This window comes from Centroberyx gerrardi, chromosome 20 (assembly GCF_048128805.1).
Source record: "Centroberyx gerrardi isolate f3 chromosome 20, fCenGer3.hap1.cur.20231027, whole genome shotgun sequence".
Lineage (NCBI taxonomy): Eukaryota > Metazoa > Chordata > Actinopteri > Beryciformes > Berycidae > Centroberyx > Centroberyx gerrardi.
The window spans coordinates 21,111,730-21,172,677 of NC_136016.1; the positions used below are offsets into that span (position 1 = coordinate 21,111,730).

Here is a 60,948-nt window from a genome sequence, read left to right on the forward strand (position 1 = left end):
TTCACAACACAACCTGTGCAAAAATGTGAGTGTACACCTGAGGACCTGTTAGTGTGTGTGTGTGTGTGTGTGTGTGTGTGTGTGTGTGTGTGTGTGTGACGTATATGCTTGTGTCTTCTTGTGTGTTTGTGTTTATGCCTGCATGCTTGTGTTCATCTGTGTGAGTTTTTGCTCATGCATAGCTGTGTGGATATGTGGATATGTGTATGTGTGTGTGTGTGTGTGTGTGTGTGTGTATGTGTGTGTGAGTGTGTGTGTGTTTGGAAAGGTCAATTCGTCTTATGCTGTAGCCGGCTTTGCGTGATATATGTGGGTTGTGGCAAAAGTCACAGAGCAAATTACCCGCTAGGCCTCCAATACCGGCTGTGTGTGTGTGTGTGTATATATGTGTGTGTGTATGTGTGTGTGTGTGAATGAGAGAGACAGTGTGTACGTGTGTCTTTGTGTGTGAGGGTGTTGGGTGAGTTTGTGTCTTGAGAAAGTGTATGTGTTGTGTGAGAGAGAGAGAGAGTGTAGTGTGTGTGTTTGCTTGTACAGTATGTGTGAGTGTGTGTGTGTGCCTGTGAGTAAATGCAGATGTGTGTAACCCGTTACACTTTGTCATACAGTATGTGAAATAATCAAATTACTCAACTTCAGTCTGTCATTTAGAGGGTGTAACGTCAAAAGTAATAACTTATTTTTATGGGTGACTAATATTATTACCAAAATTGAACATGTAATTTGTTACACTACTTGTTAATGACATTACTGTAACATGTTACTGACTGATGCGTTTAAAGGTGCTTTGTGCAGCATTTTTACACATCAATATATATGTGATATATATGTCAAATTAGTTGTGATACCTTGGTCTAATTACTGTAAACAAATGAGAGCTCGGTTGAGAGGATTCGTAGCCTCTATCTCACACATTGTTTTACTATTTGTCTGTGCTTATGTGCTTTTGTCTGTGCTTATGTGTTTATGTGCTTATGTGCTCTTGTATGTTTTCTTTTGATGTTATTTATATACCATCAACCTGCCAGGGACTGCTGTCATAATCTGGAGTAGGGGTTATGTCATTGTCTTACTATTTATCTATGTTTATGTGCTTTTGTCTGTGCTTATGTGCCTATGTGTTCCTGTATGTTTTCTCTTAATGTTTTTTATATGCCATCAACCTGCCAGGGACTGCAGATGAAAACTAGCCTGTACGGCTAAATCTGGCATTTTTACATAATGGACTTAAGTGCTCGTGTTAATTAATGTGCATTATCCCTTCTTAAATAAATAAACAAACAAACAAACAAACACCAGTGGTATTGTTAGTGTTAGTGTTTCTCTAATTTATTTCCCATAAGCCCCGTTGCTTCGTGCCCCACAGTCAAAGGTTTTCTCTTTGTCACTTTCCTGAAGAGGATCAACATGTTGGAAGTGATTTCTCCATCTTGCTTTCCCTCCTTCCACCATGTGCTGCCAGAAACTCTTTCAGCTTTAGCTCCGTTTGCTCTGGAAGAACAGAACCTCTTCCTGTTTTGTGCCGTAAAGCGATCCAGCAGATTTCCCTCCAGATCCACCAGGTGGAGAAACTATGGAGGATGCAGAGTAGAGGCTGATAGAGGCTGTTAATCTTCTTGCTGATGGTCTGATTTGTTCATGGCAATTACACTAATGTCTCAAAATGAATGTCATGTTCCAATGCCACACACAGCACCTTTAAATCAAAGAGCAACATGTAACGTTAACATTCGACATCTCACCGAAACAAGGACAAATTCTTTACAACAGTTGCTGGCGGTGTATCAGGCTCGCTCTATAAGGTGTTGTGTACCGTCTTGTCGTGTGAATTTGCAATGCTAAGCAGCGGCAGCAGCCAGGTGAGTGGCAGTCGGAGTAGTTGATTTTAATAGGGAGCAGCTATTTCGGTAAGTCCTCCAGCAGCTGTTTCTCTGGAGCTAATCACGCTGAAGAACACACCGCAGCCCCCTCCTCCTCTCTGGGGTCTCCACCGGCTCTCCCCTCTCTCCGTCTCCTCCCTCTGCCTCTCCTATCTTTATATTTATATCTATATCTGTATCGCCTATAATCTCTCTCTCTCTCGTCTCTCTTATGTCTCTCGCTCCTCCTCTAATCTCTTTTCTTTCTGTCCTTCTTTTCCCAGTTAATCATCCGGAGTCTCACAGGGATGCTGGTGTTGAATGTCATTATAGTTGCTGCATGGTAATTCCCATTACCCATAGTCCCCCACTCCCAGACCACCAATCCGGTCTTTGTGTCTTTATCAGGAGTCACTCTTCCTCTCCTAACCCTGAACAAATCAATTACAGCAGCCAGGTCCCACACAGTGATGTCCCACGCTCAGCACCAGCAGCCATCGCCTCTCTTTCTCTTTCTGTATCGTATCATCGGTGCTGTACGGCGGCCATTTTGATCAGTCGGGGTGGGAAACTCTACCTGGAAGAGCACCTTTTTCCCCACTGAAAAACATTAGAAACAAATGGATCTCAAGAATCTGGAGGGATATAGGTTCACATTTTAATATATTTGGCTCATCAGTCTAGCCTAGGTAGCTAGCAGTAAGTAACTAAGTACTCGTTAGTAGCTTTTCTGTGTAATTTTACTTTTTTGAAATCATAATTTTTACTAAAATGTTTACACCAGTAATTTTTACCTCTAGTAAAATTTCAGCTAAATAATGATACTTATACTTGAGCAGGATATCTTGGTACTTTTTCCACCCCTGCTAGCTAGCACTAACCAGTAACTCACTTCCCTGGTGAATTCAAGCAGTCGTTGTGGTTGTTTCTGAGATTGCTAGCTAATTTGATAAGTGATAGGTGTATCTGAAGTCCTCATTTATGTGTTGAAGTAATGCTAGTTTTATATATTGATGCTGTCAAAATCTGGAGTCTGGAATCATTTGGGGTTTAGAAAGCAGAAAGGTTTGCTTGATAAAAACAGTTACCATATGGAAAATCTGTAAATCAGAAATCAAATTGGCAACGAAACCAACATGAAAAACCATGTGAGTTGACGACACAGCATGGATACACAGCAAGCTGGACAGAAATTAAGCGAAGTGTAGAGAAGTGTCATTTAAACCCAGTCTGCATATTACATTTCCCTTACAATACAGACTTGATATGAATCGAATTGGATTGAAATTAGCTGAATTGTGTTTCATTGGATTGGACAAAGGGTTGCAGTGACAGCTGTGTGTGTTTGTGCTGATGTGTGTGAGGTTACTGGCTGCTCTCCAAACTTGTTTTCACTACAGATTTAAAGACAAATTCACCACAACTGCACCAACTCTGGGATGCAACTGCAATATATGAAGATGATGTGATGTGTGTGTGTGTGTGTTAGGGGGGCGGAGGGGTGACATTTGCCAGTGGGATGTCCTCCTGTCACTGCAATGTGTCTGACTTTTGTGAGCTGAGAGAAAATCATGGGATCACCAGCCACAAAACCTGCAAACCAGCACCAGCTGACAGCTTATTGCTGACATTTTCATAAATAAATGCCCTTTTTGCTGCAGTCTATCGCTGATTGATCTAACACAGAAGTGATTCAACCTTTATCCAGTTCATAAAGCTTTTCCACTGTCTGTTCTAAACAGCCGGTGTCTGGTAGCTCTTTCCTGGGAAAAATCCTCTGCCGCACAGGAAGTGCTGCGTTTTATGTTTCCGGTTTGTTTGGAATAAACAGAAGAAGAAGAACTGGGTAGTTAGCATGAGCAGCGATAGCCACCATGACTGAACAGACAAAGAAAAGAGAAACTCAAACTGCATCAATAGGAAATCCAAGCTCCGCCCACACTGTTTGATTGACAGGTGATCTGTGGGAAGTGCAGTGCAGAAACACCACAGTGATGAGGCTGAGAAACAAAGATGGAGACAGAATCACGACACACACAAACACACATCCTACGCTGTGTGCTGTGCTGCAGCTTCAGTCGCTCCCTCACTCCCGACGCAGAGCGGCCTCTTGTGTGTTAACGCTGTTCTAATTAACATAACTGACTTACAGTACAATTGGTTTGATCAGATCTCTGTTCCCTCGGCCTCATCAAACCTCTGAACTGCAGCTTTGCTCTAATTAAACCGAGCGCTCGGGGCGTTTGGACTACCGCTCAATTAATTGACGCTTTGTGACGAACCTACTTTCATATTGTCCTCTCATCATGTCCGATCCACGTTAGAAAACACAATGCTTCTCTGTCCTGTGACACTGCAGGCTTGGATTGGATTTGGCGCCCTATTTTGTAGTTATGTGGTTGATTTCATGTGCTATTATGTCGCAAAGTCGAACCCAGATGACAAAAAATAAACAAATATGGACATCCTGCAGCTTAACAAGCTAATTTGACGAACTTAATTCAAACAAATGTTAGGCTAGTCTGGCTAATAACAATCTCAACAACTTGTTGAGAAGGTTAAAGGTCACCGTTGCGTCATAACTCGGAAACTCAGGTAGCAAAATTTTCTGAGTTTCTGACTTCATCATCCGACTTTGGAGGGCGTTCATGTGAAATTTCCACGTAGGAAATTTGTTTTTACGATATATCCAATAGCGTAATAAGTATTTTGTCTTAAGGTGCGTTCAGTAACCAGTGAATGATATTTTCAGTAGGTGGAAAGTTGATGTTGGTTTATACTGCATAAGATTTGCTGTAATTTCTCCACCACACTGGATAATGTTGATACATTCTGGGATTGTATTGTGTAAATTGTAATCTCTTTCTTTCTATCAGATCATTGAGACAACTCTATGTGAGGAAGTGATGTCATTGATCATTGTTGATTGGTTATAAATGGACACCTGTTTCTTCCTGTGTGAAAGAACATGAGATCTTGATGTATTGTTGCTCTGGAACTATGATTGAACTACCATCTGACCGGTGTATTGAGTGATGGATTTTGATTTCAGCATCATGTACTCAAGGAGCTCGACACACATGGGCTTACAAGACACATCCGTAAATCAATTTGCAACGTGTGTGTGTGTGTGTGTAACCTACATAATCCTAAACAATATCAGAAACAATATCAAACAACTACAGTGCAGTTTTCCAGGTTTAGATAAAGGGATTCATACAAATCTTTCATAGTTGTCTAGTACATGTGTGTATGTCTTTGTTTATGTTCTTTCTGGAGAAGCTGAACAAACCCCAGAGTGGAAACATCTTGTCTCACATCAGCTGTTTGACGCTAGTTAGCTCCAATGGGCCCATGCTGCATGTCAAGCTGTCATCCAGCCATGCTAGCTCTCCTCACCGCCGTATACGGCTGCTGTATGCTAATGAACATCCATTGATCTTGAATGGAGATGACACAGCAGGCGATCCGCTCCGTGTCTAACTCCTCCTCCATCCCATCAAACCACAATACATGCTTTTCCCACACACAAACCTTTCCTGCAGCATTTGGGATTCATCTGAACTAATCTACTCTAATCTACCCCTCTTTATCCAGAATATTCCGCTTTTTAAAATCTTTCTACATCTCTACATCGCTTCCCTCCCTCTTCCTCATCAACCTCTACTGAGACCGGGACAAAACCCTCTAAACCAGGCCGACATCGGCGCGTTGTGTAACTCTCCCTCACACAGTTTAGCTGTCCCAAGGTTACATTAAAAGACATGAGCCACGATTACGTAACGACTGGTCAATTGTGGGTGCAGCGGCCCGTCCTGCTGCCTGGTCCCACCCAGCAGGCCGCACTGCGCTGACTTCATATGTGGTACAGCATCAGATCCAGCTCTTTTGTGTTGTTGAGTCTGAAAACTGAGCAGCCCACATGGACTTCCTTTACTGTTGCTTTTCTATCGTTTCCAGTTCATGTCTTTCTCTGTTGATTTCATTATCAACTAAATCTCCTGCCTCCAAAACAACGTACCAGCCCTCGCTCTGATGCCTTGCTCACATCCGTCGGAAGTTCTCCGTTCCAATGGAGGAAGTTTTGACGGCCAGTAATGGATTAGCGCCCCTAGTGGCCATCGGCTTCGTTGGCCAGCTGATGATTTCAATGTTTTCTAAATTCAGATTTTTCTAAATTCTGTGTTGAGTGGGAGCGTCAAAAGGTCTGCCCAATATATAAGTCTGGATGGGACACTCAGAACCCAAAAAACTTGGAGGAAAGCTCGGTGCTCACAGAGTTTAGCTTTCATGTTGAATGCATGAACTGACCGTACCCCATGGAAAGTTGACTATCAATGTCAGAGTTGAGGGGGAAAACACCCTTCACTCCAGTGGGAAAATATTTTATTCCTACTTTTTTATGATTGAAAAATGAAAATAGCAAAAAAATAAGAACTATCGTCACTATCAACCAAAAGGGTAACGACAAAGTTTTTAATCAAAATTAAATGGAAAGCCATGCTCAATGTTGGGTGTAGTGGGAACCCATTATCAACGTATTGGTGGATTTGAGTCAGCTACAGTGTCGGGGGTAATGCTGTTATCACATTATTTTTTACTGTAACAGAGTAAGTAAGTAAGTAAGGCTTTACTGTTCCAGTGTCAGTAATCACATTACAGTTACTGATCTAACAGTTCAGTCGTTACTTGCGTTTCATTCTTCAGCCTCTTCATCGGTGTAATATCTATGACAGATTCCCCTCGTCTTCTGCTGCCTTCAAGTCCTGTCAGAAATATCAGCATCACAGCAGAGCGACATGAACGAGCCACAAAGCGGGAAATGCGACTCAGAAAGTCTGAATTTAATGCTGTAGCTCTGTCTTTATTAAAAAGATTTTGTCACTGTCATTGTTTAGATTCTTCTGCTGGTAATGAAGCTTTGCTCCACAATATTTATGGACCCAATGAAGTAAGTCTAGCACAATCATTTTAGGGTGCAACACAAAAGTAATGTGTGCAAGTACAAGTAGTGTAACTGATTGCTTTTCTTAGGGGGTAATAATAATAAAGAAAAGTAACAAAGTAATGTGTAATTTATTTTTTTCCAGTAACAATCCAAACACTGGTGAACCATTTCTACCATTTAACGGGGGGATTGAGAGACAATCTGGTGACCGTTCTCAAGCGGTTTCTGCATTTCCCCGTAATTCAGTGTGAATCTCAGGACATTGCAGTTACATTTCGTTGCGTGATGAATCTGATTCGTCTAGATTTTTTGCATTTTACAAGCACAGCTCTCCTCCTCCGCGTCTGTTTGAAAGACGAGAGAGAGCGAGACAAACAGGTGTAGAACAAAACGCACCGCATCTCTCCCACTATCCTCTTACACCCCCCCCCCCCCCCCCCCCCCCCATCTCTCCTGCCCATGCAAATGTCAGCCTTCACATCCTCTGCTATCAAAGGCTGTGCAGTCACAGCAGGATCCGCCCCAAACCCGACGACTCCTCACACATCGTGCAACTTCAAACAGAGAGGTGGCGGAGGGAGGAAGAGGAAGAGAACGAACGCTTCACTTGAACAAACGGGAACATAAGCATGTGTTCAGCAGCCACATGTGCAGGTGCACAGCTGGTCTGGTGCAGCTTCTCCAACATGAGCTACTCTTCTGTCTCGGCTGGTAATGAGATCTGAACGAACCTACACACACACCACATAAAAACATAACAGACTCATTAAACATTAAACCTTTCATTCGCTGCACTTTTTGTCACACATTAAGGCCACATCCTGTGTTTTTAGATACAAGCTTTGAGGGTTTACAAGCTGTCGGGACGTGCCGCCATGTTGGAAGAGTTCAAGCTTAAGTTTATATGTGTCCAAAGTGGGAACGTGGCTTCGCAGCAAGTATAAAAAACAACATTACATAGACTAACAGGCCCAACAAACAAAAATAAAACCAGTCGCTCATCAATGCTGTCAAAGATGTTGATGCAGAGTTTCAGGCATGCAGCGTAAGACAAATCATCGTCATCAATATCATGAAATCATAATCAACAAATCATCATGGTCTTCCTCCTCTGTCTACCAACATTTCGGAGGTCTAAGCCAGTAAGAACAGCCATTGGACAACCAAACATTTCTGTGTGCCGTCAGAGAAGCCATCAGTCAATCTGATTTCAACTTCTTTGTTAACAAATCAGGATTCATTCCAGAGTTCCTCGTGAAATACTACACTACCCACAAGCTTTAGCGAGCTCCCACCAATCAGAGAGGTTGCTGTTGCCATAGAAACGTTACCCGCTTCAAAGTTGTGCGTTGTCGCTTGCCAGATCAGAGCGGAGTTAGTCAGCTAGCAGCCTGTATCAGTGACTGGCAGCTGCAGCGTGGCTTTACTGTCAGACATCATGTCTCTTTTTAGGGAAGAGGAGAAGAAAATCATTAGAAATCAGTACTCGCTATTATCAAAGACGTTCCAGTAAAGGGAACGTAATAATAAAATTTTATGGAATAGGATTTTATGATAGAATGTTGATGATATGATAGAATGTACAGCGTTGCGTAGAAATGAGTTGTTTTCTTTTTTGTCATGAAGTGTTTAAAGAGGCATTAAGTAATCTATGATCTTTATTGACCTCTATTGGTGACCAGTAGGAATTACAACAACAGTGATAGGACTTTTCTCCTCCTACAAGTCTCTAACACAGTCTCCTAACCCCTAATTACAATGGAAAGTGAGTTTTGAAAGACAGAAATCTCAGCAGCTGGTGAAGTAATCATTGAGTTATTGATATTGATCAACAAACCTATCAACCCCTTGTAGATAGTTTTTTTTCTGCTACGGGGCAGAATAAATCTGACTTATTGCCCCTGTAACGCCCATGACATGATTTAAAAACGAACATGGCGGTCAGTCTGAACAAAACGCTGTTTACATTTGGGAGATGGAAGCTCTTCTGAGCACGTGCGGGTGAGAACATGCGTGACTGCCGGCTGCATGGTGGCCAGATCCTGTCAGATGAAGCCAGAGATCTTTAGCCCTCTGCGGCCCTGTGGAGCGCACTGTGGCTAATTAGTGACATCGCCCCAGGACTTTATCTGCTCTCTGCTGCCTTTGTATGAGAGAGAGAGTGAGGGAGAGAGAGAGAGAGAGAGAGAGAGAGAAAGAAAGAGAGAGAGAGAGATGGCACTGATGCTGCGCTGGGGAACTTTTGTGACCAGTGTGTGTGTGTGTGTGAATGGAATGTGTAAGTGTGTGCAGAGCTGGATGTGTGTTTGCATGCTGTGGATTGAATGTGTGTGTGTGTGTGTGTGTGTGTGTGTGGCGACACAGAGCCGCTGAGGGCTCATCAGGGTCTTTGAGAGATGAGGAGCGGCCGGCCGAGCGAGGGAGGGGAGAGTGGGAGGAGGGAGCGAGCGAGGCAAAGAGGGCATTAGAGCTCCATTCAGTCTGGTGTGTGTGTGTGTGTGTGGGGCTAGAGAGACAAAGGCAGATGATGATGATGAAGAAGAAGAGCTCACTGTTAAACTCTCTGTTCAAAGCAACATCTCTCTAATTACAGCCGCTTGTCCCACTAAGAGGGACGATATGTGTGTGTGACTTAGTGTGTGTATATATGCATGATTTAGGCTTGTGTGTGTGTGTGTAAGAGGGCTGCATTTGGTGTACATGTTTGTGTGTGTGTGTGTGTGTGTGTGTATTTTTGTGCTTTCTAAATCAAATCAAATCAAGTCAAATCAAATTTCGGTGCATTTTAAAACAGAGTAGGTTAGTCACTGTCTGTTAGTTTGGGGCTAATGAACTGAATGATGAACTGCACTCAAGGATTTTTCTTCCAAATGGATGGCTGCATTTTGGAATACATATTTTTCACATGCATCAGAAATTTCAGAGCAAGTAAAATAGTGTGAAAGTCTTACTAGTAACGAAACCCAGATGATATTCTGCATTTCTGCTGATCTGAAGAATACAGGTGTAAAAAAAAAAGAAAAAAGAGGGCTGATGCAATTCAAAAGCAATGGATGAGGAAACCATATAAGTGCATGTATGTGTGTGTGTGTGTGTGTGTGTGTGTGTGTGTGTGTGAGAGAGATTATTCTGTCTTGTGTATGGTTGCTGACATTACTGGTGAAGTTGGTGTTTTTACTTTTGCTTAAGTAGGTTTTGACTGAAGAATTGTACTTCACTACATTATAAATTGCATTACAGTGTACAGACTTTGCAGGATTTCCATACACATTGCATTATATACTGGATAATTGTGAAGCCATTAACAGCGAACAATCAGTCGACAAAGAAGAGAGGAAGTAAAGCAGTATAGAGAAGAGTAATATGGCTTTACTTTACTTATGCACTTTATTTTGTAAAGTATTTTTAATTAAAAGAATCTAGTTTGAAATCTACTTCCTCTCATCGTTTTTGCTTTGCATAACAATGTTCTCTTGTATATAAAAGTAACTCAGTACGTCTGAGTACTTTTTAAATAAACAACTTTCCACTTTTACCTGCCTTAGAACTGCAGACAACTTTCTTGAGTAGTTTCTTTCAAACAACTAATTAGCCATTCCTTGTAGCTTCTAGTCGCTGAAAAGAAAGAAAAACTTTATTTTTCCAAACATAATGACACTTCCACAGCGTCCACCTCTGCAGGTCTCCAGACGGCCCACAGAAGATGGACAAAAGCAGGGAATTTCTTTGCAATGGCGCCCTCTTGTGATCTTTGTCTGCATCACCAGGTTTGGTTAAAATCCCATCAGGATAGATGAGGAGCAGGTTAATAATTTAGCCAGACTAAAAAAGCAAGCTGAGATATTGCATATAGCAGACTAATTAATAAACTAATTATTGACTCATATGAGATAGTCTATTCTGTGTGAAATGAAGGAACAACAGACGCATCTTTGACTTTTTATTGCATGTTTATTTTTATTTTTTTTACATTTTTTTCTTAAAAAAACGACAAGGTCCAAGTTGTCTGGAAGCCAAGCCCGCTCCCGCTGTCCCCCGGCCGGCTAGCTCCACTCTAAGCAACCAGCAAAGAAAAATAGTCATATGGACAATCGATAATATACACCCCATATACAGCAATGCATAGTGGTCTACCATAAAGTCTCCAATAATACCCAACCTCCAATGAGGCTTCAAATTCATCAAACTGTTGCCACTGATTCAGTTCAACAGCAACTTCAAACGCTCTTGTTTTGAAGGTTTCAGGTCTCAGCCGATCCGTATCCCACAGGATGGGTTCGACTCTCGTGAAGCCACTCATCCAACACAGCGTGAGATCCGGCCGCTGACCCGAGCTTCACCCGGAAAGCCCCCGTTTAAAACCAATCAGATTCAGCATAAGTGCAAAAGTTGGAGGCACTGACACACACACTGTGCCGCCTGTTTTGTTTTTGTTCAAATTACCGTTTTCCACTGACCTACAGCTGGTTACTGGTTCACTTTATCCTGGTTATCAGGACAGAGGAGGTGGAGGTTTGATCAACTTGGCTAAGAGCAGTCCATAGAATCGATCCGCATAGAATTCAAATTCAAAGATGTCCGTTTGAGTTCCACTGAGTCCAGTAATGCCCATTCTAAGAATTAAATTTCTACGTTTCTTGCTTAGTTTTCCTCATCCTGCAGACAGTAACAGTCAGTGAGAGTCAGGGCAAACTGTGTGTGTGTGTGTGTGTGTGTGTGTGTGTGCCAGTGACCCCGCAGTGGTAGAGACAGCATAGAGAAGGTATGTGTGTGTGTGCGTGAAATGAAGATGGAGCCTGTACACAGTGTGAGCGAGCGCATGTCCGTCTGTATGTGTGTGTGTGTGTGTGTGTGTGTGTGTGTGTGTGTGTGTGTGTGTGTGCAGGCCAGGCTACAAACAGGACTCCCAGTGCAGCTGCAGGTCTGTGCTGTCCAGAAAATCGGCGGAGAAGACGCTGGGCGGAGTGTGAGGCGCCAGCGGGGCGAGGCTCGTCCCGCCGTCCGCCACTCCTCCTCCACCTCCTCCTCCTCCTCCTCCTCTTCCTCCCGCTCCGCCCCCGCCGCCGCCTCCCCCGCCGCTCCCCGCCATGGAGATGTCCAGCCAGTCCATGCTGTCCAGCGTGGGGTCGCCGAAGTCCAGCCCCGCCGGGTGCGGGGAAAAGCCCAGGTCGGACGTGTCCATGGGGGAGGGGGGGTGGTCCAGGATGCTGGGCGTGCTCAGCATCTGGCTGTGCAGGTCGTCGATCAGCGTCAGGCCGCCGTCCGCCTCCACGCCCAGCAGCGGCGCGCCCGTGGTGCTCTCCAGGAAGTCCTCCAGCCGCCCGCCGCAGCCGCAGGGGTCCGGCCGGGGGGGCGAGGCGAGGGAGGCGGGGTCCGGAGGGGAGGGAGGGGACAGGTGGAGCGGGGAGGGGGGGGAGGACGGGGAGGGCGGGTCGGAGTGGAGGTGGGCGAGGGAAGGGTCCGGGTTGGACTTGAAGCCGGAGATTTCTGACGGAGGAGAGAGAGAAACATCCAGTCAGTACAGGAGACAACACACTCACGACTTCTCACCATCATGAATGTTGCTTAAACTGTTTCTTACCTCCGCTCTTCAGCAGGATGTCGAACAGGTCGTCCATCTGTTGGCTGCTCAGGCCGTTCTCCTGGTGACAGAGAGGAAAATGTTATCTAGCAGCCGTCAAACACACACACACACACACACACACACAGACCTAAAGGAAAAATCCACCCTAAAACACTTTAACACTGTTAACAGTTACTGGCGATGTACTCATTTCTGGGCGCATTTTGTTGTTTGGTGTGTTTTTCTTCTTCCCAAGGATAACTGGCCAAACACAGACAATGTGACGAGATATTTCCAGCAGCTACAGTGGAGTTTGATATGAGAAAATGTTTCAGGATCTAAAACATCAGCGGTAAACGTCAGGTTTTGGTGTCAGTCCCTCAGAATCAAAGAGCGAGGGCTTCTTTCTAGAGCCGCCATTTTGCACCAAGAGACGTTCAACAATCATACAGGGAGAAATCCATCGTAGAAGAGGAGAGAGACCAGTTTCTCCACCCACAGGAGCAGGAGAGAGACCAGAATGCACTGCAGCAGAGAGACAGGTTGGGTTCTGAGTAAGTTGCATGACTCACTTTTTCTCAACTGGAAACCGCTCACTCAGCTATTGTTAATGCTCTCTCCACCTACACATATAACCCACAGTTATAAGTTAATGCCCCTTCTCTGGGGGTTGTCAAAAGGCATTCTGGGAAATGTAGGAAATCACTAACTGAAGTCAAATAGACGAGGCAGGTTGAAGAAAGTGGATACACCAAAAAAGTTAATTAAAACACTTCATCACGAAATAACTCCTGGAATACATTGAACATCAGATTGATGATATCTAACAGTGTGACAGTATCTCAGGATGGATTTTCCCTTTAACTCAAACCCAAATGAAAAACGATGAAGTAGAGTTTTACATTCCAGCACCACACAAGTAGTCCAACCCAACGTCCGTGCAACCAACCACACAAAATGCTGATTCTGACTTCATGTTGTGTCCTAAGTCAAACTTAAGAGCCACCATGCGCGGCTCAGTGAGAGGAAATGGATGGACAGACAGAGAAAAGAACAATACTGCAGGAGAGAAAAATGGGGAAAAAAATGAGGCGTTTGAGGACGTACTTTGGGGCGCTGAGCGGAAAGAGAGTTGGGTTTGGGAGAGGGAGGGGTGAAGAGTGTGTGCCGGTCGTAAGGCGGACACACCTCCTCTCTCTGCCAGGATGGAGGGATGAAATGGAAGGAAAAGAGAAAGCAGGAACAAGGAGAGAAAGGACAGAAAGTCAATGAAGTTTAACGGAGGAGTTTTTTTTCTTGACTGAACAGCGAAGATGAAATGACGATGTGAAATCAACCCAACAGGAGCGGAGGCGGCGGCGGCGGCGTTTACCTTGAGAGAGGAGATGATGGTGCTTTGGCTTTCACAATCCGACGCGTCGTCGAAGAACGGCTGCAGGCTGGGCGGCGCCGAGACGGACAGGCTGGACTGCGGCACGCCATTGGTGTCCAGGTGTAGACCCGCCTTCTGTCCCTGAGAGACCACAAATATTTACAGACTGAACAACAACACACCTGCAGGGAAACTATAACCTGTTATTACACAGCTTTGTTGAATACTCAATTCTGATTGGCCAATAAAGGCGTTCTGAGGTCTGTTTCACGTCTGATCATAGAAGTCCGCTCCATTTTGTTGATTTCTAATCTAATTAACTGGCGACACCTTGTGGCAAAAAGATGTTACTCCTTGTATTTTTTTTGGCAGACGCTTGCAAATTACTTTAGCTTGTAATATAATTATTTTAAATGATACTACTACTTATACACTTAATTATCTCTTTTTACTTGTTTTTTATTATTTATCCTATCTAATGTCTTATATACCTTTGAATTGCCTCTGTGTACGAAATGTGCTATATAAATAAACTTGCCTTGCCTTAATGATAATAATTATTATTTACACAGCACTTTTCAAAACAGTTACAAAGCGCTTTATAGAGGATTAAAAAAAACAAAATCGACAGCAAAAGCGATAAAAACAAGCTAAGAAATAAAAAAGCAAGGCAAGAGTCATAAAAGGTCACAAACAATAACAAAACGTCTTTACATAAAGCTAAGTCTATAAAATGAGTTCTCAGAAGTTATTTAAAACATGATACAGAAGCTATTGCCTATTGTTTTTAATCTACAATCAATATTTTGCATCAAATGATTAATATCTTTGGTAAGTAGTCATGTAATAAGCGGGGTAAAGTTGGATCAAGACCCCTCTGCTTCATGTCTTATTTTGCGATAATGAGCAGCTTGCTGTACATCATCCCTTACATATACATGGTATATCTTGCATGCATGTCCAAAAACAATATAATACATGCATGTGCAGTAGCTAAATGGTATTTTCCACAGTCACATGTATTAGAGTGTACTGACTGAGTGTTTGTTCTACCTTTTTGATGGGCTGGCTCACAGGTTCTGGCTGTAACGGCTCTTTTGATTGGGTGTCAGTGCTGCGAGTGTCGCCTGCTGATTGGCTGGGGAGTTTACCTGGAGTCGACTGCAATCTCTGAAAGACGACAACAAGCAGAATGAGTTTGTCTGTATTTTCGTCCTGGGGAAGTTAACTATACCATTACAGTATTATTAATGCTTGAGAAAAACCCAGTGCAGTCCATCAAACAATGTGACTTTCGCTGTACCTGCAGTGTGATTCGTCCATTGGTTTTGCCCGGTGAGGACACTCCGTTCTGTCCGTCTGTGGTGTGATTGGTGAGGGCGATCAGGTAGTGGTTGCCGTTGCCGTCGGTGACCAGGGTGGGCGTGCCATTGGCCTTCAGCAGGTCTAATGAAATGGTCTGAGTGGGGAGCTGTGTGCCGTTCTGTTGGTTGATGAAGACTGGAGTCACCTGGAGAGGGAAAACAAACAGAGTAAGATTGTTTATTTGACTGTCATTAAGAGAAGATTTTCTTACTTTACACAATGAAACTTCAACTTATCACCATCATTATTTGCACACAGGATTTGCTGAATATAGAGTAGAGGAGTAGTAGTAGAGTATGTAGCAGTTCTTTCATTTACAGTTTGCATTTTAAGCATTTAGATGAAGCTCTTAATAAGCTTCCAGACACTTCAAGAGGACACAGTTGATGATGGCAGTGTTGGACCCATGACTTTGTAATATGTTGCAGTCTCTCCAACCAGTCAGTACCTGTTGTGTGGTGACCGTCGTCTGCTGCTGCTTCTGCTGCAGCCTCTGCTGCGCCCTCAGCTGCTTCCTCTGCTGGGTTTGGTTCATCGCAGGCTTCTGGGCCACCGTCTGGCTCTGGGCCACCGTCTGGCTCTGGACCTGCACCTGCACCTGGACCTGCTTCAGCTGAACCTGGTTCTTCTGCTGGTTCTGCTGAGCCTGGACCTGGACCTGGCTTTGGGTTTGTTTCAGCTGGTTGAGCTTCTGCTGAGCGAGTTTCTGTTGGGCCAGTTTCTGCTGCGCTAGCTTCTGCTGGGCCTGGAGCTGTTTCTGTTGGGTTTGCTGGATGATGAGCTGCTGCAGCTGCTGCTGCTGCTGGAGTAGGATCTGGGCTTCTGTCTTCTGTTGGCTCTGCTGCTGTGGTGGTTTCTGAGGGCTCGGCTTGGCCTCCGCCATTTTCTGCTGTTGTATCTGAATCTGCTGTTGTTTGAGCTGCTGCTGCTGCTGCTGCTGTTTCTGCTGTTCGGCCTGTTGGACTTGCAGCCGGCGGATCTGCTGCAGTTTGAACAGAGTCTCCTGAGAGCACTGCATTGGCTGGCCGGGTTTCTTTGTCTGGGCCTCCTCCGTCACTCCCTCCATCCCCTCCTCACACTCCTCCTCCTTCTTCACCTTCACTAGCATTCCGTTAGGGAGCGTCGGGGGCTGGATGGCCGAGGCTTTGATCAGAGTCTGTTTGACCTCCGGGGCCGTCGTTCTGCTCCTCTCGCCTCCTTCCTTCTCCACCGCTACTCCCCCTGCCATCTTCCCCTGCTCCAGCTGGGACCTGAGCGTCTCCACCAGCCTCTGCTTCTGCCTCAGCATCCTGGTCAACTCCTCAATCTGCTTGTCCTTCTCCTGGAGCATCTGGTCCTTGTCCAGGGAGGAAGTGTCCATGGCTGCCCCGGTCAGGGACTCCAGAGGCAAGCTGGGAAGCTGGCCGGAGGAGGGCGAAAGCCTGGAGAGGCTGCAGGAGCTCAGTAGCTGCCCATGGTTCTCCTCTTTGACCTGGGAGAGAGGAGCCATGTTGGACGGGTGCTGGGGAGAGGGGTGGAGGGTGAGCTGGGTCAGGGGAGAGCTCACCTGAAGGGAGACACAACAGGGAGAGGGTGTTAGGGAAAACTTTGAGGGAAGATGCTTTGGAGGGAATTATTTGCCTCTTTCCTCCATAACAGAAAGACATTAAAAGGAATTCTATCCAACAACAAAGAAACATAAACATTACTTCCAACTCACCATCTCTCCAAACATGTCTCCATTACAGCTCGTCTCATCTGGACTCATCCCGGCCAGTGAGCGCTCAGACGGAGTGGGCGACACCGGAGGGCTGGAGCTAGTGCTGCCGAAACGCATGACCCGCCCCGGAACAGCAGTCTGAGCCAATGAGAACGAAGGCACCTTAGCTCCGCTCTCTCCTGATTGGAGGTTAGGAGTGGTCGTCGCGGTCGGAGTGGATGTGTTGGTGTTAGCAGCCGGGGTCGCGCCCTGCTGGCTCGGATGTGATATGCCATTTTTGGAAATTGCAGTGGCGATGCCGTTTTGCTCCTGGTAGTTGCGGAGCCTCTCGATGAGGTCGTTCTTGGTGCCGGAGACGGTCAGACCGCGCAGTTTCAGTTCCTGTTTCAACTCAGCGACCTGCAGGGAGAGAAACCGGATCAGTGACTCCAGCAGCAAGTATTAGATCACAGTGAAAGTGAAAAATGATTGATAGGAGAGAGACAGAAAAAGAAAAGTAGTCAGTGTAGTGAGGGGAAAGAAGGTCCAAAATGACCACCCACCAAGCTGCAAATGCAAGTAAAATTTGTGTTTAACTATAACTTTTTGAGATGATAACATTTTCATTCCTCAAACTTTGAAACTACTCTATACATGAAATGGCACTGAAAACAGGTAGGATGATATATTTCAATAAAAAATGTACATTTATTATTTTGGCCAGGAAAAATCATTCTTGGCAGGTAATTGTTTTAGTTTACCAGCCCTTAACACGTGAGCCAAAAAGTTAAATTCGGGCAAAAAGCTTCTGTGTTTGGACTTACTTTGAACTCATCCAGGTTGGCTGGCAGAGCGGCAGGCTTGGCTCCTCCCACTGCGGTTTGGCTCTGACGGCCGGTCCCACTCTGATTGGAGGGGACCGGGGCGGTCGTCGTGGGAACGCTGCGGGAGGGGGAGGGGCCGGAGTTGGTTGAGGGAGGCTGCTCAGCTGGTGGTCTGAGGACAGACAGAAAAACAGAATAGTATGAATATTCCTTCTTGCATCAAAGTGAAACATGCACTCTTACATTCACTTACACACTCTTAGATGTCAGATACAAAAAAGTCAAACCAGAGGGTCAGGAAGGGGGCGTGGCTTTAAAACCACACTCACCAACAAAACTTGGCACCAGGGAACCACACACTTCAATGCAAATTTACTGCCAGTAAAAGCATAAATTAGTGGGTTAACACTGGAAAGGCCAAGTGCTGTAAAATTGATGAATTTTAGAACTGAATCTGTTTCCAAAATGTCCCTCCATGACTTTTCCTAGACTGATACCACTTTCTGTACAACCCAGTGTTGATAGATTTCCACAATCACACAAGGAAATAGTAGTTATAATTATATTTATTCCCTTCAATTGACGGCTTTTTGGTCCGTTCCTTCGACTTCCAAAATCCACTGACTTTTCTAGTGTTAATCACCTCGGCTGTACTACATATATTTGATCAGATTTGAGGTTTTATGTTTCATTGTATTTTTGCTGCTGGGACTGACTCTCGCGATTTTACACATTACATCTGATTGGAGCAGCTGACTACAGGATTTTTTTCATCTCACACATCCAAAATACCACCAATGTGGAAGGAACAGAAAGGTTGGAAGAACAGGGAAGTCGTAATGAGAACTGCCTGCAGGTGGTGCTTCAGAAATGAACATCAGAGGTTAGTGGTTTATAAATGGAGGAAGAAGGACTACAGATAGATGACGATGCGACTGTTCACACAATCAGTCATTCACACACACACACACACACACTCATGGTTGACACTCACTTGGGCGGGGCCGGCAGGATGGTGTGGTAGTTGTAGTGCTGCTGCTGCTGGTTGAGGATCTGCAGCTGCAGGAAGAGCTGCTGCTGCTGGAGGATCTTGGCGTACGAGGAGTCCAGCTGGGGAGGAGGCTCCTTGTCTGCCTTCTGGTCTGGAGGGATGTACTGGTGGTACTTCAGCTTCTTCACCTTCAGGGTCACAACAGGAGAGTTAAAGGACAAATCCTCCCTCAAATCCTCTTACACTGTCAGATATCATCAATCAATCTCAATTTCAGGAGTTATTTTATGATGAAGTGTTGTAATTTTCTTTTTTTAGGTGAACCCACTTTCCCTCAACCTGCCTCGTCTACTTCTACTTCACTTAGTGATTTCTTACGTTTCCCAGAATGCCTTTTAACCCCAGAGATCAGGCGTTAACTTGTTTCATTCAGTACATGTAGGTGGAGAGAACGATAGCGATCGTGACAGCATAGTAACAGCAAGAGAGCGAGTCTTTCCAGTTGAGAAAAAGTGAAACCATTACTCAAAACACTACACGTCTTGTAGCTGCATTGCATGCTGGTCTATTTCCTGCTCCTGTGGGTGGAGAAACTGGTCTCTCTCCTCTTCTACGATGGATTTCTCCCTGTATGACTGTTCAACGTTAATTTAAAATGGCGGCTCTAGAAAGAAGCCCTTGCTCTTTGATTCTGAAGGACTGACACCAAAACCTGACGTTTACCGCTGATGTTTTAGATCGCTGAAACATTTTCTGATATCAAACTCCACTGGAGCTGCTGGAAATATCTCTCTTGTTGTCTGTGTTTGGCCAGTTAACAAATAAACACACCAAACAACAAAATGGACCCAGAAGTGCAAAGTACATCACTAACAGCTGTTTTATTTAACAGTGTTAAAATGTTTAATGGTGGATTTTTCCTTTAATAAGAGCACTGTACATGGCTCTTGCGAAAATAAGTGGAGTCACCCTTTTAGTATTTCTCAGCTAGTTTTGGGAGAAACTTAACGGACTGGATGAGTCATGACCTTCCATCTCTATCACTCTTACAAGCCTAACTGCCATCATGCAGCAGTGTGAAGCGATGTGCTGACGACACTCCAGATCCGCCATCTCTCTCTATACCCCATTTGTGTGGCAGAATATATTCGTTGCGCCCAGTCAGAGCCGTAAATACTGTGTCACTGCTGGTTAAAATGAAAAAGAGAAGAAAATAGCTTGCTGACCTTGGGTTTGTTGTCCTTGGGTTTCTTCGGCCTCTGGGGAGGACGATCTGAGCTCAGCTTAGTGTGAGACTGCTGACAGAGAGGGAGAGGAGGAAGGAAGGAAGCAAATTAAAATGGATGGAGGTGGGGGAAAGAGGAGAAAGTTGGCCCGTTACAGCTTGTCCACAAATAGAGATTAAGGCGGCCGCCACACTGATCCATCAGAAAACGGACAGAATTACTGACAGATAGATTTCTGTCCGTTGGTCTGGAAGGAGCAAACAGATCAAGAAGGCTTTGCTCATCACGGGGTTTCTTCATAGAAACAAGAAGAAACAGACTATACAGTATAAATTAAAAAAGAAACTGACCTGGAAAGCCTACAGTCACCTCAAAGTTATACCAGGCTTTCTCTGTTTTTATCTTTGTTTTGGTCGGACCGTTGTTTCTGTGATCGCCGCTATTTTTTCCAAAACAAATGTAGGAATGCCTCTGATTGGCTAAACGGATGGTGAGGAATCCATCAGTCCAGAAAAAAGTTCAATTGGGTTTAAGTTTCTGTCTGTCAAAACGGATGAAAACCTGACAGACGGAGGTCCGAACAACAGACAGCGCTCACTGAGACGGACAAACACAACGGATCCGTGAGGCCGACGCCTAAGATCAAATTTAGCCATTCAGTCTACTGGATGTTTACAAGCAAATGTTCCATGGTAGCCAGTTTGGGTAAAACGGAGCAAACCAACCAACGCTTCTCACCTTAGCGTGTCCAGTAGCGGGGCGGGAGTTCGCCGAGGCCGTCATCCCATTGGTCAGTTTCTGAGGAGGGGAGGAGTCTGAACCATTCATCTGAGGGGGAGGAGGAGGGGGAGGTGGGGGAGGGGGCTGGGTGAGGAACTGAGACAACATTACACTAGTTAGTTGTGAGATCATGTTTATATTGACCAGCTATTGTATCATGCATGACTAATATGCACTCTGGGCTGCAACGATTATTTTCATTATCGATTAATCTGTTGTTTATTTTTTAGATTAACTATTAATCATTTAGTCGATAAAATGTAACAAATAATGACAAAATACCCATCACAAGTTCCCAGAGCCCAAAGTGACATTTTAAATGGAGCAGCCAAAAAACCCAAAGTATTCACTCAATTATTAAAATTATAATCGATTAATTTTCTGTTGATCGACTAATCAATTAATCGACCAATGGTTTCAGCACCAATAGTAGTTGTAGAGGAAGGGGACAGTTCATCTTGTTCACTTCCCCTGCCTGAATCATCCAAGCTGGGATTCAAACCAGCGATCCTCCGGTTACAAGCTTTCCTCTCTAACCCAATTTTTCAACTTCAAGTGACGGCCTCTGATATTAAGTTTGATTTGGGTAAAAACTTGACTCAATTTGCTTAAAATGGTAGTCACTGGTGTCCTGTGCTGGTACCTGTGTGGGGGAGATGTTCCCATTGTGGGTGAGCATGTCAGAGGGCGACAGCTGAGGGACGGCGCCCAGCGGAGAGTCGTGATTGGTGAGCTGGTCCGGTGACAGGGCATCGCTGCTGTCTTCGTCCAATGAGGAGCTCTCTCCTCCGGCTCCCTTTGGAGAATCTGTGAGAGGACAGGATTAAGGTTCAGTGTGGTCAGTAGGAGAAAAAGTTGATTTATCAATACAATCACATTCACAATCAGGATGGGAAATCAACACCAACCAAATGATACAATTTGGTTGCAGCTGGTAAGTTTGTGACCTCTATTAGCCACTGTGGCAGGTAACCAGGCATCACTTGGTGTCCTACTCTGTTCTAAAAATCGGACTGGCTGGTAAAACAGTGACACTGTCTTGTAAATTTGGGAATTTTCCCGGCCTTGTTTCCTGCCCTTCTCACAATGAGCAACACAGTCAAACAGCAGATTGGTAAATGGCAGTGACTAATCCTGGAGAAGTTATACAACACAGAATGTCACACAGCATTTCAAAACAGGACTATGTCCAAACATAGATGTTGTGACACTGCTGGAAGAGAATGACTGGTGAAAAGTTCTGCGGTCTGAAGCCTAAGGTAGGATGTGATGCAACCTGCAGCTGGTGAGCATCTTGAATGTGTGTGTGTGTGCGTGTGTATGGTTACGCAATCCATAGCAGTACCATATGGTATGGTAGTTTAGCAACAGCATATTACAAGTGTAGATTCCTGGCTGTTTAGTTTTCAGTGTGGTTGTTTGCCCAACTCATTTTGAGTGGACAAACCTTTATGAATGCTGCAAGTTTGGACGTGTGTATTGTTGAATGCTGTGTGTGTGTGTGTGTGTGTGTGTGTGTGTGTGTGTGTGTGTGTGTCATTTGCCAACAAGTGCACTGCATGTTTGAATGTGAAGTGTGGCTTTGGACTTTTTCGTACCAAGTGTATGCTTGTTTGAATGTTGCAAGCCTGGATGCGTGCGCACGTGTGTGTGTGTGTGTGTGTGTGAGTGTGTGAATATGTTTGACTGTTTTATCTGACTTTTATCCTGTACTGTAAGTGTCTGATTTTTTGAATGTTGCAAGTGTCCATGTGATTGTGTGTGTGTTTGACTGTAACAAAAATGTGTAAAAAAAAAAAAAAAATGTGTAAAAAAATGACACACACATAACTCTAGTGGAGGTGGTGGACTTAAATCCTTAACGATTATCTCTGGGTGTGTGTTTGGCTGTTTTGTGCGTCCGTTCCTGTACCAAGAAGTGTTCGGTTGTTTGAATGTTGTGAGTATGGATGTGTGTGTGTGTGTGTGTGTGTGTGTGTGCGTCCCTCCCCGTCCCTACCCAGCAGAGAGTGCTCCAGAGTGCAGTCGACAGGCAGGATGTTCTTGTGCACCAGCTCGATGGGACCGGGCCGGTGGGAGATTTTGTCGTTGAGGTCGTCGGCCAGCCGGGCGCGCTTCAGCTGCAGCTGCTTGGCCTGCAGGGACGGCTCTGCAGACGTCTCTGTGGAGGACAGCAGCACAACATGCATGAAGCAAACACACACACACACACACAGGATGCTTTATTTAGATCCACAGTGAGAAGAAGATACAACCAGGTCAAACTAGAATTTGCCTTTACACGGATGTGAGCAGTGCTGTGCAGTTAAAAACTATTACATCTTAACCCAATACACATGAAAATATCAATAACAACAGAAGGAAGCATACTTAAATTTGTTCAGAAACCCAGTCACATGGAAGAGGTTGCCTTTATCCTCCAACATCATAATATAAAATCAAAGTTTGTCCGTTTCAGCTAACAGAGAGCTTTTGTTCTACATAATTTAATTGAGGAAGTGTTTCTCAGTCTAACAGTGTAATTCCCCTCATCGTCCAGGCGTGGGCGCTGTGTGGAAACTCACCCTCCAGGATGTGCATCCTGACCAGCTCCGAACGCTCCGGACGACTCCGGATCTTCCTCTTCAGATAATCCTCAGTCTGGGGAGGGACAGGAGGGATGGATGGATGATGGAAGGGCGGGAGATGGAAGAAGAGAACGACAGGAAAGACAAAGAAAGAACGAGAACAAGAAAGGGGGAGAGAGAGAGAGAATGAGGACAATGAGAAATAGGGGAGGCAACAGGTAGAAGAGGAAACAAAAAAAACAACCATTCACATTTGAGAAATTTCAGTGACACCAAACACTTCCTCAACCACTGCATTCAAGTTATAATCTGCGAGATCTGTGTTGTTTTTTTTTTTAGTTTGGCGACATGTTTGTCACTAAGGGCTCATCGCTGTGATGTTTCTGCTCTGCGCTTCCCAGAGATCACCTGTCAATCAAACAGTGTGGGCGGAGCTTGGATTTTCTGTTGATGCAGTCTGAGTTTCTGTAGGTGGCGCTCTTCTCTTTGTCTGTTCAGTCATGGTGGCTATCGCTGCTCATGCTAACTACCCAGGTCTTCTTCTATTGATTCAAACAAACCGAAAACGTAAAACGCATCAGACGCGCCAGAGGATTTTTGGATATAGGTTGGATCACTGTTGTGTTACTTCAGTCACCGGTAGAGAGTAACAGAACAGAGGCGGATTATTACTTTAAAGCTGCACTAGGCAACTTTGCATGTTGGCAGCTTTAAACGGCAGTGAGAAGGAACTGTTGGAAAAACTTAAATACCCAGAAATCCTGTAAGGTGACGTCAGTAAACGTCACACAGCTCGCTCACGTTTACCAACCGGCCGGTCTGTGATGCTTTATACCGAAGGAAACCAAAGAGACGAGAGAGGAAAAGATCTAACGTACAGCTTTCACCGAGACAGTTTTGTATTTAGCTTTGAACTTTTGATTTGTCACTTTCTGCAGGCAGAGAAGAACCTCACTTTGCGATTAACGCTGTGTAGACCGGGTGTATTTTTTACATAAAACCTTTGCTTTAACAATGCAAACCCATTAAGAAATAGAGGCACTCAAAGACACTCACCCGGGCTCGTTCCAGACTCCTCCTCTGTTCGTGAAAGGCCGCCGGGCTCTTCAGTGCTGCGCCGAGCGAGGGATGCAGGGAGAAAAAAAAGAAAAAAAAAAAGGAGATGAGAGAGATGAATGCAGCTCACGCACACTCTAATGGAAGTCTTGACGCTCCTTTGGGCGAGTGACAATGTGAGAACAGATACAGCTATAGAGGAACACAGACTCAAAGCAGAAGTGGCTGCAGGATGAGAAGGTCAGAGGAGCTATTCTGAAGCGTACTGATGGCGGCCGGTAGGAGGTTTACAGGCCGCTGCGGCGTGATGTGAGTGCAGGAATGAGGCCGGGTTTGTCTGCAGCGAACACGACTCTGTTCCCACCAAGGAAATGATCAATGTGATCGCCGATTCTATGGCTTTCAGATCCCAGTCTTGGTCGCTTGTCATATGAGTGTCATACAAACAGAAAGAAGATGGACTTTGTGAAAGCCAAAAACATAATTCCTAGTAATACATTTTCAGTTTCAAAATGTTCACACTTTCCAGAATTTGAAGGCTTTATTTGAAGGCTTTGGTCGCCGCTCATGTGATTGTATGCTGATGGTCGGGTAATCTGACGGACAACTAGTGCTGAAAGATATTGACAAAAAAATCTAATTTGCGATTATTTGACAGAATATAATATTGCAATTGCAGTTTAAACTGCGATTCATATAATCACAAGGTTTTTTTAGACCTTTAAAACTGTTTAAAGAAAAGTGATTAAATTAAAAAATGTTGGACACCTCTCTCTCTTAAACAATTAATTGCAGCCTCAAGTTCATATTGTGATTTTTTTTTCGATTAATTGTTCAGCTCTACAGTCAACTAAGCCATATCACTCTATAACTCAAGATTAGTCCTCACAGCAACAAATATCACCGTATGTGGCAAGACAGTGGGTCTATAACTATATAAAATGCGTAGCCATACATGTAAGAGGATGAAACAACACGTTCTTCAAACTTTTCCAAACTTTTTGACTTTCCAGACTTTCTAGACCAGTGCAATAACTCTGTTAAAAGCTATTTTTGTACAGCACTTTTAAACAAAGTGCTAAATGTCTTCTATTCGGTCGTGTGTTTCTTCCAGATTTGTAGATAGGAGGCGGTCCAAACTATCTTGCAGGCCGTCCGTCTGCTTAAGTCTGATAGATGGACTCTGGCTGGGAGGCTGAGGGACATCAATTGTTGATGACCAGCAGTCTGGTTGGGATCTTTAAAAAGGAGCGAGGAGAAAGAGGAGAGGGCGGGCTGATGGATAGACTGCCTGACAGCGGGAAAATCTACATTCATCACTGCACTCAGCCATGACTGGCCTTAATGTACCTGTGGGTGTGGGTGTGGGCGTGGATGTGTGTGTGTGTGTGTGTGTGTGTGTGTGTATGGGCGACTATCTGTGTGTTTTTAGCGAGACCGAAGAGCAGCCTAGATGCTGCATCTCGACCCAACACTAAGCAGGACAGCGTGTGTCTCGGTTGAGGAGAAACAGACAAAACACAAATTTAGTTGAATGGACATGACAGACAAAAATGCAGTTGTGTCTTTGTTTGTCATCCTGATTTTTTGTTCATTTGTTTGTTTCATGTGGAAAAAAGAAAGACCCAAGCCACTCCAAAAAATCTGTTTAACCATCTTTTTTCTATTTGGCTAGTCATAGTTTTAAGTTGAAAACTGCAGCCAACACAGTTTGGCCCCATCAGGGTTTAAAGGGTACAATTAGGACTAGACAGAGAGAATAAAGGCTTTTTCACACACTTTCGGAGTACCTTCAATCTTTAACAACAGAAGCTAAGAAGCCTCCTAGGTGAGAAGTTAAGGAAAGGTGAATAGACGCAAAGATGTTCACTCTAGGAATGGTAATTGCGTTTAATAATATTGCCATTTAAACGAAAGTTATGTAACCGACTACCTGACTAGTCTAAAAAAATTATCTACACCGAACTACTACATTATTTACACCGAACACACACTGGGTCAGGTCGGGCTTTTCTCTGACTTTTCTCCTTGGTGGTGGGATGGGTCAGAACCGCATTATTTTAACCTACATTTTCTCCAGTTTGACATATTTACACACAAACTGACGCCGGGTTTGCTCTGCCTTTTCCCCGAGTTAGACGCTATGTGTAAACACGACTGTATATAACAACATATATCTAATGATATAAATACAAATGATAATCTAAGCTAAACGGAGTAAAACATTACAAAAATATTTACACAATTTAAAGATGAAAAATGTGTATTAAAATGCCCCAATTTGTTGAAATTCAACATTGCATTGCTCATTTGTGAAGCGCTCCAGTTCATCTTGCACTGTAGCTCCACCATATTCTCAAATATTGTTTGTATTTTATCATGTTTATGATGAATATATAACCACAACTTTTCATTAAAAGTTACATAAATATAACTTTTAAATATGAAATCATATCTTTACATGTAGCAAATGACGAGTCGAATAGACACATATTTTAGTTTAAACGACTTGTGTATTTTGACATCAACTAGTGGGTTAAACTCCATCCCTAGTTCACTCTCTACTTGGGGAAGGATGTTGGGAGGACAAAGTGGCCAGCCGTTACAGTGATGCAACACGGCGCTCTTCTGATTGGTTAAGAGCTGATGAAATCCCAGCCTGAGGTGTTTAAGTGCGGCATTCTGGTTACAGCGGGGCGTCGTCTATATGCGTGTACCACAGAAGACTTGGAGGGTGGGTGGTGGGGGGGTGGGGTCGCATACCTCAGGTCATAACCCGAGATGCTCAAGACCTACATACTGCTGTCATGATGTCACCAGTGCATCACAACAACATGGAGCACAAAAACACCCTGAGGGGGGGATTACACAGACAAAGCTGCTCCTGTCATGATCCACTGAGATTAATTGTTTCCATTTTGCGCTGGCTGATTAGAAGAATTCTTGCATATGAAATTTGGGTTTAGACAAGTGTCGTTTCACCCTGCTTTATCCCGAAAATAAATCAGTCTGGGTGTCAATGGGGAGTTTTAGTGTCCCATGATGGTCTAAATGCTGTTTCAGAGGCTTTTCCACCCATATCGGCAGGAAATATTAGCTTCAAAAACCCATATCAGTCGAAACCTAATTGAAATTTCCTGCTCTGAAAGGCTACAGCTACCAAAAAAAGCTTGTTAATCAACTTTATTCCCAACACAGAGGATCAGATGCAGCTATCCCCTGTGCGAATAAGAGCGAGCACCAACAGAGAAGCCAGGCTGGGATGTTAGAGGAAGCCGTGCCGCTGGGATTACCAAGCGCACACCTCCCTCCCATCACAGGCGACCGGCTGCATCCGGCCTTTTGACGCCTCCGGCAAACCGTGGCATCCCAGAACCAAATACATCCACGCTGATACCGATCAGACCTCTCCTCACCTCTGCCACACCTCCACTAACCTGACACTGCAGCTACAATTAGACTGTACACATTCTTACCCAAGATCGCACACGATGATTAGCAAATTGTGGTCAATACTAAACTAATACTAAAGTGGTCAGAGGCAGATATAAACCAGCCAGCAGCCTAGTCACACAATGCTTTCTGTTGAGTTATGAGGCTGCATGGCTGTCTGTGTGAAAAATGAGTCACCTTTAGACCAAGCTGACAGCAGTAGAAACAGCAACAGGCGGATATGTTTTCTATTTATCTATACATTATCATTACCCGTTTATTTAAAACTTTATACCTTTATTTATCCAGGGAAAGCCATCTGAGAATGCATGCTCTTTTTCAGAAACTGCCTGATTCACATTTACACAGTTCCACACATTTGATTTTCATATTTTGGTGCTCAGTATGATTACTGCTGATACTCATCTTATCCCAACTAACACCATAACACATACATACATACATAACATAATACTAATATCTACCATATCACTCTATGAATGAAGATTATTCAGTTGACAAAATTCACTGACAAATATCACAATATGTGAGAAGAAAATGTGTAGCTGTATGCGTGTCGGGACAGTAAAACAGTATTTTTCCATACTTTTGAAAAATCTTTTGTGCAATTTCCAAAGTTATCAAGACCTGGAAATTGTCAAAGCCCTTTTCCATACATTTCCAGACCAGGAACTGACCCTTCATCTGTTCCCAGCTCTCTCTCCCTCTCTCTTCCTCCTCTCAGCCATCTTCACAGTCTTCTGACCTAGGGCATTTCCCATGACTGCGTCACTACACCCCCCCTCCTCCACCACACTCCCTCTGCCTCCAAGGTTTAAATACCACACTATTCGTTTCGCCCTCCCTCCTCCCCTTGCACTATAACCGTAAATGCAGCTCATATGATCTTTACAGTCCAATAACTCATCGGGGGCCTTGATGGCTGAACGGGCTTTGCTGTACTTTGCTGCGCTTTTGGCCGACAGTCAAAACAAGGGCTGTTTGTAAAAGCCTGTGTTTGGAGGAAGACGTCATCCTGGGAGCAAACACCGTCTCTGATGAATCTCTCCTGCTGTCTCTCTCTCTCTCTCTTTCTCTTTTTGTGTCTCTGTCTCTCCATCACTATAGTAAGTCTACAGAAAAGCAGGTTAATAGTGCAATAAGCCACCAGTTCATGCTAGCCTAGTTTAGCTAACCTGCCGGCATGGAGCCTGTTGCATAAGGAGAAAACAGACAGATTTAGCATCTAGGGAAGAAATCTAATTGCGATTATTTGACAGAATATTGCAATAGTGATTCAGACTCATATCAGTTTTTCTTGTCATAAATTTTAAAGAACAGTGTGTAGGATTTACTGAGTTTGAGTATGATGAAAGGTTTTCACCAACATTGTACTTGATTCATGGACCAAAGATGGCATGGAGCTCTAAAACACTTTGTTCAGAAATCCATTTTGAACGCCTCTCTCTCTTAAGCAATTAATTGCAGCGTTGGTCCGAGTGCCCGGCCCGTTCTTTCATGCCTAACCCATTCTTTTATGCCCAAGCTAGGTCATGGCGATCAAGTGCAGTTTGTGGATAGTGGACTGATATGCCAACTGATTCATCCAGGGTTGGAAATTACCACCAGCCACACACTGCCTAATTTTGGCTGTGCAAGTCTGTCTGCTGCCAGATACCCAGCCATCATCTGGAGATCCTATTCTCTTCTACAATCCATTTGGCTGATGAGGCAGTGAAATCAGCTGGTGAATTTTGAGAAGTAGTTTCTGCGGCCAGTAGACCAAAAAAACATCCTTTCCTATATTTAACCCCATTAAACTGTAGACCCATGGTACATGAAGCTGAACGCTCAGGGTCAGACCTTCTACAGACCTTCTTCTTCTCCTTCTAAAAAGGACGACTTCCTCGTTCTGCCCTTAGCTCCCACACTGAAATAACCGCACTTCTTTCTTAAACTAAAACCCAACACTCATAGAGAGAAAAAACACGCCGCCTCTTCTCTTAAGATGAGCGGAACTCCGAAACAGGAAGTGGATACAGAAGAAGAGGAAGCTGCCCTGTTTGATAACACAATGTGGTGCAAAGAGAACATGACACACATACACACAGAAAAGACACACACAAGGAGTCTTTATGCATGCAGATAACAGCCGGCACATTCTGCAAAAAAACGCAATGCAAAAGCTGAGGCTTAACCCTCATAATATTCCCTGTGGATGTTTACCAAGTCAACACACACAGACAAACTGGACCTGATATCCAGTATAGCAGATGTAGATAGTCAAATCGGTTATAGCAGTTGGCATACTTTGTGTGAAGCAATAGATGTAGATGATACACACATGGTTCAGCGTTAGTGTTATGTAACACCCCAAACAATCTCTGCCGGAGCACCAGGAAGGGGTTAATGCTTTCACCTCAGCTTGAACGAACAGTCAGCAACACACTGTCTTATTGATCTAAGCCGCATTTCCCAAAAGCACCACAATACTTGCTGTATTAAGTTGTAAGTTGTTCCACTGACTGTCAACCGGAGTGAGGATTGAGGAGAATTTCATATGCACTGCTGGTTGTAGATTCAACGTATATTCACATATGTAAACTTAACGCCAAAATAAATATGTAAAGATGTAAAGATATTAACTGTGCATTGTGGTATTTTGCAGAATGTGTTACGCAGAATACATTCCCCAACTCCTGAGCATCACATCTTTTGGTCGCTGAGGGCGAAGCGGGGACTTACGTGGCATGATCCCTTGGCTGACCAGTTCCTCTCGCGTACGTCTCTGCTGGAGTTTGAGCTGGAGGACTGCATGGAGAAAGAGGAGGAGAGGGGAGGAGAGGGGGGAGAGAAAGTGGAGGAGAGTCAGTGGCGGCCGGTGAAGGACAAAACAGCAGCGATGGAGCTCCTGAAGCCTCTCTATTGTCTCCTGGTATCTTATTGTCCACGGGTCAGAAAGTCCATCCGCCAGGCTAATGTCAATAAACACAGAGTCGGATCTGGACCGACATGAAGAGGACCTGCTCTCTCTCTCTCTCTTTCAATTCATTCTCTCGTTTCCTTCTTTCGTTCCTTTTTTTTTTGAAAAGCTACAGAGGAGGAGGGAACAAGGAGGGCGTGAGCGGCATACGACAGACTTCCTGTTTCTAAAAATTTTGTGGTGTGTGTGCCAAGTCTGTGTGTGTGTGTGTGTGTGTGTGTAGACACTCATCAAAGAATGAGTGTGAGAGAGCAGGCACAGGAAAGGAAGGTGAGAGAAACAGACAGAAAAGAAGATAAAGGGAACGAAGACAGGGAAAGAATGAGACAAAAAGATCAGCTCAGAGTAGATGAGGAAAAAGTAAAAAAAAATCTATTGCATATGGGCCTGTTGCGCTGCCATTTCAAAACAGGAAGCTCTCGTTACATAACAGGGAGGCTGGGAGAGAGTTTTAAGGAACAGTGCAGGACACAAGGTGCTGGACCCAGAGTACTAGACTGTCCTACTCAAGTACAAGTACTGTTACTTTGCTGATATTTTACTTAAGTAGAAGTAAAAGTACTGGTGTAAAAATCTACTGAAGTAAAAAGTATCTAAAATAAAATGTACTCAAGAGTAAAAGCTAGTGAGTTACTACTTAGAAAAGAGAACGTTGTTAGCTGTGATCTTTTTCATGCAATTCTAAAAAGACGAGGACAGAGTTCAGATTCTTTTCATTGGAAAAGTAGAAATTACAAAATAAAGTGCACAAACACAGTAAAGCCAGATTCCTCTTCTCACTGTGAACGGCTCCACAATTTGTCAATTTACGATTGTCCACTTTCTGTTGCTGATGGAGAGACACACAAAATCTGTCCTCTGTTATGGATGTAATTTAAAATGTAGTGAAGAACAATACTTTAATAAAAATGTACTTAAGTAAATGTAAAAAGCTACTCAAGTACAGTAACGTGAGTAAATGCAATAAGTTACATCCACCCTTGGGTTTTAAAATAGCCCTTGATCTGGCCTCATGATTAATTAAATGTTAATTATTAATTGACACAATAATTGAATGTTAATTAGAAATTCACCAATAATACGTTAACAAAAGAATGTGTTAAATGTTAATTAAATAATTGATTAGACCAAAGCCTGATGCAGACTTTTATTGGAATAAGACAAACATGTGAAGCTGCAGGATCAAGTGAGTGCACTGTATTTCATCATTGTGCAACGGTGCTTGCTGCAGTATCAGTTTCATTGCAACACAATCAGAGTTTAGGGAAGTGAGTTGACCCTCCAGTCAGGCACACAGAACAACTAACCATGACCAGCTACAAACTGAGCTCACCGAGTCAGATCAGATAGAAATCTACAGACACGCTCCGGAGGTGTCAATGCAGCCGCTCGCTTGTGGTATGATGCTTTTTTTAAGGTCAACACGTAACTGAGACTGCACTATACTTCCACTGTGCTTCTTGGCAACATATTCTGTTTCCATTTTAAAACTGAGGACGCCACACACACTCACGCTTAAGGAGGTTCATCTTGGGTTTCACGGAATTTGATGAAATCTTCAAAAGGAAGAGAAGTGCATGTTGTTACACCAAATCCGTTTTTCTGAGGAGGTGATGACTTTTTTCTTTTTTTTTCTTTTTGCTGTCTCAATGCTGAGACTCTTATTTGTTTATGTATGCCAGCTGTCCCTGCTGAAGGCATGTGTGTGTCTGTGTGTGTGTGTGTGTGTGTGTGTTAAGTGGAACACTGAACCTGCCCCAGCATTTCTCCTGGGCTAAGGCCGGGGTCGAGTCTGCTACTTTAAGGCCAAGCAGCACCTGTTCCTTCCCACTAACAATATGACATCATTGGAGCTTGCAAGCTAGCTAAGCAGTTAGCTGTCCTGCGTAGCTGCTGCTGTTCTCTCTCTCTCTCTTTCTCTCTCTCTCTCTTTCTTAGGGCAAACAACCAGGACTGGACACTAACACTGAAAGTGAACCCTCAACATCCAATCCTTAGCTCTAAATCCTCGCTGGCTATCCCAGTTTCCCCTCAGCTATACTGACCTTTGTGTGCAGTGCATCTTGGGGGATTAGACTAGCAGTAGAGGCTCCCTGCTGGAAGCAATAACATGTCAGTTCGCACTCGTCGACGTAAACATTGGAGCCTAAACACAGACACGGGCGCGTTCGTACATACGTTCCAGCCGGGCACACAGGCAAAAACTGCGAAGAGATTAATTTCTCCCTCTGCGCCACACACTTAGGAGACTCACGTGTAGCCTGAATACACACACACACACACACACACACACACACATATACAAACACACACACTCATATACAAACACACTCACACACACTGACCATGCCAAGGCAGAGTGCAGGATAAGATGCCACGCCACTTGGCACTTCCAGGGAAGCGGTTTATTCTGGGACAGAGAATCTTACACTTTCCCTCTATCCCACCCTCTCATCTCCTCCCACCCTCCCTCCCTCCCTCCCTCCTCTTCTTTCACACGCTCCCACAGACAGGACACTGAATTATTTCTCTCCCTGTTTTTGCAAGTAACTAACTTTTTCTCTCCCACACCCTCTCTATCGCTCTCTTCCTCATTCCTAGTCTCTGGGAGAAACAACTCCAGTAGCTGGTAAACCCCTAAATTCAACCGTCACTATCACCATTTTACCAGCCTAATAATACTTAATTAGCATAGAATTTAGTACAGAATAGGACCTCCAAATGATGGTTGATTACCTGCTCAAGTGTCTGGTAGAGTAGACAAATTTCACAGCCCAAATTAAACAGCATTTGGCCGGTGGTAATTTCCAACCCTTGTTTTGTCTTCTCACTGTCACTCACACCTCTCATACTGACTGTGACGGTGCTAAAATGTGGTCAAGTGTGAAAAGCTCTACTGGTGTTAAAATATAAAAGCTAGTGCGGCGATTAAAACGAAATCATATGATAATATAGTGATAAAAACAAAATGCTCATTAAACCCATCACCAAATAACAGGCTAGTACGGAAATCAAAAGTATGGGGGCAAAAACAAACTCATAGCTAGTACTGGAAATGTGGCCATAGGTTGAGCTTAGCATTGGTGTTAAAAATACAAGTGACACATCTCATACTGACAGTGATAATGCTAAAATGTGTTAAAACTGTTAAAAGCTGTACTGGTGTTAAAATCATAAGACGGTATGAGGATTAAAAACAACAAAGTCTTGCTCTTTTATAGCTAAGGTCTAACTCTGGGCTTAATTCAGGTTTTTAGGGCCATTTCGGTTAATTTAGGGCAAGGATAGAAAGGCAGGACAGTTTTATTGGGATATTAGGCCACAGCCAAAACTGGCCTCCGCACAGCCTTCCAAAGTCACAGAGAGAGGAACAGAGAGGGAGAGAGAGGAACAGAGAGACAGCAGAGACGGTTACACTTTAGGCTTTTAGCTGAAGCAGTGTGATCCATAATGAGTGAGTAGGTAGGGGTTTGTTGGCTTACTGAAGGACACTTCCCTCGAGAAAATGTGACGGGGATCGAACCTGTGACCTTTCGGTTACAGGACGGCCTCTGTAATCACTAGGCCACCCCGCTGCTCAGAGGCAGCCGCAGTGTGAGACAGAGAGAGATAAAGAGTTAGAGAGAGCAGAGAGAAAAAAAACGTTCCTACACACAATACACAGCTTCAATTTCTTCTAATTTCTAACATACTTTTTCCAGACCTTAATTTCTTGATTTGATATGAAGATTTTGGTGTTCAATATGATTTACACACATAGTCGTCTTGCTAACTCTGGCATATCACTCTATAGATGGCTATTCTTCAAAGCACACAAAAAAAATCAGAATAGGAGATGACAGGAGTCTAAAACTACAGAAAATGTGCAGTTGTATGTACAGCGAGACAGTAAAACAATATTTTCCTATACCTTTCCAACCTTTTCTATGCAATTTCCAGACTTATCAAGTCCTGGCAATTACCAAACTCCTTTTCCATGCATTTCCAGACTCTCCAGGCCTGTGTAGGACTCATGAAAAAGTGTCATGAGCGAGAGAGAGAGAGAGAGAGAGGCTGCAGAGAGAGAGAGAGAGAGGGAGGAAGGAGGAGTGCAGGGAGGAAGAGCCAAGGTCTCTGTGGCCAACTGGGCTAATCCCGCTGCGCTCATGTGTCATTAGGTCTGATTAAACATGTCTGAGTGCCGTCACCGTCCCCAAAGACCCCCGCGCCTGGCACAGCTAAGCCTGCACACACCAAACACAGCCACACACACACACATGAAGCCAAACTGAAACAGACAGAAGCGCTGCCGACAAACACACGCAAGCACTCTTAATGCGATCACAATGCGACGCACCCAGCTAACGAATCCCCCAAACACAAGTCCCACAGACACACTGGACGTCGCGACTTGGCAAGCGCGTTGGAAATGTTCTATTTGCAAAGCCTGTTAATGGTCTCTTGTATGATCTCATCATTCGCACAGTAGTTTGATCTGATTGCATCTGTTGAGCAGAGAGACGGACGCAGCAGCGACTGACCGCAGCAAATGTTTCACACGTCGGTGGGAATGGAAAGAGGCTGGAGGGCACGAACAATGCAAGGTTACGGCCGCTCGCTCCTTGGAATCAATCCCACTGCCTTCGCACGCTGCTGCACAGTGAGGTGAAGCCCGATGACAACAAGAAGGGCTGGAGGGAATACTAATTATCTAAAAGTTAAATGAACGGGGGGTCGGTTTCCCAAAGCTCTCCTGGATTCAGGTGGTTATTGCCACCCTAAACTCACGCATTGCCCAGAACTGTGACGTGTCTCCTTTTAAGAACATTGATTTCTAATCACACATTTGTGTTTTTATAATCATTAGTGTCTGCTCTGCAGAGGTTCAAAACCTCTTGGTGAGGGAAGCAAATAGGGATGGGACGATATGTCGAAATTCAATATATCGCAATACGAAAATGTGACAATTCGTATCATGAGTAGGGCTGAACGATTTTGAAAAAATATCTAATTGCGATTATTTTGACTGATATTGCAATTGCGATATGATTTGTGATATTAGAGGGAATGACAATTTTTACATCATTATTTTCATTTTCATTGAAAAACGTATTAAAAAGATTATGGTTTGATTTTTGCGGGGATCTGTACCAAACAAAGATGTTTTCTTAAGTCTGTAGAATATGATGTGTAGGCCAGGACATCTCTGCAGCACCACAATATTTAATTTAAAATGGTATTTTGACACACATTTTGCCTTTAACAAATATTGCGCCTCCTGAGATTTGAAAATTGCAGTAGGCCATATTGCGATTTCGATAAAATTTTGATTAATTGTTCAGCCCTAATCATGGGGTATAAAAATGAATTGCGGTATTTGCTACATTACCTAAATTCTATTATTTGCACTTTGTAATGACTTTTTTAAATGTGTTGTTTACATTTTAGCAAAGCAGTGCCATTGCTAAAAAGATTTATGGCTCAGAAATAATCAGATCTGACTTTGTTGTCACTGAACTTTTTATTACATCGTATCGTGGTTGTATCGAGTCGTTAACCCCATATCGCGTATCGACTCGTTCCATGAGATAAGCATATCGTCCCATCTCTAGAAGCAAAAGACACAGACTTATAGACCTATAATGTGTGACTGACAGCTGTGGCTTCATGTACGCACAGTGGCAGCGCAACATGTCAGCTATTTTGTTTTTTAATCCGTTCTACCTCTCCTCCTGGCTCTTGCTTCTCATTCGTTCCCTCGCACTTCTCAAGCCAATCTCCATCTTCCATTATGATTATAGAGTCACAGGAATATTTTGTTGCGTCTGGTGTCACTGCACTATGACTGTGATCCTTACATTACTTACTATTGGTTGCTTGTAATGTTGGTGATCTAGGAATTGAAGCTTATTCTACTGTAAGTCGCTCTGAATGAGACTGTACTGCACAAGTCTCCTCTGTTTGCATTTTAATACAGTTTGTCATTGTTGGTTGATTTTTCCTCTCTTTCTATGGGATAATATGTTTTTGTAGGCCCCGCAGTTTTTTGTCTCATCAGCACAGATAGTATTTCTTTTCCACTCTCTTTTTCCAGCAGTAGTGCAAATCAAACCTAAACCTCAAACCTAAAATGTAAGCGTTAGAAAGTGCCACACTTACATCACATTTTACAGAGCTATAAAATACTTGTGCAAAATACATAACTACGACGAATACCCTTCCATTTTGGTTGAAAATTTGATTTTTTCTAAAATATTTTTTAATCAGCGTTAGGTCAGAGGAAGATAATAGTAAGGATAAACTCTTATTAAGTCAACAAATCACTTTTTCAAAGATCTTACAAGTCATTTGGTCGGCAGTAAAAAACATTAAAGCCATTTTTCCTCAGTTTCACTTTAAGCCTTTATAGGTCAGTATTTGCTTCAGTGGCTCCAGTTGGGTCATAACTAAACACTGAAGCAATACGGCATATGACATTAGCCCATCACAGGATGAATGATTAACACCTGTAGCTCCCTCACCCTCCCTCCTCTGGGACTGGGATTTTACATAGTGGTCCAGTGTGTTGTATTGAAAAGGTTTGGGACCTCCGGTATGAAGAACGAGACGTGTGTCGAGAAACCAGCCCACGCAGGCAATAAAACCAATCACTTATCTTTAGTAAAGCCACATAAACTATTTATATGGATCTATAAAGTACCGATTTGAAGCTGGAGCCCGAGGCCCACAAACACAAATCATATCAGATTTCCTGTGTCTCTACTGAGCGTGTGCGGTTCTGGATCTCCCACCTTCTTTCAGGCTGTGATAGACCTGTCTGTCCTGCTCCGTCCTCAGGCCGAGCTTCTCCATGTCTTCTCCCATTGGAGGAGAGCCCAGGGGGGAGGAGTCAAAGGACATGCAGTGGTTGGTGTCCAGCATTATCATTCAGAACGGAGATCAATTATCCCGTAAACATTGAACTTTTCATTCGAAAGCGGTCCTCCTCCTCAAGTCCTGAATGTTGGTTGGTTTCAGCGGAGGAGAAGAGGAAAGAAAATGTTTCGGCAGCTCTTTAAAAAGGTTTCGATGTGTCAAAATTGCACCAGCTGTCCCTTCAATTAGCTGTCCTCTCTTCCCAAGGAGAGGACGAGAATCGATTGCTTTTCCAGAAGACTCCCGTGCTTCATACAAGTCAAAGAAAATCTCTTTTCAAATCAAAATGTACAGGAAAGAACGCCGCTGCTGCCTCTCCCGATTCCTTTTCTCCTCTGGTTCAGAGTGATCGATCGGTCTGTCTCCTGCTTCTCTCTCTCTCTCTTTCCTCCTGTTCTCTCCTTCCCTTTGCAGTGGCAGCCGGCGAGTCACGACTAGCGCTGCTCTGCGAAGGTTTCCCAGAGAGACGGAGGAGAGAAATCCACAGGGCGAATCGCGGATGAAAAGAACAAGAGAGCAAGAGGGAGGCAACTGAAAAAGAGGCCAGTGGCAGAGAGAAGAGAGGACAGCACTGAGCTCAGCAGAGAGAGGGAGAGAGAGAGGGAGAGAGAGAGGGAGAGAGAGAGGGAGTCTGCTCTGGTTGCAGCGCCTCCTGACTGACACACACACACACACACACACTCTCACACACACACACGCAAGCAGGCAGGCAGAGCTGGCGATAAAGTTCTCCTGCTCAGCTGTTGCCATTCATTCACTGTTACAATCTAAGGGGGGCTGCAACATGCATACCCCCCATCAAACACACACACACACACACACACACACACACACACACTTACACTTCTGAGACTTCAGACCCACAGCACCACTGACAAGACTGTTGATATACTACAAAAACATTTTGGGCGCCGCTGACCACATAGTCCTGCTCTGAGAAATGATGACTCAGTGAATCCATGCCCAGTTTTGATTGGATGATCGGAAACAGCGGTGACTGCTATCAACGATGACCTCACTCACAACACAATCGACCTCTGTCAAAGATACTGTGGTAAATCTGATAGTGGGATGAATCACACGCATTGACTTGCAGGGATTGATTGATACTCAATCGCTACTGGAGATCTGAAAATTTTTTTTTTCTTTTTTTTAACCGTCTGCCCTTGAGGAGAGGCGGCCCGCTCAGAAACATAATTAAAAATTTGCAGGGACGTTAGAAAATGTGTTTTGAGAAGGCGGCAGCTCAGGAGGAGATGGGGCTGCTATCAGAGCGGTGCGACTCGAGAGTGAAAGCCGTTAGCATTAGTGAGACGCATCCTAATCCTGTCCGAGACCTGCTTGCCTCAGCCCCCCCCCCCCCCCCCCCCCCCATCCCTCTCTATGGCTGCAGAATGCTGATGGTGAGCCCCGGCCCTCACCTCCCCCACCCTCCCCTCTCTGTTTTAAATAGTAAGGCCAGCTGGCCATAAGGGGGCTATATTCAGCTTGGTATCACCTGTGCACTTGTTGGGTAGGGTTACTTTGAGGGACACACATCACAAGGTGCACACACACACACACACACACACACACACTTTAGGCCCCATTTCCTTCAGCTAAAATCATTGTTTTATGAGGCCTGACACAAGGGCCGACGCATCGCTCTCATACGATGCATTCCACTATACACACACTGTTCAGGAAGGAGGCGGCCTATTAATAAAACAAAGGCCCGAGTGCAAATATCGACGGTGGACTCAGCACCCTGGCTGGTGACTGACCGGTCGGTGCTACCATACAGGTGACACCACGAGCGTCGCACCGCAGAGAACAAGACAACACCCTGAACAAACACCGGCTGGTTTCTACAATAACCATGTGTTATGAGCGCATGGGTAAAGTCCACCTGCTGTTATGATTCACAGTCTGGGCCGGAGACACAGAGCTGACAACACACACTGGGATTAAGATGTCGCTGTGTGTGTGTGTGTGTGTGTTCAGCCAGTCTCAGACACACACACACACACGTACATGTAAACACACACTGTACACATACCGCATCTCTGCTCCCTGTATACGTTTCAAAATCACAAATCCATTACCATTTCCATAACAGTTTCCCCAAAACCTTATGATTCCTATAGTATCCTGTGTTTATGTCTGTTTATGTTTATTTTTTCCCCCTAACTCAGATTTTATGCTTCCATCTGCAAAACAGAAAACATAGTGGCCTAATTCCCATGGGAAATAATAAGACCATGGGAGGCCAGCAATTTATAGCCCAACAATAACATATAAATAACATTTGATTACTGTCCGGGACTGTGCTGTTTGCTAATTGTCATCGTTACCGTGACCGAGGGGGTAAAGAGGCAGTGTGAAGGGGAGTTTTTATGGTTTTAGGGCTTACTGGCCATAGTGTGTGGGAAGTACAGCTATGTAGTTTCCCATGAATTGAGTGTACCTGGATTAGTAGCTATGGACTGCCGAGTTAAGGAACTGGTAGACTAATGATCAACTATTAATTTAACTGTTTGACTTTTACCGCACCAATCAGTCAATAGTTTTTAGTAGTACTAAAACCGCCAGTGTTAGCAGCTTGATTCCCACTGGAAAATGTATGCAGGTATCTGTACTGTGAGGCGCTTTGGATAAAACTGTCCCCCAAATCACAAGTTTAAATGGTATCTGTTCATTTGATCTTCTTAACAGACCTCACAATCACTAGTCATAACCATTAAATTAGCTTCTGGCTTCTGGCACATTTCAGTGCAGGTATTTAGCCTTGGACACATCCTTATCTGGGCCTTTATTTCCTTCACTGAAAAACATTTCAGGGAATCAAAAACAAAAAACAGTCCATTTTGTCCCAGCAGACAGGATATAGTAATTGTAAGGAGTTCTAGCTGAAATAGTGAGTCAAAGGCTTCCTGTGGATGTGTAAATGAATGGGAAACTCCCCACAGTCTCTCCAGTGGGTCACCATGTCCTGGACAAGAAATAGGGTTTGTTATTGAAAAATAATACCTACGAATACTGGGTTTTGGTATTGCCATTGATCTAAAGACTTCAAAAAGGTATTGAAATGCGGCACAAATTCTTCCATCGTTTTGATTCTTAAAATGAGAACTCAAAATGTATTCTTGTTTAGGGGAATTTGTACTGAAGAAATCAATTCAGCAGGGTCAAATTCTGTTCAGAAGAGCAAATGTAGCAGAAAATACAGTGCGATATGTGGTTTCAATCAACAAAGAAAGGCATTGAAGAAAGCATAATTTTAGAACTGGTATTGAATTTGAAGTATCAGGACCGGTACCAGAATTGAACAATACCAGATGGATTTCTGTATTGGCTGCTTGTGCATTGTCCTTGCTTCCCTATCAAAACACAGTGGGAGATGAAATCTGAGATTAGGTTATAAAAGGGGGATGAGAAGGAATACAAGAGACAGTGCTGAGACTTGGTTGCGTTGTGTGCAGGGCAGGACACTCCCATTTTTGTCCACTGGTCACAGTGACTTCAATGCCACTATTTAACAGTCAAACAGCTGTACAAATACAACAGGACCTCCAATGATGCTTGGTTACCTTCAAAAGTGGCTGAAAACGTACCCGCCACAGTCCAAACTGACGTGTTAATTTCCTGCCCTGGTTGTGGGGTGTCATGACCCTCTCAGCACAGAGCGTACGTCCTTCAGACACAACCTGCCCAAAACAATTAGCCTACCAAATACCAAAAACCTCCCCACAACAATGAGCACATTCCAGAAACCTCTGCAAGACCTCAAGTCAAGAAAACGCTGCAAAAAAACGGTTTGTCATCCCAATCCAGATTCACAAACTCTGTCCCACAACAAACAGGAGGCAAAAACAAGGATATATACATCTAGGGAAAGTCGACTGGGCAAACGTGCTATTTTTCAGCAATGTCCTGCTTCACATTCACACAGTTCCACGTTCACATTCACACCTAGAAGCTGCCCAGTACAACCACAGCCATCTACTGGTGGGGTTCACTGCCTTGCTCAAGGGCAGCTTGACAGTATTTTTTTTAGGGAAGGGAGAGCGTTACTCATTCACTTTCCCCAACCCACATTTTCCCAGCTGATCCTGGGATTCGAACCGGCGATCCTTCGGTCACAAATCCACCTTATCACCAACAAGGCGGTGGAACAAAGAGCGAATACCGCGATGCACTCAACCCAACCTGACCTGACAACAAACCAGCCAGGCCGAGCGCTGGTCTGCCACCGGTCAGACCAACCATTAACATTCCAGCAGTGAAAACAGAAGGTGTTTTTTTCCCTCTGCTTCCTGGTCCCACACACACACACACACACACACACACACACACACACACACACACACACACACACACACACACCCCCTCAACCCGGTCGGCTGTGGAATTTACCAGCACTGTTTGCCTTTGGCTGTGACTCAACACTGGCATCAGGGATGGGATTTCGGCGTGTTGATCCTTCGTCAGTTTTGAACAGTAAAATGACACGGCCCGAGTGGGTTCGGTCAATGATATTTGGACCAAGACTCGCACACTGAGAAACTTGATAATTACATGGCAGCCATGTGTGTAATCACTAGCAAAGAACGAGTACAAAATATGGCTTCTAACGTAAATGGTGCCACAGCAGGCCAACACTAAATCACTTACTCACTCCGTCTGTGTTTGTATTGGAAGGTAAACGCACTGCAGGAAGTTTGTAATCCAACTCAGCATTGTTCACAGATGAAGCCATTGTACAAGTCCCACTCCTTATGGCATACTAGCTGCATAATCGCTTGCTGAACTAATGCTGCACTTCTGCTCCATCCCTAAGAGGAATCAACTTTTTTCTCTTCTCTTTTCGGCCATCAGAAGTTACAAAAAAATGGTCTGGTGACTAGCTGGTTGAGTTTTGTTTTCCCACATACTGATTTTTCAACTGAGTCCTATTGTAATACATTAAAAAAAGAATGGTCTATAGTACTAATGCAGGGCAGATGCAGGAAAAACACATTCAGGGGGACTTCTACAATGGCTACCACTGTAAAAGAAAGCTGCCAGACACCCTGGTCTGGAAAAAGGCTGAGGCAAATTGTGTCAAACAATAAGTAGTGTTTGGTTTTCACTTCACACTTCACTTCCTCATACAAAAAGAAAGTAACCATTAAAAGGCTTAAAATAGTTGTGAACAGACCCATTCTCTGAAGCGGAGAATGGGTGTGGAGAGTGCAGTGGTGCAGTACAAGGTGTGGGGTTTTTAGGTGTGCATGTTAGAAAACTCACACAATATCAGCAGTGCTGTAAACACCCGACCACTGTGGGAAATTACCACCAACCAAATATTGGTAAAGTTTGGCTGTCGTCAAATTTACACTGCTACTAAACATCATACCAAACATTTATTTTATTCTAAAAAACTAGCCTGCCGGTAAACTTTAAAAAATTGTTTACATGGCTGGATGGAAAAGACAAAAAAAGTGATTTGAGTCTTTGCAGAGAAGAAGGACTGTCCCTACAGTACTTCCAACTAACAAAGGCCCCGGTTGTAATATTGATGTTGCAGCAGAGAGACTCCTGGTCATCTGAATCATAGTGAGGTTTTTGTTATATGTGGTCAAAGGTTGTTTGTTGGGCGGCCATATACTAGGCTGCAGCCGCATGTTCATCATGTCACAGCCTGTCAATAAAAAGTAGTCCAACTGCAGTCTAATTGTAAACTGTTGAGAGAGAGGGGAGTGAGAAAGAGAGAGAGAGAGAGAGAGAAAAGCATCTATAAGAGCATAAGTGTTGAAATGTAGAGCTACAGGGCAGCTGGCAGCATCTGGTAATATGAAGCTACACTGTATAGCTGGATGGATGTAAGGAGGGAAGAAAGGATGGAGGGAGGGAGGGAGGGAGGGAGGGAGGAGGAGGGGAGGTGACGTAGAGTTCAGCAACTGAGATTTTCATGGAGCGGTGAAAGAGGGAAAACCAGCAGAGCAGCAGAGCTGGAGTGGGGTGTTCCCTGTCCAGCGGTGATGGTTTTGTCACAGACAAAGTTACATAACCGAACATCTGAAAATCATTTTATTTGGAGCGAACCCCCTAACCTCCTGCCCCACTTACAGAGAAACACAAGCTTCCCTTCCCTTCCCCTTTACGGCTGGTTACCATTCAGTCCTACAACAGACTCCCGAGGCAGGCTGGCAGAAGAAAGGAAGACAGAAAGGAAGAAAGAAAGCCGGAGCCAATTAGCATGATGGAGAGAATATAGAAGTAAAGGAGAATAAATGAAGCGATGTGTGTGAGCATGTGTACAGCATGTGAGAAGGTGAAGCGGAGAGTAGAGGTCGTTTGTGTCTGGGATACGGGACAAAGTTTCCCCGATGTGTTGCAGACAGAGGAATACACAGAGTCCCTTTAAGAGAGAGAGAGAGAGAGAGAGAGAGAGAGAGAGAGAGAGAGAGAGAGAGAGAGAGAGAGAGAGTACTATCGAGCAGCAAAGGCAGCAGCGATGTTAAATGGGCAACTTCTAAAAAACTGGATCGCATTACCTCACCACAAGAGCTATTTATGTGTATGTGTGTGTTCTTGCCAGTGTTTTCCTTCAAGTTGCTCTTTGGGGTTTCACTGGCCTCCTCTTCCTGCCTTCCCCTCCTCTCCTCCTTTTATTACTGTATACAATGTCTGATAGGAGCCTGGCTGTTAATTTGCGACCGACAGGGCAGGGCTTTTATTGGAGACACACCATTATTGGGGACAGGTTTCTATTGTATCTGCGTGTTGAAGTGAGATGCACACACTGAGTAATGTATACTAGGGACACAAGTTCATAGAAAATCAAATCTGGGCAGGGAAACTAACTGGCTTGTCCACCAGCCACAGCGGCTGGTTCGTCCTAAAGTGTAACAGCCACTTTCACCATTTTACCAGCCAACTACATTTTTAGAATAGAGGTTGGTACCACAAGCCTAAATTTACCAGAATTTGGATGTTGGATGATGTTAACTTCCTACCATGAGTAACATATGATATTTATATCTGTGCAGCAACTTATTTTAATATTACGACCTAGGGCTGGGAGATAAAAAAACCCAAAACAAAACAAAAAAATCACAATAATTATAAAAAATCATTTTGATATTGATATATAACAATATCTGCTGCCATATGCAAAGTCAAATGTTATGTAATAAAACTGATTAGCAACTCACAGCATTGAACTCCATGGTAATATGAAGTATGATTTTTCAAATCTCATTTTGTTAGATCTTAATTAGTATTTGCTTTTTAGCATTAATTTAGACAACAGAATTGTGTAGTGCAATAACTTGATATTATTATTATTTAATCGCAATATGATTCTATTGGAAGATGATAAACAATAATATTGAATATTGCCCTGGCCTATCAAGACTTAAAATAACAACCAGCAAAACACAGGATTCAATACAAATTGGTGTGACTGTGTTGCATTACTAACTTATTGGACAGATATTTATTTCTAAAATATGAAGAGTTCCCACACACACGGTGGGAAACCAACACCAGACACATTAAGGTTGTGGTTGGTAGGTGGAAAGTCACTGGTCATCATCTGAGGTCCTGTTCAACCGGACACTGTGGCTGCTAGACGAGAAAATGAGTTTCCTGTCAGTACTTGCATTTTCTATTACAATACAGTATCATTCTTGCTTTCTCCTCTCTCCTGTCCCTGCCTTTAGGAGACTCACTTCATTCTTTATTCACAAAAATCTACTTGCAAATCTTTTCTTGTACGTTTAAATGGTAGCATCTCCTCCTGAAGTGCAGAGGGCTTTTCAAGGTAACCATCTCTGCTGCTCTCACTCGTCTGTCATGTGCAGGACTTGCAGATTTGGCATGCTGATAGAGAGGAAGATCCGTCATTCACTTTCTGATGAGCGAGCGATAACCTCACTCAGTTGCAGCGCTGCCTGACTCACTCTGATGCAACCACATAAAAGATACGACGCAAGCCAACTTGAAAATTAGCTTGTTGGTACAGATTTACAACAAAACAAAGACACAAAACAAAGCCATTCAAAACGCCCCAGACACGTGAAAACGCAGCAGCATCGAGTGACTTTGACAAGTCCCGAACGAACGCGAGAATTTCAATCCAAGCGCAAACAGGTGTGTTCTTTAGTTTGGTCGGAGAGTGCGCACATTGTTGGCCATGTGCTGGCAGCGAGCGAGCGATAAACTGGTAAGATAGGAGCCGAGCATACTGAGCTTCTCCTGGAATGGAGTCTGGTGACACTGTCGATGCCATCTGCTGTTATCAACACGATTTCCTGTTTGTGTGTGTGTGTGTGTGTGTGTGTGTGTATGTGAGAAAGAGCAGGGTTCCCACACTCACTTGGACATCAAGTTCAAGGATTTGTCAAAGACTTTCAAGGTATTGTTTTGTGAAATTTACTCAAAATTGGCATGTTTTGGGGTGAGACATGACATTGGTCAGAATGAAACATGACAGACGCCTCATGTTTTACTCCTGATCTTGTAAAGACAATAAACCCTGGTGAAATCATTTGTTTTAATTCATTTTAATTCATTAATTTTAAAACTGCTTCTGTATCAGCATACATCTCCATCACAGGGTTTTTCCCTCAGGATGTGAAGTGTTGATCTTAGGACAGAGTGCTGAGGAATACTGATGAATTTGTGGTGCTATATTTTAATAAAAAATAAGTACTTTCAAGACCATCCATTCATTTTCAAAAAGCCCTTATTAAATTTTTTTCAAATCCGCAGACTTTCAAAGGATTTCCAAGCCCGTGGGAACCCTGTGTGAGTGTGTAGTGAGTGTGTGCATCTTTGTGCGCTCTTTGTGTATGTGTGTTTCCACCCCTTGCTGTTATCAACACTGATTTCCCTCAGCACATGGCTCGGCGTCTGAGTCACTGTAACAAAATAACAAGAGTCCGGTCGGCTCGCGGCGCCCTCTGCTACATTCATCAGCTAGCGTTTAGCGCGGCGCACTCGCTCCGTTAGCCCGGTGAGTCACAGGCTAATGGCTGTTGTATTATTCAGAAACACAAGAGTAAGTGAGTTGGGGAGAGAGGTGAACTAAACCTCCCACAGGATCCACATCCTCTGTTTGTGTGTCAGTGTGTGTGTGTGTGTGCGCTCCCAGGTGCATCTTATGAGAGCGGTGTGTTTGTGAATGTGTGTGTGGGTGAGTGTGCGCTTGTCAAGCCCTACTTGCGTGTTGTACGACTACTGGGTTTGTGTTAGGGAAAATTACTTTTAAAAGTAATCCGTTACTTTACTTCACTTCCTTCAAAAGTAACTAGTTACTCTTTACTTAAGTAACCCATTAGAGTACTTTTGTGTTACCCACTTCAAAAACACGCCATAGCAATGTGGCTCGTGCTGACAAAGTGTTGTTGATAACCGTTTTAAAATCCAATGCAAGGCTATTGATCTGATTTTAAAAGCCAGACAATCTCATTTGTATCAGCCAGGCTTTTTTTCCCATTCAGCAGCATGTTATCTGCACTTGATTTTCACTTGTTTCCACTTTGTATTTAAATTTGAATTGAAAAACTAAGTTATAGTTACCACAAAAAAGTCATCAGAGTACAAAGTAAAGCGTTACCCCCAACCCTGGTTGTGAATGTGCGTTTGCAAGAGAGTGTGTGCATAATATATGACTGATGCATTTATGAAAACTTATGTAAGTGTGTGGGTGCCCAATAATGCACGTTATTGGGCACCCACAACATTGCGTTTTTTTGTGAATTCCAGATTCAAGAAAACTTTATTGTCCATTAGTGCAGGCAATAATGGAAATTTGTCTTTCGCTGGTGCATAGCTCACTTAGAGATACAATACAGTACATATAAGAACATAAGTGCCCATAAAAAGACAACACAGTACATGTAGTAAAATCTCATGCAGTTAAAAAGTTGACCAGTGGCAGTTAAAAATGAAATACTAAATATAAAGTGCTGTATGCTAGCTCAGCTGAGTATAGGTTCCTTCTTAGATGCTGTTGAGCTGCGCGATGGCAGTGGGGATAAAGGATTTTTTAAAACAGCACTTCCGTGCACAGAGGACTCTGAACCTTCGCCCCGACAGCATCATCTCAAAAGAGGTATGAAGGGGGTCTTTTGAATGCATGTGTCTATGAGAGTGTGTGTGTGCTTGTGAACCCCACATGCATGTTATAAGACTGGCGTGTTTGCCGTGATCACGTGTGTGTGAACGTGTGTGTCCTCCTGTGCCCCCAAGCTGCATGTTTTAAGAGCCGTGCATTTGTTACGTGAACGTGTGTGCTTGCATGCCCCCACGTGCATGGTGTAAGATCGGTGTACTTGTGAATGTGTGTGTGTGTGTGTGTTTAAAGATCACACCCCTACAAGAGTGGGCTTGTGAGTGTCCTTGCAGTATGTTCCTGTTGCTACGAGCAGACCTACGAATCGCTATGTGTGCGTTTAGCTGATAAAGCGCTTTCTCTAGCTTTAGGCTACAGATTTCAACAAGACAGCCTGGCTGCGCTCTCGCTTCTCATTATCCGAAGGGACTTTACTGGATAACAAATCAAAGCGGTGTGCCTGCATGGTGAAATACCGTGCTGTCAGGGCGCACCGTGGAACTGGAAGGTTACCAATGCCTGTGAGTGCATGTCGAAGTCCTAACAGTGACATGACTTGTGAAGACTGTCAGTGCGTGTGTGTGTGTTGTCCGTGTCCTGGTGAGTCATGTGTAGCCGTGGGTGTGTGTGCGTGGTGTGCTGGACGCATGAAAAAAAAAAGCCTTTCTCAAAACGAGTCGCAGTTGCATAAATATGTTTCTGCCTGTATGTTTATGAGACATGACAGACAGAGATGGAGAGCTCGCAAAAGCTGTTTAGATTCTCAAAAACGACGGCATTCGGTCTCCACTTGTTTAGATTCAGCCAGATATGTTATGTAACGGGAAAGGTGGGTGGTGTGCAGTTTAATACGCCCCCCTCCTCGCACACACACACACACACACACACACGCTCAATTACATTTGATGAACAAACAGTTGTTCCGACTCTTTCAAAGGAAACGTAAGTAATAAAACGAGTTACTGTGGATGAAAAACACAGAGGGAGAAAAGAGACATGCTGTTGCTTTTCCCACAGCAGGACTATTACAAGTCATTACAATTTTATTTTCCATGCATGTTATTTATACATTTTAATGTCATTTGTTTTCTGTGCCCAAGTCGCCGGGGTTTCCTTTTGTCATCTTGAGTCGAGTCTTTTTTTTTGATAGAACGTGTTTTCATGTTTTGGGGCTTTAACCTGCAGAGTTTGTATTTTTTCTTTAACTAAACTTAACTAAACTAAAAACAAAGGGGCCGACAGAGTTTATCCAATGTGGCGACAGAGTCAATGACAGAAAGGCAGAGAGACAGACAGCTGTGTTGGGGTTACTGCAGCTGTGTGTTTGGATTGCTATGAAACACATGCCATCACCCCCCCTCCCCCCCTCCACCGCCCGCCCGCTTTTCAACCCCCTCCCTCCTTTCCTTTCTCCCCCATTTCCCATCCTCCAGTCTTTCTTAATGTCCTTATTTTTCATTGTTCTGCCCTTTCTCCTCTTATTTTTTCCCCTTCCCCTCTCTCTCTCTGTGTTTAGTTCTCTTCTTTTTCTCCATCTATCAATCTCTCCATCTCATTCTTCCCTCTCCTCTTCCCTCCCACTCTGAGCATGTGAGTGTTGTGGGGCCTCTGCTGCTGGCAGCCTCCCATACTGTTACATAACAGCACCAGCGACCACACTGACTCACTGCTGGGCTAGGCTAGGCAGTTAGCTGGCCATCATATCTAAACCATAGCCCCATAGCATAGCCTCTGGCTGTGTGGGGTCTGATAATGTTTCAATTTTTCATTTCTGATGGCAAATCGATCATTTCCACCTCCAGCCGACCAGAACTCAGCTCTAATGACATCGCAGTGTAAGTTATGCAGAGAAAAATAGCCGGTCTATTGTCATTACATGAGGGTGGGGAGGAACGGGGACGTGATCTGTATCTCTCTCTGTTGACAAGTCAGGATGACGTAGCCGGCCCAGCTAGCCCAAGGCCGGTCCCAAAGCCTCCAGCCTTGCTAATGGAATTTCAGCCTCAGGCCAATCTCTGTCCCGGACAGCCTACCAGCTCCTCACCCCCGACATTCAGCCTGGTTAACCACACAGTCCGAATACCAGTCTCAACTCTCAACTTTATGAACGCATCTTTTCAAGTCCTGAACTCGGGGCGGCTCGTAGCAGCTCCGGCCTCGCTGCAGTTACCAAGCGGTAACAAACCCCAAACCCCTTGCCTCAGCCCAAACAGGCAACAGACAGACTGAATACTGTGATGAGAAGCAGAATGGGCCTGAAATCACTGCAGCCCAGTCAGAGTCTGTACAGGCTCTCTGTCTCTGCCGGCCCTGAATCAGTTAGGCAAGCAGACAGGGAAGACAGTAGGCAAAGCCAGGACTGACCAGGGTCTAAACCGGAGCTGCCAAACCATGTGTCATGGAGGGCCAAGAATCTGCAGGTTTTCATTCCAATCAAACACTGCAGCAGCTCCTCCTCTCTGGCTGGAGGTGAGCTAGTCAGGGAAGTCTGCTGCTGTGGTGTTTAGTTGGAATGAAAACCTGCAGACTCTCGGGTCACGATGGCACACTGTTGAAAATTACTGGCTTCCTGAAGATCAACTCTGCAGGCACAGAAAACACGCTGCCCTAATGCATTAGTCATTTAAAATCCTTTTTCAAGTTTCCCCCACAGCATACCTAGCCTGTGTCATAGTCTAGAACAATCTGTTCTAGACTGTGTGAGTGAAACGAGTGGGTCGTTTCCAGTGAAGTCAGGAGCGTCTAACCTACTTTCCCCCTGCTCCGGTCTGATTCAGTAAGCCCGGGCAGCGTTCCCCGCTCCTCCCGCTTCGGCCGGCCCAGTCGAGCCCCGTCTGGGCCGTCCTGAGGGAGCGGCGGTGCTTTGGCCGGACGGCCGACAGCTGCTTTCAATGAGAGGGACTGTCGCTTTTTCAGAAGAGCCCAATCCGTCAAGCACACCGTTCCTCCCACTCAACACCCGGCAATCCGCCCAGTCCTGCCCAGGAGAGTTCACCCCAAACCTGGCCTCACAGCCTCGCCCGCCCCCTTTGTCCTGGAGACCCTCTGGGGCAACAACTATCTACAGCCTATCTGCCATCTGGGATCACAAAACAACTGGTAACTGATGACGAGCGCTTTTACAGCATGGAGGTTTTGCATCATCAGCCCGCGATTTCATAACTTCTGGAACTTGGCCATTTAATTCATTAATTTGTTCTTTTTTTCTTTTTAGATCCGGCTCCAGCTTTACTCAAATCTGTGATCCTGCTACACCATGCATATGACAGCGTCCATTAAAACAGCGATAAAAATTATAGCTCTTTCCATTCTCTTGAATACTAATAGGTTGGGCAATTAAATGATGATGTGTAGCTACGGAAATGAATGTGATTGCGGTGATGGGATTTTTTCCCTCTGCTGTTTAATTGGCCTTGAGATTACAGGATGCCTGTGAAATTTTAGTGTGATGCCTTGCAGAGCAAATAAATACTTCCCTAACAGTGAAGAGAGCCCGGTCAGTGAATTATAACGGCTATGAATGCAGTTCAGCCACAAACACACACACACACACAAATCAACAGGTACACCAACACCTCTGCAGTGACAATACACCCAACAGTTACTTCACACCTGAAGTCAACAAACGCACAGCTTAAAGCGGACCTTACAGGCGTTGCTCAATCACTGACATCTTTATCAAAGACACACAAATACCTGAGAGCAATAGACACAGCAATGCAATGGACTTTACCTGACTGAATGGTCATGTCCCTCTGCACCATGCTTTAGAGGCAACTTCACCCTCTCTGCTCCATACTGCGATCCATACTCGCGACACAAGGAGTGTGAACAGCGGGAGAAAAAAAAAAACACACTGTGGTTGTGGGCTGAGGAGAAGTCCAGCGACGGAAAAGCCTGGTCAGGCAGCAAAGAAAACTTTTCCTCTCACCGGCAACTGGTACTCCGGTCTACCTCACATTCCCTCGCTCTGGGCTGCACCCAGTCCTTGCCGTGCCTGTCTGCAAGTGTGTGCACGCCCCGGCGGAGAGGGCGTGTAGGTCTGTGTGTATCTGTGTGTGAGACTGTCCCCTATTGCTCCTTGGAAAACAACCAGGTCCACCCATGGGTCCCAGTCTCTCTGTGGCTTCACCTTTCACTTCCTCCTCCTGCTCCCATGTACTTTTTTTTCTCTTCTCTTTCTTTAAAGTAAAAAAAAAAAAAAGTTTAGGGTGATTCCTCTACAAGCTCCCTCTCTCTCTCTCTCTCTCTCTCAGTCAGTTGTTCTCAAGTAAAAACTGAGAAGGAACAAAAACAAGCCGGTGCCAAGCCTCACCTCCTCAAGTACAACTGACCCACACCCCTCCATTCTGGCTTTGCATTTTCCCTCGCTTTCCTTCTTTTCTCTCTCTCTGAGAAGTTATGCAATAGTGCCATTTCAGACATGACCTCCCCCTCCTCCTCCTCCTTCTCTTCTTTCTTCTTCTGCTGCTGCTGCCGCTGCCTAACACACTCCCACACTCAAACTCCCCTCTCCGCCTCAAAGTTTTTAAATAATCTCGTACACATTATCACACCGTGTCCACCTTTGTTTTCTTTGAAACCATTCAAGAGAAAGTTCCTGATTGAGAAGATTGGGAATCACATTTAAGGCCAGTCTGTCGAAAAATAGGGGGGCTGGTACATGTGTGAGCCTTCATATTCTTGACACACACATACACACACACTCTCTCATGCACACAGGCTCACATGGACCTATACAACTGTCTCTGATCTTCATCCTGAAAAACATACTCTGTGTGTGTGTGTGTGTATATATATATATACTGTATGTGTGCTAACAATAAATCTCCCAGCGCTCGCTCTTTGCTGAGGAAGGAACTTGGTGGAACAAACAGATTGTGTAACCTGATGGCAGATATAAAGGATTGATGGGCTTTGCTATGCAGGCATTCCATCCCCTGTTTCACCGGCACAAATATACACATGCAGGGACACACACACACACACACACACACACACACGCACACATTCACACGCATACATTTCTCCCTTGCAATGAGAGCATCTTCGTGTCAGATTAGCTAGGGGAGTGCCTGCAGCAACATGTCTGCTTCTGGCTAGCAGAATCAACTATGTAAGGCATAGGCTAGCAAGAGCAGGGGGTGTTTAAATTTGGGAGTGGTGGCCCAAGGCTGTATGTGTGTGTGTGTGTGTGTGTGTGTGTGATAAACATTGTCCTGCGACTACTTTTATTACACTTCATCTTCCACCATAGATTTGCATTATTTGAGTTACTGTATATGCAGCTCTGCCACTGTTCAGCCCTAACTAAGTTGGTCAATCATTTACCAGTCCAACCTTGCCTCACCTTCCTCTCCCGAGAAATAACAGTGGGTCAAGTCAGTGTGTCTCCACAAAACAGGATGGCCAACGCCCACCGGAGAACAATGGCCAACATGGCTGACTCTTCTGATATGGCAAGGTGTGTGTGTGTGTGTGTGTGTGTGTGGGTGTATCAGACCACTTGCACTACTCCAGGACCAATGCCCTGATATCCCTGCTAATCTAACTGACCATGAAGTCACATAAGAGTTAACAGAGTTGTAAATGTCAACATACACCTACACATTTGTGCATGTAGTTGGGCAGGTGAGAACAATGCCACGAACTCAGGTGGCACCAAAAAAATGCACCGAGACGCCAGAAAAGCAGGTTTTGGTTCTCTTCCAAGCAAACTGTGGCGCAGTTTGTTAGGAATGAAAACGTAATCTGAACCAACTACAGGAAACGACTCCAAAACACGAGGTTTTATGGGTATAAAGAGACGGATGTTGACATCTGATAGCCAGCAGCTACTCATGCTCATGCAGTTACTCAAAATGAGCCGAGGGCAAACTGAAGTCTAGACTGATGCTCATATTCAGCTATTTCTTCATGTATTCTTAAGTCTGAACACCAGAGAAGGGAAATTACAGAAAAGTCCACAGACAAGTCCATCATGCTTAGCTAAAGTTACAGGGACTGGAATCTGATTTGTTTTGACTCTCCCTGTCACCAAAATCTCTAATCCATGTGACTTTTGTGTACAAGCTCTGGTTCACTCGTACTTGGGAAGTGTGAGCCTAAACAAACCAAATACAAAAAAAGTAAAACTTTGCCACTACGGTTCAGACCAAAGAACACCAACTGTAGGAGTCATCGGACCACAACACACCTACGTAGCCAAGTTAGTTATGTGCTTCTCTGTACAGAAAGTCAAGGACTCCAAGCCAACTCAACTCAGGAATCCAGCTCACTGAAGCCTACAAAGTCAAGTGAATCAGGAGTCAACTGTGAAGGAGTGTACTCTCCTCTAATCCACTGTACCAGGAGGTCAGATAGAAGAGCAAGCTAATTAAGAACTGCAGCTTCTTCACTCCTCCTTTCTGGTGACTTCTTCACACACAGACACAGACACACACACACACACACACGCACGTTTTACCTGAGCACCTAATCTCAACAACAGTAAATCTCTGTAGCCTTTAAACGCCCCCTGAGGAGAGGTAAGCTGTCCACTGATAAATGAACAAGCTGTACAGACATGTCTGACATTTAACTTCTGCTTCTCTTCTGAGTGTTTTTTTTCCTCCTTTCTGCTTCGCCTCGAATTATGTAACTTGTTCTCTCTATGCACACATTTTAGCTTGGTGGAATTTATGTTGGAAATCGGCCACTTCTGTGAAAGATGGGGCAGTACAAGGCTAAAAACATTCACTTCAGCTGGAAGCAACAGTGTTGCCCAACAAGCTCTCGAAGTGATTGAACAGTGTTTCCTTTACATTCACTGAGCTGCTCATCTGGAAAGCCGTCCCCACTGCCAAGGAAAACGTAAATACAATGAAAATGCTGAAAATCTGTCTTCGCTGCTGGCTCACAACACCTACTGTAACTGATCTGAGGCCCAAAACTGCCCCAACTCTCTTCATCCACAAAAAAATGTCTCCAGTAAACAGTGTGATGTAAAGCTGTCAGAGGAAAGTGGGGGGAAAACGTGTGGTTTCAAGGTGTTTGGGTATTGAACTTCAACTCTGGTAAGCATGCTTTACAAATCACTTGAAACTTCCAGTGAAAGGCTAAACGATTACGTAACTGATAGCACTTTAGATAAATATTTGCATACTGGAGTTCTGAGGTAATGCTTTGAGTGTCACACGGGGTAAATGTTGAATTCCTTTGATTTCTTGCCGCTTTGCAACAAGTTTGGCAGCCAGTCACTCTCTGCTCTGGTGGAGTTTGACTATTTTGGCCGGTGCCAGTTCAGTGGTTGAATTTTTTAAATCACCAGCCACTGCCGAGTTTCTCCATTCTAGTAAGTTGCAGTATTTCTCACACTCAAGCATCCAAAACACAACAGCAAAATGTGAGAAAAGCTCTGGCGAGTTAAGTTTGCATGCAACACCGTCTCACCGTTCTTCCTCTCCCGTAGCGGCAGCAGGTTGGGAGCAGGCTGAAGCGACAGCTCCTGAAGCTCATTGGTCACTGCTTCGCTCTGAGGGCTGGGGGCGGAGCCTGTCGTCCCGGCGACTTCCATGATGCCGGGATTTGGCCCCTGCCCCTTCTGTGGGTCGAGCGTCGCCAGGGTGACAGAGAGACCTGCAGCAAAGAAATCAAAGGTTTAATGTCTAATGTTCATGGTATGACTGTCTCTGCATTGAGAGACAAGTAGTACGCATTACCCATGACCCTCTGCTGGAAAAGCAAATTTATGACGTTTAGAAGTCTCCATCATGGTTGTATGATGATTAGTCAGTATATCAGAATATCATACGTGTTGTTTCTAACTTATTCAAGTCTCCATTGTGGTTGTATGACCATCAGTTGCTACATTACAAGAAGCAGCTTTAAAGGTTGAATTTCTACTGAAGTAAGTGCTGCTGCTTGGTGTTTTGGATGTATCCCGAAATGAGGAGTGCAGCCAAACAATTTGGGTCGTGTTCTACAAAGTATGCATGTTTGCTGATGAGGAAAACAACAACATTAAATTTCAAAATTCCCCTTCATCTCATCTATCTTGTACATCTCGTCTCTTCTGTATCTCCATGCTCCGGCAGCTTTTATCTGCTCATTATCACACAACAAGCCCAATGTGAAGCAGAGGCTCCCTGTACATTAACCCACTTATTACACAGCTGCTCACCACAGACATTAATCATCTGACACGAAATACTGAAGAGGATTTTATTACAAGCTAAAGTAATTTACAAGCTTTTTATTTTATTTATTTGTTTATTTGACAGGGACAGTGATCAATAAATATATTGTGCCAGATATAGCGGTAAGTTAATTTCCATCTGTGGTCCCTTTTGCCCAAAAAATACTTCAGCAGGACTGTCACCATAGAAACATCTACAGTGTAGCTAGCATCTATGGGGTACACTGTAGCAGAACTGTAACTACAGAAACACCTGTAGCTAGCATCCATGAGACACACTGTAGCAGAACTGTTACCATAGCAACAGAAACACATCCGGTAAGATTGCTGTTCAGCCTGTAACCACCAATCAACAGTTTTGTGCTCTCAGAATGAATCAAAAGTAGTAATGGATCTACATAGAAACATAGTGTCACCAGTTAATTTGATTAGGAATCAACAACAAAATCAACCAGACTTCCTGACTGTGAAGTGATTAAAGGTGAAACAGCGGCCTGTTATGTGAATCCAGTAATAACACACCTCAGAATGAGTTGACTGGCCAATCAGAACTGAGTATTCAACAAAGACGTGTAATAAATATATATCTAAATGGTACCTGGAGCACTTCGGCAGGCTACAACACGTCAAAAAGCTAACACCGGAAAAGTGAGCACCTCTCTTGTGCAATTATGGAACTCTCAGACAGACACACACACACACACACACACACACACACACACACACACACACACACACACACACAACCAGGGCAAGAGGAAGAATGCAAGGCTGTAGGCTAGGGATTAAATCAGCCATAAGGGAAGAATTTGCATGTTTGTTTGCTTTTACAACTGTCGCTGTGGCCGCTGCTCTAGATAGACAGTTTTCTTTTTTTCTTCTTCTTTTTTTTGACTCTTCGACAGTCGCGACACGTTTCCCGGATCGTCTGACAGCTTCATCTCTGAGGTGGACTGAACAGGCCCAGCGGCTCGGACAGCAGATCACTAATGGTTGTTTACAAAGGCAGGGACAGGCTACCCGCCGCTGCGCTGTGTGTTGATCTCTCTCCGCAAATGTGTGTTTTCTACCCGTGGGGTTCTGGCTGGGATTCTGCCATTACTGCACAGCGGGCCTGAAAACAATGAGGCAGTGTTGTCTGACTTGTCACTCTTCTCTCTCCCAATCGAATGCCGGCGCACACACGTCCGTGTAGCGGCACAAAACCACATGAGAGTAAATGCTCACTTGATCTGGCTGGCCTCCGAATGTCTGCAAGTTCCACCTTGTTAAAAGATTTTTTAAAGACCTTTTGCTATGCCCATTAACATGAAACATGCGACCAATTTCGCAACTGTAATAAACATGAATATGACAACATCTGGATGTAGGTCTGTGTAACTGTGCTGCCTTCTCTACAGGAAAGCAACTTCTTTCAAACCTTAAAGACTGAATTTAAGGTTTAAAATGCTATATTTATTAAGTGTATTCAAGATCTATTCAGGCCTTGAATATAGATAATATGATTTAAGACATCAAGAGATTGGATGTATGGTGGCATATAGCGGGCTTCTAGTCCTCAGATGTGTATCTGGCAGCAGCACTAACACTGGTTCAGACCACAGTGCATCTCGTCAGAACCAGGTCCAAAACATGACTTCTTTCTGCTCAATCTACTTTGGGTTTTCAGGTTTCTTCTGTGCCTACCAACATTGGCAATACCACGCGCTAAGCCATTCAGGCCTGAAATGTTATTAACATTCAACAGAGTTCATATGCGTTTTGTTGCATAACATCCCTAATGGGATACATCCCACAAAATACTGTGTAGTAAAATAAACAGGCTCCTAGCACAGAAATGTGCCTAAATATCAGGTTTGATTCGTCCTAGTGTGCTGGAGTCTGCTTAAATCAGCTGACATCCTTCAGTGCAACTGTGGTGACTTAGTCACAGACTTTACCATTACATCGTCATGACAGCAGCAGCTGGCCAATCCTCTGCGATCCCTGCTAATCTAATTGACCCCTATGCAGGAAGAGCTATAACTTAGTAGCAAAAGCGTTTACAAGTCAGTTTTGCATGTTCTTGTTGCATGTGATTGCATTTTGAAATCGCATATTAGTTGACAGAGTTTGACCATAACACAGGGAGTTACAGGCTTCTCCATTCAGACTGACAGAGAAATGAGGGAAAGGGTTTAGTAAAAGAAGGATATAACATGGCAGTGAAATCCAGTGGTGCCACAATGCAGCAGTCATTCAATCAATAATTGAGGGTCACAGTGCTGCAATATGACAAAACGTTTACACAGTATTTTCACTAATAACATTGGCTACGGCATTACTAGCATCTTACATATTTACTTTGTAACCTTGCTAGCTTGTGTGATTTCATGGTGAGATAATGCATGCAGTGGCTTTAGGACAACATGTGATTGTCGTCACAGTGCAATGCATCACTTTGAGATACAAGTCTGCTGACAACAGAACATGGGACGGTATGTGTGGTTTATAACTCTGCAACTGCAAATAAAGCGATTCCTCAACTATGAGGTGTCTCGTTACTCGGTCGAGCCAATTCCTGTAAGAGAGCCGGGGCACAGGGGTCTTAGTCACCGCTACATCTACAGTGAGCTGGATATCAAGTTTTCATACAGTAATTTAACCATATTAAACTCAATCAGACGACTGCAGACATGCTCACTTCAACATCTTGATTCTCACCTTCCCAGCAGCTCTCCGGTCCGGAGGGGTGCTGTTGAAACATGCACTGTGCTTTGTACTGGTGCAATACATGGGGGAGGGACATTGTGTTCTCCAGCATTCCTCTCTACACGCCCACACTAGCCTCTCAGATATGTATCGCAACACGAGCACACAGGTACACACAGATACACACACCTCCCTCCCTCCCTCCAGACTGGCTGGTTAAAATGATGAATGGTGGCGCAGAATACAGATTTACTCTGGTGAAATTCATGCGGATAAAGCTTACGGCATTTGATGCAATGGGCTGATAAAGCAGGCTTGCAGCCAAGCCTTATTCAGCACCTTCAAGAGTACTACCCATAATGAGCTTCCCAGTCAACACCAACAAGATAAATGAAATGGTTTCCACCAGACCTGTAATAAACTGGGCAAATGATAATGTGACAGTTTGGCAGAAAACTGGAGGCTTGTTGCTTACCTGTGCTATTAAATCTTTGAGGGGCGTTTTCCCATTTCAGCAGGACAGAGCTGTGAACGGTTCTGTTGGAGAGGAGAGCAGGAAAACAGAGCTTGAGGCTGGACAAGTCAACACAGTAACTCTTTCCCTGCCAATCCCGTGGCTCTATTCTGGTCCACTACTCTAGTATGGATTATGATACTGGGCAGCAATTTATCTGTAGCACTGTGACCAGGACAGGTGCTAAAGGCTCTGGTGTAGCTTCAAAGATTTCAATGGCATCGAGAACACTGGTAATTTGGGCTAGCCAAATCCACGTCGCAGGAGGCCTTCCCACAGATGTCATGGGGCAGCAGCCTACAGCTGTCACTGGCCAAAATAGACAGCCTAGCTAAGCTATTGTTAGCTTATCTGGGTGGGAACTCACCCGAACAGTCAAAACGCAAGCCAAAGTAGGTTTCCTCAGTAAAAACACACCTAGACAACGTAACGTTATCATAGTTTCAGATTAGCGTACTTCATAACAGCAGTAGCACCGACTAGCTTCGAAACTGCTTGGCATCCCTGCTGGCTCCAGACAGGCAGACAGCCCAGACAGCTAGGTTAGCTACCGATAGCTTGCTAAGCTAGCCAGTCCTGCTAGCTGGCTGAATAGCACCAGTGCCTGTCTGTCACGCTGCGGTTTTCCCTGATTAGGAGACTCGCTGCCGAAAACTAAGATAGAAAACTGACTTTGGCTATTTCATGCAATGACACTATCTATCGGATTATTGTATTCTCGCTTACTTATCATGGTCGCTACTTTTTGTTGTTGTTAATTAGAGTAGACGCATTGGTCGCACCACCACTTCCGAATCACAAAGGAAACTTTAACCGGAAAGCCCTCCTCCGCTCGAGATGCAAAGCTCTCACTTCCTTAGCAACCCCTTGGCAACCAATTTGCCACTCTTCAGTAGTACTAACGGGAGACGATACAGCGGAGTCATATGTCTATATCAGAAACAAGATCATATCCAATATAGCATGTATAGCATATCATTGCTTTCACTGTCTGAAAAGTAAGTGAATGCAAGAATTCAAAGATGGAAACTTGTGTGAAAGCCCCTCCACCCCGTGGTCTCTGTCTCCACCTGGTGTTCAATAACATGTACTGCAGCTACTGTTAGCCGCTCGGCTCAGGGTGCCAACAACTGTTTCTGGTTTGTAAACACTTGGCTCTGAAAGTACAGTTCACTTTGTTCTGTGATTCGTCATCGTTTTTCCAAAGGCAGTATAAAGTAATTGCATTCAGTGTTATTGCTGAGGCTTACTATCATGTTGTTATCGTTTTACCTTCATCTTTTCAAAGATATTGTTAATGATTTAGCAAGTTTTACAACTCTTCACGTTAGAATAACTAGCTGACAGCAACTGCCAACGTTTACTGCCATAAGCTAGGCTATCTCTTTTATTATCTTATATGACTGTTTTGTGTAACTGTCAGTTTGCTTATATACTTACAGACAGGGCTACAGATGTTTAGTTTTGCAAATGTCAAGCTATCACACTCGCTGATTTGCCACTTGCTGAGCTTGTCTAAACTATTAGCCATGATACATTTTATGGTAACTTTGGCTAACTGCCGTGGATGGCTGTCAGGGTTTGTATTGCATCCTTTCCTGTGCTTAGCAGTGATCATATAATGACACTTGAAACACTGGGGTTTGGTTAGATGAGAATAAGGGAAGTGAAGTAAAAGTAAGGGGTACTGCTCTTATTCTCATATATGGTATCACACCCACAGAAACAATCTGCCAACCTGACTGGTCAGCTGAACCCGTGTGTTTGTTCATCTCAACTCCATCGACTGTGTAGAAGACAACTAAAGACAAGTGAGAGGTAAGTTAAAATCTACACTTAAATCAACAACTAAACTACAATGAAAAAGCACTGTCTATATTGAAAAACGGTGATTAGTCACATTTTTCAGTAATTAACAGAAGGATAGTTGTTGAACTCTGGTAAA

The 60,948-nt window shown here is 44.2% G+C and overlaps 1 protein-coding gene across 3 annotated transcripts; it reads right to left on the reverse strand.

Annotated features, from left to right (window-relative positions):
* Positions 1–10,734: 10,734 nt before the first annotated feature.
* On the reverse strand, positions 10,735–59,811 carry mrtfab (myocardin related transcription factor Ab). 3 transcript variants are annotated; one of them, XM_078290625.1, is made up of 20 exons: positions 59,730–59,811; positions 58,965–59,026; positions 55,054–55,239; positions 30,407–30,472; positions 24,230–24,285; positions 23,171–23,246; positions 22,606–22,767; positions 21,250–21,413; positions 20,565–20,702; positions 19,827–19,898; positions 18,604–18,788; positions 17,610–17,781; positions 16,807–17,205; positions 15,556–16,653; positions 15,046–15,252; positions 14,796–14,912; positions 13,743–13,883; positions 13,478–13,567; positions 12,389–12,449; positions 10,735–12,294 (listed from the first exon to the last, which is right to left on the reverse strand). In XM_078290625.1, the coding sequence occupies exons 3-20, from the start codon at positions 55,175–55,177 to the stop codon at positions 11,699–11,701; spliced, it is 3,924 nt and encodes a 1,307-aa protein (XP_078146751.1). In that variant the 5' UTR covers positions 55,178–55,239; positions 58,965–59,026; positions 59,730–59,811; the 3' UTR covers positions 10,735–11,698. The 3 variants fall into 3 exon arrangements, with proteins under 3 accessions (XP_078146751.1, XP_078146752.1, XP_078146753.1); XM_078290626.1 differs by lacking the exon at positions 13,478–13,567; XM_078290627.1 differs by lacking the exon at positions 59,730–59,811 and having other exon boundaries at positions 19,827–19,895; positions 58,965–59,024.
* Between the last annotated feature and the right edge of the window lie 1,137 nt (positions 59,812–60,948).

Bases quoted from the DNA above. Each gene is read 5' to 3' on its own strand.
- mrtfab (XM_078290625.1), bottom strand. From the start codon at position 55,177: ATGGAAGTCGCCGGGACGACAGGCTCCGCCCCCAGCCCTCAGAGCGAA. The intron at 22,768-23,170 runs GTGAGTTTCCAC...TGTCCTCCACAG, and splicing joins CAGGATGCACATCCTGGAGG to AGACGTCTGCAGAGCCGTCC. The intron at 18,789-19,826 runs GTCAGCAAGCTA...GTGACCCTGAAG, and splicing joins CCAAGGACAACAAACCCAAG to GTGAAGAAGCTGAAGTACCA.